At 35.1% G+C, this 71,311-nt stretch overlaps 6 protein-coding genes, 1 long non-coding RNA gene and 1 other non-coding gene across 14 annotated transcripts; 5 read left to right on the top strand and 3 right to left on the bottom strand.

Annotated features, from left to right (window-relative positions):
* Nucleotides 1–5,298: 5,298 nt before the first annotated feature.
* Nucleotides 5,299–10,689, bottom strand: LOC126663482 (cation/H(+) antiporter 20). The gene is made up of 4 exons (XM_050356431.2): nt 10,430–10,689; nt 9,314–10,351; nt 7,758–8,702; nt 5,299–5,700 (listed from the first exon to the last, which is right to left on the bottom strand). Exons 1-4 carry the CDS (start codon nt 10,607–10,609, stop codon nt 5,299–5,301), a joined length of 2,565 nt encoding a protein of 854 aa, XP_050212388.1. The 5' UTR covers nt 10,610–10,689.
* Nucleotides 10,690–11,387: 698 nt separating this feature from the next.
* Nucleotides 11,388–13,330, top strand: LOC126665035 (uncharacterized). Of its 4 annotated transcripts, none has more exons than XR_007637509.2 (5): nt 11,388–11,616; nt 11,925–12,158; nt 12,583–12,641; nt 12,913–12,990; nt 13,127–13,330. It is a non-coding gene; the product is annotated as an uncharacterized LOC126665035 (long non-coding RNA). The 4 variants fall into 4 exon arrangements; XR_007637508.2 differs by having other exon boundaries at nt 11,392–11,616; nt 11,973–12,158; XR_007637510.2 differs by having other exon boundaries at nt 11,394–11,616; nt 12,010–12,158.
* Nucleotides 13,331–24,500: 11,170 nt separating this feature from the next.
* On the top strand, nt 24,501–27,228 carry LOC126663328 (uncharacterized ATP-dependent helicase C29A10.10c-like). Its single transcript, XM_050356418.2, has 6 exons — nt 24,501–25,070; nt 25,155–25,569; nt 25,707–26,443; nt 26,531–26,596; nt 26,678–26,803; nt 26,887–27,228. The coding sequence occupies exons 1-6, from the start codon at nt 24,501–24,503 to the stop codon at nt 27,226–27,228; spliced, it is 2,256 nt and encodes a 751-aa protein (XP_050212375.2).
* A 247-nt stretch (nt 27,229–27,475) lies between these two features.
* LOC130015029 (helicase SEN1-like) lies at nt 27,476–28,187 on the top strand. Its single transcript, XM_056104418.1, has 2 exons — nt 27,476–28,030; nt 28,111–28,187. Exons 1-2 carry the CDS (start codon nt 27,476–27,478, stop codon nt 28,126–28,128), a joined length of 573 nt encoding a protein of 190 aa, XP_055960393.1. The 3' UTR covers nt 28,129–28,187.
* Nucleotides 28,188–28,859: 672 nt separating this feature from the next.
* Nucleotides 28,860–31,638, top strand: LOC126683576 (origin of replication complex subunit 2-like). Its single transcript, XM_050379422.2, has 6 exons — nt 28,860–29,157; nt 29,237–29,343; nt 29,871–30,003; nt 30,489–30,783; nt 31,087–31,314; nt 31,395–31,638. The coding sequence occupies exons 1-6, from the start codon at nt 29,026–29,028 to the stop codon at nt 31,592–31,594; spliced, it is 1,095 nt and encodes a 364-aa protein (XP_050235379.1). The 5' UTR covers nt 28,860–29,025; the 3' UTR covers nt 31,595–31,638.
* An 82-nt stretch (nt 31,639–31,720) lies between these two features.
* LOC126683540 (kinetochore-associated protein KNL-2 homolog) lies at nt 31,721–43,594 on the bottom strand. 3 transcript variants are annotated; one of them, XM_050379418.2, is made up of 10 exons: nt 43,485–43,594; nt 43,309–43,394; nt 43,058–43,205; nt 41,127–42,008; nt 39,782–40,732; nt 38,815–38,878; nt 38,471–38,529; nt 32,766–32,815; nt 32,443–32,485; nt 31,721–32,081 (listed from the first exon to the last, which is right to left on the bottom strand). In XM_050379418.2, the coding sequence occupies exons 1-10, from the start codon at nt 43,515–43,517 to the stop codon at nt 32,013–32,015; spliced, it is 2,385 nt and encodes a 794-aa protein (XP_050235375.1). In that variant the 5' UTR covers nt 43,518–43,594; the 3' UTR covers nt 31,721–32,012. The 3 variants fall into 3 exon arrangements, with proteins under 3 accessions (XP_050235375.1, XP_050235377.1, XP_050235378.1); XM_050379420.2 differs by having other exon boundaries at nt 32,766–32,810; XM_050379421.2 differs by lacking the exon at nt 32,766–32,815.
* Nucleotides 43,595–53,876: 10,282 nt separating this feature from the next.
* Nucleotides 53,877–56,173, bottom strand: LOC126665957 (uncharacterized). Of its 2 annotated transcripts, none has more exons than XM_050358903.2 (5): nt 55,685–56,173; nt 55,035–55,200; nt 54,715–54,914; nt 54,454–54,630; nt 53,877–54,220 (listed from the first exon to the last, which is right to left on the bottom strand). In XM_050358903.2, exons 1-5 carry the CDS (start codon nt 55,865–55,867, stop codon nt 54,134–54,136), a joined length of 813 nt encoding a protein of 270 aa, XP_050214860.1. In that variant the 5' UTR covers nt 55,868–56,173; the 3' UTR covers nt 53,877–54,133. The 2 variants fall into 2 exon arrangements, with proteins under 2 accessions (XP_050214860.1, XP_050214859.1); XM_050358902.2 differs by having other exon boundaries at nt 54,715–54,923; nt 55,685–56,169.
* Nucleotides 56,174–56,874: 701 nt separating this feature from the next.
* On the top strand, nt 56,875–56,946 carry TRNAH-AUG (transfer RNA histidin (anticodon AUG)). Its single transcript has one exon. It is a non-coding gene; the product is annotated as a tRNA-His (tRNA).
* The last annotated feature ends 14,365 nt before the right edge of the window (nt 56,947–71,311 follow it).

The following is a 71,311-nucleotide window of genomic DNA, read 5'->3' as shown; positions in this document are numbered from 1 at the left end:
GCCTAATCGTTAGCGTCGAAAATAAAATTATGGACGGCAGAAACAAAATAAATGACACCGAGAATTTTTAACGTGGTTCACCCAAATTGCTGGATTACGTCCACGGGACAAAGTCCGAATAATTCTTCCACTATTAAAATAGCAGGCATACAAAGAGAGTAATTTTACAGAGAGATCTCACCAAAATAATGACACTCAAGTGTTTCCCACACACTCGTAAACTCACTATTTTTATCTCTCAATTCTCTCACCCCTCACCCTTTAGAGAAAACGTTTCTCTAGCTCGCCTATTAGCCTTGATGCTAATAACTCTCACAAAACCTTTGTGAAATTTGGTGATGTGAAACCTTATGCTCCTCCTTGCTATTTATAGGAAAGGAGGGGAGTAGCCTCCAAGTAATTTTGCTTGGAGCCTACTCCAAGTCAATTTACTTGGAGGCTACTCCAAGTAATTACTATTTTTCTTTTTTTTAAACTAAATGTGGGCCCACATGTGGAGGGACCCACCAACAAATCTCCCCCTCCCGACTACATGGGAGGCACCACCATTCCGGCTGCCTGTCGACAATATTCAAACTTTCCCCGCGGAAGAGCTTTGGTTAACATGTCAGATCCATTTTCATCGGTATGGATCTTTTCCAGCTGTAGCAGTTTCATCTCCAGTACATCTCGAATCCAGTGATATCTCACATCAATATGTTTAGATCTTGAATGAAAGGAGGAATTCTTCCCGAGGTGAATAGCGCTTTGACTATCACAAAACAGCTCGTACTTCGTCTGGTGGAAACCAAGTTCACTTAAGAACTTCTTCATCCATAGCAACTCTTTACAAGCTTCAGTTGCTGCAATAAACTCTGCTTCTGTTGTTGAGAGCGCAACACATTTCTGTAGTCTCGATTGCCATGACACGGCTCCCCCTGCAAATGAAATCAGATATCCTGATGTAGACTTTCTCGAGTCAACATCGCCAGCCATATCTGCATCTGTGTAGCCAACTAACACAGGTTCTCCATCTCCAAAAGATAGACACATTCTTGATGTACCTTGAAGGTATCTAAGAATCCATTTCACTGCAGCCCAATGTTCTTTTCCAGGATTTGAAAGGAACCGACTCACTACTCCAACCAAGTGAGCAATATCTGGCCGTGTACATACCATGGCATACATCAAGCTCCCAACTGCTGAAGCATATGGAACTCTTTCCATCTCCTCCTTCTCTTTCTCAGTAGAAGGGCACTGTTCAGAACTCAGTCTAAAATGATTAGCAAGGGGGCAGCTAACCGCTTTAGCGTTATCCATGTTGAACCTTTGAAGTACTTTCTGAATGTACTTCTCCTGTGATAACCATAGCTTCTTGGAGCCTCTATCTCTGGTTATCTTCATGCCTAGAATTTGCCTTGCCGAGCCCAAGTCTTTCATTGCAAAAGACTTGCTCAACTGCTTTTTCAAGTTGTTGATTCTTGAAGTATTCTGGCCAACGATCAACATGTCATCCACATAGAGCAGAAGTATAATAAAATCCTCATCAGAGAATTTCTGCACGAAGACACAATGGTCTGAAGTAGTCTTCTTGTACCCTTGCTCCCCCATAACAGACTCAAACTTCTTGTACCATTGTCTCGGTGCTTGTTTTAAGCCATATAGACTTTTCTTCAACTTGCAGACGTACTGCTCTTTCCCCTTTTCTTCGAAACCCTCTGGCTGCTCCATGTATATCTCTTCCTCCAAATTACCATGAAGGAAGGCAGTCTTTACATCCATCTGCTCGATCTCCAGGTCGAGGCTTGCTGCTAACCCTAGCACTGTACGAATGGATGTCATTTTCACCACTGGTGAAAAAATCTCATCAAAGTCAATTCCCTTTCTTTGGCCGAATCCCTTGACAACTAGTCTAGCTTTGAAACGTGGTTGGAGACCGTGTTCCTCATTCTTTATCCTGAACACCCACTTGTTCTTCAAAGCTCTCTTGCCTTTAGGCAACTTCACCAGCTTAAAAGTATTATTATCATGCAAGGATCTCATCTCATCTTGCATGGCCTCAATCCATTTCTGCTTGTGTTCATCATCCATAGCTTCTTCAAAGCTCTCAGGTTCTCCCCCGTCAGTTAATAACACATACTGATCTTCTGGGTATCTGGTAGATTGTTGTCGAACTCTATCAGATCTCCGCAGAACTGGAGAATCCACATCTGCTGGTGGTTGATGATGAGCACCATAGTCATCAGCATTACCTGGTTCATAATCAATGGGAGCATCTTGACCACCTATCCCCGGTTGGTCGCCTTCTTCATCTCCAACACGTCTATGAACCGTTGTTGGAGGAATCAATTCCAAGTCTGTTGAATCTCCATCGGATCCCTCAGAAACATTCTGAGCCTTTTTAATATCCTCAATGGTCTGACTTTCAACAAAGACGGCATCACGGCTTCTGATAAGCCTCTTATGGACTGGATCGTAGAATCTATAGCCAAACTGATCTTGACCATAACCCACAAACACGCATTCTCGTGTCTTAGCATCAAGCTTGGACCTCTCGTCTTTGGGAATATGCACAAATGATTTGCACCCAAACACCCGCAGATGACCATAGGAAACTTCTTTTCCCGTCCACACTCTCTCTGGAGTATCAGACTGTAGAGGGATACACATTGAAAGGTTAAGCACATACACTGCTGTCAGTAGAGCTTCACCCCAAAACATCTTAGGCAACTTTGCATGTGAGAGTAAACATCTAACTCTCTCCATCAAAGTCCTGTTCATCCTCTCAGCCAAACCATTCAACTGCGGCGTTTTAGGAGGTGTTGTTTGATGCCGAATACCATTATTTTTGCAATAAGCATCAAATGGTCCAATGTACTCTCCACCATTGTCTGTACGGATGCACTTCAGCTTCTTGCTGGTCTGTCTTTCCACCAGAGTTAAAAATTGCTTGAAAACTTCTAACACCTGGTCCTTCGTTTTCAAAAGATACACCCATGTCTTCCTTGAATGATCATCAATGAAAGTCACGAAGTATTGAGCACCACCAAGTGACTTTGGCATTGGTCCACACAAATCTGAGTGAATCAGATCTAAAACATTCTTCATTCGAGAAGGAGGGGTACTTTTGAAAGAAACTCTGTTCTGCTTCCCTGCCAGACAATCAGTACATTTCTCCAGATGGACTCGATCCAATCCATGTAACATATTTCTTTTGGCCAATATCGACATTCCTTTCTCACTCATGTGACCGAGTCGTCTATGCCACAACTCAACTATATCATCATTCTCCACTGTATTGACATCGTCATGGGAGAGCTTCGCCTGCATCATGTATAGTTTTGAATGTCGTTTTCCTCTGGCCACCACCAATGAACCTTTGGTAAGCTTCCATTGGCCATTGAAGAAGGTGCTGCAAAAACCTTCATCATCCAGATTTCCTGCCGAAATTAAATTCAGGCGCATATCTGGGACATGCCTGACATCCTTCAGGACTAATTGCGTACCATTCTCTGTTTCTAGAGAGACGTCACCTTTGCCTACGACTTTTGCAAAGTTCTCATTTCCCATTCTTACAGTGCCAAAATCGCCTGATGTGTAAGATGAGAAGAATTCCCTTCGAGATGAAGCATGAATGGTAGCTCCAGTGTCAATCACCCAACTCGTCTCGTGGATTGCAAGATTGACAATATCTTCATCATGGACTACGTTGAACTCCCCGACAACATTTGCTTGTTCATCATCACTGCTGTCATTTTTCCTCACATCTTTGCCTTTGTTCTTTTCTTGGTCTTGCTTCAACTTTCGACAGAACATTTTGATGTGGCCCTTCTTCTTGCAGTAATGGCACTCAGTATTGGCATATTTGTTTGACTTTCCTCTGCTTTTGTGTCTGGTTTTTGAACCCCTAGCTTCACTCCTCCCTCTAGATTCTGCAACAAAAACATCTGACTGTGATGAAGAAGAACCTTGTGATCTTCGTCTACTCTCTTCATTCAGGATGCCACTTTTAACAGCTTCCATATTGACTACTCCATTTGGTGCAGAATTTGTTAGTGAAATCTTCAAAGTCTCCCAAGACTCTGGTAGAGAGGCAAGCACGAGGAGAGCGAGCACCTCATCGTCAAACTTTATGCTCATACTTGATAACTGATCCACAATCCCTTGAATTGCATTCAGGTGATCAGCTATAGAAGTCCCTTCTCGATATTTTATCTGAATTAATTTTGTCAGATAAAATAGTTTGTTGTTGCCGGTTTTCGACGCGTACAGCTCCTCAAGCTTCTTCCATAATGTCTGAGCATGAGTTTCATTACAAATGTGGTTGTACACATTATCCTCGACGAACTGTCGAATGTAACCACACACCTGCTCATGCTCGAATGCCCATTCTTCATCCGTTTTTCCTTCGGGTTTATTCGTTGAAAACACCGGTAAATGCAGTTTCGTCACAAATAGGAGATCCTTCATCTTGTTTCTCCATATGTGGTAATTTGTGCCATTTAAACTGACCATCTTGCCAGTCTTTGCCTCCATATTTTCGACAAGTGCCCAGTACTATAAATATATCTAATTTATTTTCTGATGTGGAGGATCCACTATCTAGTGGCAACCACAGAGCATACGATAAATAGATATATAAGAACTCAAACCGGCTCCGATACCAGTTGTTGGGCGGCACAGCGGAAATTCAATTAATTATGCTAGTGAATAACGTATTGTGCTAAATAACTATACCGGAAAAATTCCCAGGAAAGATTGGAGGGTCACGAGCGGACCACTTAAGTACCAACCTCCTAGACAGAATTCAACACGATATAACTAACTTCACAATAGGGAATTCCAACTAGCCTAATCGTTAGCGTCGAAAATAAAATTATGGACGGCAGAAACAAAATAAATGACACCGAGAATTTTTAACGTGGTTCACCCAAATTGCTGGATTACGTCCACGGGACAAAGTCCGAATAATTCTTCCACTATTAAAATAGCAGGCATACAAAGAGAGTAATTTTACAGAGAGATCTCACCAAAATAATGACACTCAAGTGTTTCCCACACACTCGTAAACTCACTATTTTTATCTCTCAATTCTCTCACCCCTCACCCTTTAGAGAAAACGTTTCTCTAGCTCGCCTATTAGCCTTGATGCTAATAACTCTCACAAAACCTTTGTGAAATTTGGTGATGTGAAACCTTATGCTCCTCCTTGCTATTTATAGGAAAGGAGGGGAGTAGCCTCCAAGTAATTTTGCTTGGAGCCTACTCCAAGTCAATTTACTTGGAGGCTACTCCAAGTAATTACTATTTTTCTTTTTTTTAAACTAAATGTGGGCCCACATGTGGAGGGACCCACCAACATTCCGATGATCCATCGGCTGATAATTTGTCAAACTTAACCTTTTTTTCCGGAGCATCCTTTGCATGAGCTAAATCATGTTGTTGAACTACAAGCACTGAAGATGTAATACCCTTTCCTGATGAAGCCAACACATCTCCTATAGGTCCCAACTCTGCATGCTCATTATCAGCTGGGAGGTCTGCTAGTTCTGCCGCCATACTTGACGGAAAACGTCCTTTTCCGACGACAATAAGATCATAGTCTCCGCTTCTACCGATGGCTAACACTCCTTCTACAATGTTGCCTTCGAGTTTCTCCGTATACTCTACCATTCCGTCCCACTTGCTTCGGAATTCTACTAATGCATTGTCATCTAGTTCCTATAAGGTTTGAAAAGAAAAAAGTAGCATGTTAAAATGAAATTAGGATTTAAAAAATACTAAGGTTTACTTAACTTGATACGCTGCTATATTCAGAGGCATCTGGTGTCAAGGGCTAATTTAAAGGCAAAACATCAAAATGGTGGATGTTAGAAAATTGAATCTAAATTTAATTGTACATAATATATGTGGATATAAAGAATCTGGCTAACTTTATTAGTCTTTCTAGAAAAAACAAATTTCATAACATTCATAGTTTTGACTGATATATATTTTTGAAAAGTTTGACTGTTTGATATGTTGATTTTAATTGTTGCAACAATTATAATCATTGCGTGTTTGTGCGGATGGAAACTGCTTACATTTTTTTTTATAAATGGTAATTATATTAGCACTACCACAGGATGTGATAGGCAAAAAAAGAAAGCGCTAGAATCTCGAAAAGAAATCTAGGCATCGAAATACATCATTACCATCATGTATTTACTAATTAGTCTAATCGAATAAAACCAAATTTAAATTGAATTTAAATTTGAGTACAATTATCTCAACTCATTAAACAGATGGATGAAACTATTTAAATTTTGTTTTTGAAAAATCTATATGTCTAAAGGATTAAAATTATGAATATTTTGAATTTAAATTTAAATTTATTTATTTGTTTAATTTTATATAAAAAAATATTAAATAATACAGTTGAAAAAAATAGTTAATTTTTTTAAATTTAAAATTTTATCTTTTTAAATTTAGAATAGAAAGTGAATATTTCTCTCTACATGTGGAGAACTATTTTTTCTCTCTGCTTCAAATTTAAATTATAAAGAGTCTGTTAAACTCTTAATTTATTGCCAAATTCTTTATTTTAAAAAAATTGACAATTTTAAATAGTCCGTTAAAAATGTTCTTAGAGCATCTCCAATGGTATTTTCTATTATAAACATATTTTTAAAAATAGAGAGCATTTTTTTATAAAGTTTAGAATTTTAAATTTTAGTCCAATGAACTCTTTTAAATATAACATTTTATTAAATTTTTTAATAAAAATTAATTTATTCAGTTATTATATTTATTTTATTTTGTTATAATTTTATTTTTATATATATATTATGCTGAGAAAAAAATCAAAAAATATTTTTTAAACAATAAAAAAATAATTCATGTGTTTAAAATTTAAATATATGTTAAAGAGATAAGAAATAGAGCGTGAATTTGGCTCTCCACATATAGAGAGCCAAACTCACTCTCTATTTAAAATTTGTTTTATAGAGAGTCCATTGGACTTCTATTTTAATATTAAACTCTTTAAAATAAAATATTTATTGGAGATGCTCTTATACATATTATTTTTAAAAAGATAACTAACTAATTAATGGACTTTTTTTTTAAAAAGAAATAAACATACTCTACATGTTAGCGAGAATCTAAGAAGCATAAAAACTTCGATAAAAGTTGCGTTTCCCATTTCAAAAATGTTTTGGAAACTGGAAACTCTTGGACAACCGTACGAAACGTTTCGGGCCGTTTCCGTAAATAATAAAAATTAAAAATTTGTAAAAATATTAAAATTAGTACCACAAATAAAAAAATCTAACTAGTTACCCATAAATTTTACATTTCGCATTGCCCACAATACATCAAATATACTTATTTGTGTCGAGTTATATTAATTTTTTTATATATTTATAAAATTTTAAATATTCAGTATATTAAAATGAATTATTTTGTTAATTATCATAAATATTTAGATAATATTTTTATAAATATATCCCTACATTTTTGTTATTTACACGTTTCCCCCACGTTTCGTGTCCTTCATTTTGAAAAACTTTCGTTTTTCCGTATCCGTTTCGTATCGTTTTCGTTTCCCGTTTCCGTTTCCGTGCTACCTAGGCTAGAACTAATTTAAAAATTCATTTTAATTTGATATAAGATAAATCTAGAAGGATCAATTTTTTTAAATCCATTTGGCGAAAGAAGAAAAGTTAAATCATCAAGTGCCTATTAGGGTAAATTTAACTAAAATTGAAGTACATGAGAAAAAGTGAAGAATTGCTTGCCTTTTCTTTTTCAGGATTCAAAGTAGCGGTGGAAATGCTATATCTTTTCAATTCCCGACTCTTGGACGGAGAACAATGTTCAGACACAGCAGCTTTACTCTGCAACCCTTCTCTTTTAACAAATCTCACTACACTAACTTTAGTCACCGGATGCTCCGCCATTCTACCACCCAGCTCCACCGCCTCACGATCATCAGCTCCACCAAAGAACAACACGCATACCCTCTGCGCCGCCACATTCTCAGGCCCCGGAGTTCGATCACCATTTCCAAATCCCCGGTTCACAAAAACCGCCACCGAACACGGCGCATTCTTTAGCATCCTCTGATTCACTAGTCTCCATCCATGTCCAACATTCTCCATTGATTGATCACCACCTTCTTCTCCTCTCCATTGCTTATGGAACGGCAAAACGATCATGGCCACCTTTTTAGTCTCAGCTACGTGACAAATATCTTCATGCATGGTCGACAATGAAGAGATTGCCGTCGTTGGCCGGACCGAAACCCGACCTAATTGTCTGTATGCATGGAAAGCTCCCGAGACTTGATCGTGCCACTCATCGCCGCGGCGGAAACGGTTAATGAACGGCAATCCGTTTTTACGTAGGCGTTGAACCATGATGATTGAAGAGGATCGTTCGGTTAGCTCAACGAGGTGCATGATGAAGAGTTTGAGTTGGGAAGTATTGGTTGTTCTGATTAGTTCTATTAGGGTTATGAGTGAGGGTACGTTGCCTGGACCGTGAAGACATGCGAGAATGCGCAATTCATTTCCGGAGGATTCGTCGTTGGAGTGATCGACGAGTTTCCGGTGAGTGCGAGTAGAGGCGGTGGTGGAGTTGGTTCGAGCTGGTTTGTAAATGGCCATGACCGTTGGAGTTGTGATGAAGGTGGTGAAAAGTGCCATTAGAACCAGGATAGCAAATGCTTCATCTGTTAACACCTGTAAAAGCAGTGGAGATTATTACAGCCTTGTGAGTGCAACAACATATAGGTAAAATGCATGTGAGTGCAACAATGGAGTAAAATCCATATTTAGTCTAGTATCTTTTTTAAATGAGGATTTTTACTATAATTTATATACATATAAATATATATAGAGAGAGAATTTTTATAATTTTAATTTATAGACATCGGGCTCATTCTTCAAAAAAATTCCTCGCAAATTAGACAATTTAAAAAAAGTAATTGAAATATTTACTTTCAACGAAAATAAATACACGTGAATCCAATTTTTTTATTAAAATATTATATAAAAAATGAATAATTTTTATTTCACTCTCACTAACGGTACATGGATCCATTGTGAAGGAAAAGACATAGATATAGATTGAAGGCGAAATTAAATAGTATTCGCATAATATCAGTGGAATATTATTCAATAATATGCAATCAGTCGATTAAAGAATCATGATTCACTTATAATTAGTTCTACTATGAATATGATTCTACATCATTTACTTAGTTACTAAATTAATTACTAATTCTCGCTATTTTTAGTATTGACAATTATATTTAACAAAGAAAAAAGAAGTGTTAGCTAAGCGATCTAACCTTCTTCTCCTTGCCAATATTAAGAACAATAAGTTCTACAAGTCCTTTGGTATTCATCAATATCCCAAGAGTAAATGCCTCTCTTACTGGAATCATAAACATCATCGCCACCGCAACCGTTCCCATAATCTTTCCGGCGCACGCTGTCGTTATAACAAGGGCAAGCAGCCCCCACGCCCTCCCGCCGCGAATGGCGGCCACATCCGTCTTCAATCCACTCGAAGCAAAATATAGGGGAAGAAGCAAACCCAACACAAAATCCTCTATCCTTTCGATCAATCTCTCGGCGAACTCTCCTCCTTTCGGTATAGTTAATCCGAATACAAAAGCACCAAAAATCGAATGGATTCCGATTAGATCGGTCATGAAACCCGACACCATGACTCCTGCTAGGGTTAAGCTCATGTAAAATTCATTGACCACGCCATGTTGGGGTGAGCATCTTCCAGCAACCCATTTCATAACGGGTGCAATCACAAGTAACATAAATACAACAAATCCAACACCAGAGAGAAGTACCCAGATTGATATTAAAGGACTTTTATGTGATTTACCACCGCCACCGCCACCTTCATCTCCGGCTAGAGCAACGGCTAAAGCTAGTAAAATCCATGCAGCTACGTCGTTGAATGCGGCGGCTGCCAAAGCTGTTTCACCTATGGAAGTTGTTAATAGTTTGAGTTCCGCTAAAATGCGAGCTAAAACAGGAAATGCTGTGATTGAAAGAGCTACGCCCATGAAAACTATGAAGGCACCGTAGCTAACTTTTTCTTCTCCTTCAACTGTTTTGCGAAGGACATAGGCTACGCCTATGCCACAGATGAAAGGAAGAGAAATTCCGGCGAAAGCTATGCCAAAGGCGCGTTTTCCGCTCCGACGAATCGAGGTTAAGTCGAGTTCCAGACCGACCAGGAAAAGAAAGAATAGAAGACCGATACTAGCTACTGATTCAAGTATTATTATGCTCCATTTAGGAAAAATCCATCGCATGAATTCTTTGTTTCGCCCGAAAGCTGATGGCCCCAGCAGAATCCCACCCTACCAATATAAAATTATTAGAATCATTTTAACAATACATAGTTCAAACAAATGAGTACAAATTTAATGTATGTGTACCAATATCTCGGCGATGACTTTAGGTTGCCGGAGAGGCTTGAAAAGGAAGGCGAAAAATCGGCTGATGACTAGGATTAATGTGGTTTGAACAATCAATAATGGGAAGGCAAAGTGAAGAGGATTATCTCCTTGCCATACTCCATTTGATGAAGTTTTAATGGAAGTTATATTTACTGGCATGTTTATTATATTTGTTCTTTTTTATACTTCTGTTTTCCGGTGGACACAAATATATAGAAGAGCCATGTAAGGAAGATATGATTGTTTAATAGAAGCTAAACAATTTATAGAGGAGTGGAGCAATGAAACTCAACTTTAAGAATGTGATCCAACTGCCTATTAATTTTTTGGAGTTATTAAAATTAGTATTAATTTATTTTGTTAGAGGATTTTAATTTATGCCAATTAGATATTGAATTACAAATTTTAAGCAATAAAAAGTTTTTTAGTAATTTTATATCAAATTAAGACTATCAACAGGATCTTATCACGTTATAACATTAATCATAAATGTTAAATTTTCAGTCATTAAATTTATTTTTTGGTGTAAGAAAAAAGTTTATTGCTCTAGTAAACACCTCTTTTTCAGACAGGTAGAAAAGCGAAAAAGAGTTTATGCGTCAATTAATGATTTTCAAAAACACCAACACTACACCAGAGTTACGTTTTAGTGGCATTTTATTTGTGGCATTAATATAAATACCACTAAAACAATTTAACACGTCAATAGTTCTAAATTAACGGTGGCATTTATATTAAATGACACTAAACTGATATAATTAGTGGCATTTAGAATAAATGTTGTAATAAAACCAGTTAAAAGCCGGTGATACTATGTCTCTTTGTTTTTAGTTTCCCTCAATTTTTTTGGCTCTAAAATTTTCATTCCCTCCAATTTAAATTTGCATTCCCTCCAATTTAAATTTTCGATATGTTAAGAATTTTTTTTATCTCAAGAGAATTCTAATCACTTACCACGCTTCCTTCTTCAATACACCATTTTTTTTTCTTAAACTCCATTTTCTCTTCTTCATCGGGTGTAGTTAAGATTAATTTCATATTGCAAATCAAAACTAAACGCACACATTTAACTTTTAGACCTACAATCCTTCAATTTCATCCTTCTCCACATTTTCAGATCCCTAATATTTTTCACCAGGAATTAATTTTTAAATCTGTAAAAACCGGTGAGTTATTTCATCTCCGTTCTGAAATTTTTAATTTACTTTTATTTACTTTTGATTTTAATTTTAACATTTTATATAACCAGATTGTAATATTTGTTAATTGATTTGTCTTAATCTTGGTTCCATATTGATGATTTTAGGCAACTTTGATGGTATTCAGATGACTTCTTTTCCTCTACTTTTCAACTTCTGGTTGCAATTGATGTTAATTTTACTGCATTTTATCTGTATTGTTGATTTGTTTTCTGACCTAGAACCTTTTTTTTGGTTTATCTTGGCTGTTCTTATTACTACTGAAATCATTTAAGTTCTTATTAAGCTTCAATCCGTTAATTCTATTTGTGACTCTTCAACAGAACGTGTTTTGGACTTCACAATTGACGCCGTCTCTAGGCCAGTGGCGGTGGTGATAATAGATGTTCTAGTTTAGTTGGTGGCGATGGCGGAGGACATAGCGACTTGAATTTCAAATGAATCACTGCAGTATGTTACGTAACCACATGCTAGCAGATCCTTGATTTCTTTCCAAAGTTGGAACTGATGTACTATAGCTGTCTTTACTCTGCTTTTTTGGTTATATTTTTGAAGTTATGTGCTGTTTAAGTGATTAATATGATGTGTTATTGTAATTGAATGTCAATTATATGTATATTGATTCTTGTTGTGCAATGTTTGCCAAACTGGAAAAGAGCGGGATGACTTTTGGTCTCCGTTTGAGTTACTTAATTCTTATGTTATGCCTGCATTAATTTTTGTTTGATGCTTAAGCAAACTGTGTAGACATTAGGTCCAGATTTTATCCGTTCTTATTTAGCTGATCTTCAAAAATTATGAAAAGTGAAGCACTTTATTGTTTTGAATTGAAGATCTTGTGTATAACCATTTCTATTTGCCTTTTCTTTCATTAGAGTCTTTGACAATTCTATATTCTGGCTAGCTCTTACCTCACTTACAACATTTTTGCAGCTGAAAGGCCGGGATGTGAATTCTCTGTAAAGCAGCAAACTGCTGCATAATTCTATAAGGTACTAGAGAAATACTTGTTCAATGCTAATTATACAGTTTACTAGATAAATATTCAATGCTAATTATAAAGCAGCAAACTGCTGCATAATTATATAGTACTAAAGATTTTTCTTGGCAGTTTGTTGTTACGTCTCGTCTGATTTATAAATAGTCCAATGTGTTATCTGAATGCAGGGATTATTGTATGGTTCAATTAGGTTTGGTTGTGGATTCATTGGCCAAGGCATTGCTAAATTAACATGTTCTGGTTTTCGTTTATTTTGAAAACAGATGCCAAATTCATTTAGGTCTCATCAGTCAACACATGTACCAAACGCCTAATTCTATAGTTCACTTATTATTATTAAGGTACAAATTATATTTAAAATTTATTAAATATTTATGTGTTTCAATACTTTCACTTCATTTTATTAGAATTGACAAAATGTCATTATTGATTTATGTTGAGTCTTTTTATTTGATATAATCATTTTTTTTTATTCAGGTTACATATTATAAATTGATTGAAGATTTATAGATTGAAGATTTAGAGGAGCATATCTTCATCCTACCTTCATGTTTCTAATTTTTTTGTTAATTTTTAGCTTTTGTACAATTTGGGCAGTGCCACTGCCATTGGTTATGTAGTTCTTTTTATTTGAATAATTTGTAACTTCATTTATTCTCTTAAATGACAATATTTTTATTAGATTGATGGTTCAATATTTAGTTTTTTTTTGTTATTTTTTTACTTTATAGCAATAACAGAAATCTAAAATAAATTGAATGATAAAAGGAATTACTTTGTAATGGCATTTGTAATTGCAACAATAAATTAACTAAAAAAATTAAAAGTGGTTACATTTTTGTTTTTATGGCATTTACAGGAAACGTTACAATTGTTTATGCTAATGTTTTAATGGCAATTTCAAATGCCAACAAAAGATATCTCATGTGAGAAAAAAATTGATTTTAGTGGCAATTTAAAATGCCATTATAAAATCCAGCTTTTAATGGCATTTGAATACATCTATACCAGCACTTTGATTAAATGCCGCTATAACTTTTAGCGACACTGGATCTAACGGCATTTGGTCAAATGCCGGTAAAAAAAGTAGCGGCAATTATAAATGCCGCAAAAGCTCCAAAAAAATGCCGGTAAATGACATATGTGTTGTAGTGCAATACATCATCCGCTTGACAAGTTAGTGATTCGCTTGACATAATTTGAAGGACTAAATCAACGTGCAATAATAAATTTGAAGTATTAAATCATATTTGTCAAGAATAATTGATAAAAAATTAAAAGAGGTTGTAGATAAAAGTCTAAAAAATTGAATTAATCCAAAAAATTTAGATAATTGATACTGAGGGTCACTAAACTTTCATTTTTTTCAGTTTAGTTTTTAAAGCTTTTTTTTTTTGGTACTGAACTTTAATTTTTTTCAAATGAGTTTTTCTGACAAAAAATACTTAGGTGGCAGCTAGATTTTGACATGTGGTAATCGATTTTCTAGTTTTATTTTGAAAACTTATCGCACATACATAATTTTATTTTGGAAGAGAGTTTTTAGACCAAATTCTACATACATTGAAAGTTTTCAGATTAAAAATAAATAAATTTCAGTTGTTATTTAAGTGTTTTTGGCCGGAAAAACAAACAAAATAAAATAAAATTGAGAGACTAAGAAGAAAAATATTAAAGTTTGATAACTGAATGAAGAAAAAAAATCAATAACCCTCAAGATCTATTGTCTAAAAAAATTAGAAGTTTATAAGTCAATTTGTATATTTGATAGACCCATGTACAAAAAGTAGAACTATGGTGACCTTAAAAGTCATTTTAAACATTTTTAAGGACTAATAAAGTCATTTTTCCACTTCTTTTTTCTTGGTATGCACTAGTTAATCTGAAAATTGACATTCATTCAGTTAAAACCTTTTTTTTTTATCTGTAATAAATAACATTTTAAAGAAATCCAGCAACAAAAGACAGGGTCGAACCTCAGACCTTTCGAGTAATGTACGTCGAGGAGTGTAATAACTGGGATACACCCTCATATAGAGCCAGTTAACCTAGCTAACGCTAACACTATATATACCACATTATTTAACATATTAATTAGGCCAAATGATCAAAAAATGTCAAACTTTTCATGAAAGTTTCACAAAAGTTCAAATCTTTAAATTTTATTCAATTTATCCTGAAACATATGATTTCGTTTCAATAATGTCCAACTATGTAATTATACTCATGTGGCGCCTACATGGCGATGATGTGGCATAAGTAAAATTGTGTATTTGGATATAATTGAAACGAAATCATGTGTTTCAGGACAAATTGGATAAAATTAAAAGGTTTGAACTTTTGTAAAACTTTCATAGAAGGTTTGACCTTTTTTAGTCATTTGACCTATTAATTATGATTAGTGGATTTTATTAATAAAAATTACACGCAATTATTATTGCACATAAATAAATCTCAACCGCCAAATACCGCCACACAACCATCATAATTAACTTGGATCAATCAAATCAATCTAATACACTTCAATCAATCAAAGAATTAGTCGTTGTACGAAGAACTGCATTGGATTCTTCAACCGGATCGCCAAAAAACAAAACAAAGACTCATAACGATATCTAAAAATCCCAAAGTAGTCCTATATACAAGTATCATTATATTTGTTTTTGTTCTTTCAATTCTATAGATTTTCTTAATTTAGGTATTTTATGCTCATATACTCATATGCCTTGATTTTAAAGAATCTGCATTTTGATACACTTCTTTGATCTAGTTTAGGTTGTTTTATGTCTTCTATTGATATTTGATCACTCCTAGATGCTTACTTTTATGTATTTTTGGTGTTTTTGTATGAGAAATAAATTGAAAAATTTAAAAGCGCTGACTGTAAGATGAGTAGTTGACACTTCACCGCCAACTTTTCTTTTTTGACGCCAACTTGAGTTTGCGTCGTTAACTCTAGAAATCCAATCCCTCGCCATCACCATAACTAGACATCGCCTCTAATCCAAAAGATCCATTGAAAGATGACGTCATTCCATAGCGCCAACAGACTGTCCAGATTTTAATCTTTTCGCCTTTCAAACCTGCCATGACTCTGAATTGCACCCGAATCGATCATATGTATTTGTATGAATGTGTGAATTGCTTTTATGTATTATCATCAGCTATTTATTTCTGTATTGATAAACAATAGACATAAAGACGTCAAATGCCTCTTAAAGTTTAAAAATATTTATATCATATGTTTTAGTCGAGTATGTTGATACTTTTGACTCTGCTTTTAATGTATACTACACCTAGTTTAACAGGTTAATCAAAAAGATTCAACTAAATTAGTTTCATATTAATCAGATGCTTGAAAAGAAAAGCAAAAGGTCGTTCCATATCAGCCTTCAGGATCAATTACAATTATAATCTTCTTTTAGGGGACGGCCAGGCCTACCTCCTCTATGTTTACACACTTTTCAATTAAGAGGACAAACAATTCTTGTATCGACTATGTCGTTCGTCTGTTTTAGGACTGCTAGAACAGATCTTACAGGTACACATCGACCATAGCATTTCAGATGCAACAGTCCATACCAAAAATTGTAGGAATAGACCTCGCCCGAAATCATGTGTGGGAGTAATAAGGTTGGAAGAAACGACATGTCTCTATGATATCAACTGTTCTATATGCTACGTGCTATGCATTAACTAACCTTGCATATAATAAGTATGCATATTATTCATTCATGCATCCATTATGACATGCATTATATACTAATCCTTCGTAAATACAGCCACGAGAAACATTTGTCTGATTACTCTTTGGCAAAGACAAGCAGGGAGATCAATCAAACAAACTAGTCCCACCAAATCAGCATCGATTTCAACTACTGCAAAACAAATAATGAAACAGATCAGTGAGCAGCTAAGCAACTCTGCCTCCATAAAATCTTCCTCTAGTAGAACTTTTGGGTCAGCCAACTCAGCTAGAATAAAAACGAACCGAGGGGGCACCAGCCGCAGTGCAAGCCAGTATGGACCAGTTAAGAGGGGGGGGAAGAAGTCATGGATTCCATTAAGAGAAAAACTAATGATCTCAAGAAATGGTTCATTGAGTTTACAAAGCCTTAGGGTGAATCGGGCAATAGCCAACAGAGTGAGTTGACATTTTCTACCAGGAAAGAAAATATTGCTTCTAATAGCAACCTCATCGAAGAAATGAAGAGAAATATATCGAGGCCAAGAGAATTGAATAACTCTTTTAATTGAAATGTATTTGATAGTCTATAAAACCGAAATCAACCTGATGTGAACCTATATCAACTAAACTGCTTTAATTCAATTTTTAATCAAATTTGTCTTACTGCTCTTTACAATCTTAAATGACATTTTATATAGAGAGAATTTTGAGATTTAGTGTAATACAAATTGAATATCTCTTTTAAGTAAAATGTATTTGATAGTATATAAAACTGAAAATCAACCTGATGTGATATGAACCTATATCAACTGAGCTAATTTAATCCATTTTTTTATAAAATTTATCATAATACTCTTTACAATCTTATCTGATATTTTATATAGAGAGAATTTTAAGATATAATTTATTACAAGAATTGAATAATTGTTTAAAGTGAAATATATTGACAGATTATAAAACTGAAAATTAACCTGATGTAAACCGTATGTGAACCTGAAATTATATTATTCTAATTAAATTAATTTATTAAAAATTTAACTATCTAAAATATATTTATAAAGTGACAAATAAACTAATATTAAATAAAAAATAAACTTTATAAGATCATCTATGATGGTTGGTGTAAATTTAATATAAACTTAACTATAGGGTAGCAATTTAGTGGCTTATTAATTCCACTAAGACATCAATTCAAAACAAAGATAGAGCAATTGATACATTTATTACAAAATGATGCAATTTCGACAATACTAAATAATTGATTTCTAAATTATCTGGACAAGAATCTATCCCATTGATTGATTTCTCTTCTTATTTCTTTTATTTGGGTTTGCAATTTAAAGAATCACTCTTTTTTCATAATTGCTTTGGAACACCGGGTTAGTTTGAACATCATTAAGTAACTCAACCACCGGGTCTCCGTCTTTAGTCTCGTTGCAAATTTCAAATTACATCTGAAAATTGATAAAATTAAGATAGAATAAAATTAATGTAAACAACTAATTGATTTTTAGGTTTATAATCAATTGAAACAACAAAATTAAGATCGATTGCTCCTATTCTTCTTTACTTACGCGAAAAGCTTATCTTCAATGGACATCCACTGTAACTCCATGAACTGCTGCGAGGTCGACCAAATCGAATTGCCATATCCCTAACGACTGTTGAAACAAACTTTCCTCCAACGAAATAAATAACACTATATTGACCTTCTTTTGACACTACAAATTTGATGCATATGATTGAGAGTTGCTCATGTTTTCAAATAAATCAAATCAACATTGATTATATTAATTGAACCTTTTAAGAGAAAAGATCCCTATTCTCCAACAACATGGCTTAATCAGAAAGAAGAGATTCTTGCATGGCAACAACAGAGCTAAGATTAGAACAATTCATATGCATTTTAAAAGAAGCCAATATTAGGTTTTTCAAATTGTATTGGTTCGTATAAAACCCATAAAAGCCACTAATACCTACAAGAAACCTAAACAAAGAACTTCCTTTTTTTCAAAATGAAATTAAACGGTCCGTAAATGCACTATCAGACTCTTACATTAAATTTGGAGTACTATTTTGTTATGCTACTTGATAAATAATAATTTATTAGCATTTTCAAGTCCTTAAACTACAACTATTTTGTTCATCCGGTCTTTAAACTATTTTTTGTCCTTATCAAGTCCTTCAACTTAGCGAAAAATCATTTCCAAATCCTTGATTGACAAAAACGACGCCGTTTAGAGTAACAAATTGCATTTTAAAAAATAACGAAGCAGTGTCGTTTTTATCGTTCAATGACTTGAAAATGATTTTTCGCTAAGTTGAAAGACCAGATAAGGAAAAAATATAGTTTGAGGACCGGATGAACAAAGCAGATATAATTTAGGGACCTGCAAAAGGATTATTTCTAAAATATTTCAATGTATTTTAAAAATAAGATATTCGAAATATGTTATCTCTGTCTTCTTTAATAATATTTTGGTATGTTTTAAAAATTCAAAATATATTATTTTATTGATAAATGATAATAAGATATTCAATTTACTTATAAGTATATATATTTTTTTTAAATCGGTTTAAATACTCTCTCAGTTCTAAAAGAATTGTCCACTTTAAGAATTGTTTTTGTTCTAAAACTCTTGTCCATTTTTAAAAAATAACTAATTTTTACACTCAATTTTTCTATATTATTTCTATTTAAAATTCACTAATAAGTAAATTAAAAATAAATTATAAGTAGATTTTATATTAAATAAGAGTATGACAAGAAAAGTAAAAAAAAATTTACATAACTCATAAATAATAATTTTTTTTTAAATTGCATGATAAAAGTAAAGTGAACAATTCTACGGAGAAAATTAAATTTTATTGTTAACGATTAGAACATTTAAACTGATGTGATGGTAATAAAAGTCAAACGCACTTCAGGTGCATGGATAACCCAAATCACGAGAACCTTATAAAGCATAGCATATGGTCACTTTTCTGTGAAAAATACACTTTTGCAGTTGAATTTTGAAAGCCATTCTATCCACATTCACAAACTCTATGTCTTCAATGGAAGACGTTGTAGTAAAAAGTTTAATGAGGAAGGTGTGAATTACTGTCACCTTCAATTCCTCAAATTGAAAAACTACAGGTAAACATTTCAGGGCAGATCTAATTATAAGGAGGATCTAATAATGAGACGAAGAAAAATATACTAAATGGCAAACACTTTTTAATCAAAATTATGAATTTTTATGCGGAAACGGAATAGCGATGATCGTTATTGTCACAAGCTAAATTTTACATTTTATTTTGAAAAAATATTTTGGTGTTTTCTTGGCAAGTATTTTTATTTTTTGTTCGTACTTTTATTAACCAAATGCGAATATATATTATTCAAATAATTATGTTTCGGAAGATATCTAAATAATGAAAAGTTTATAGTGTATAAATTTTATAATATGTAATAACTTTCCATTTACAATATATGAGTTGGTCTTTTATTCCGGGCGATCTTGTGATTCATATACAGTTGCTTCCATCTACCGTCAAATAAAATTCAATTTAATTTAAAAATTCATTTCTCAAATAAATTTATAACAAAGTTTACAATAAACTAAAAAATATAATTTTTTTTTTGTGAAAATAAATAATTTAATATGGGCAAATAAAGATGGAAAGTTTTTTTGTATATAATTTAAAAAGAAATAAATTAAAAAAAAGGAGAATTCCAAGTCGAGAAATTCAGAATGAATAAATACTTGGATAAGGTTAGGAATATGTTTCGCCTTTGTTAACAAGGAAAACAATGGAATATCAAGCAAATTTGAATAATAATCACCCATAACACTTCATTTTAGGGTTTCCTTACATTAAACCCCGTAAGTTTGAAAAGTTACAAAAATTTCCTAAATTATGATTTTTGATCCTGTAAACCCGTTACGTCCAAAAAAAAACCATTAACACCATAAAAATTGATGAGTTGTCATTAAAAACATAAAAATTTACACGCCCTCTCTACATAAGCTGCCACCTTACCAAAAAAATTAAAATACCCTTAAAATTCTAAAATTTAATTAAATCAAACTCAACCAAATCTAAAAACACTCACTCAACCCCAAACCATAATCGACCACTGCCGGTGAGGCTATCAGTTTCTAGTTCAACCCCGTATTTTTACCAGTTCAACCCGTTTCAACCAAAATTCTGGATTTTTCTACAGTTTTAGACTGGACCACTGACCGGTTTATGGTTTAACTGGTTCGATCGGCCGGTTCGATCCGAACTTAAAACACTGGTTCGTATGATCAGTTCAATCAGTTCAAGCTGCTCTGTTTATAACTAAGAGAAAGCTCTGATTTTGGTGTTTTTGCAAATGAGAGAGAAGTCTCTATTTATAGGAAAAGAGAAAGTGATAACGAAATAAATAGCAATAAATACAAAATACGTTTTGAAAAATAAATTCATGGTACTAAAAATATTTAACGTTTTAAATTAAAACAGTCGTATAAATGCCCAACCAGACCAGACCAGACTCGCTGCCCAGCCGACAGACAGCGCATGTGGTAAATCGGGAAGGATTAAGCTCCTAAAATAAATTATACTCCTCCGTCGTCTTATAAAGATAGGCAAAATAGAATTTGCACATAAATTAAGAAATGATGATTAAAGTGGTTATATTTTATTAACTATTAATAATAACCTTGATTTAATTATATAAATATTTAAAATATTATTAATTTATATTGGGAAAGATAATTATTGTGTTGAATTGTAATTAAATTTTGAGAAGATAAATCTGTTATTACGTTTTCTATTGTAGAATGTGATAATTGATGATGATTTATAGAATATAACAAAAGTAGTTGGAATTGGTGAATATTAATATTGGTATTATTCAAATTAATACAATAATTTTACCTATATTTTGGGACGCCCAAAATAATCATTATACCTATTTTTATGGGACGGAGGGAGTAGTACATTTCAATTTTCTCACAGTTCATATACTTCAACTTTTTGCAAAATGAGACTTCCATTCATGCTCCACAACTTAGACAAATTTGTTCTCCATCACGATCTTCTATTATCACTAAATCTGGAAATATCCCTTCTAGTTTCATATCAATGAGCACTCTGTCACAAGAGAGTTTGGATCTCTCTTGTACATCTATAAATAAAGGTTTTCCTAAAGTACTGGCTATTGCACTTAGGAATTCTGAACTCTAAAATTCCCACTGCAGCTTAACCTAGACAAGTATGGAAGCTACTTCCTCCATTTCAAAATTCATTCTTCTTCTCCATTCCTGAAGCAGAATAGGATGCTTTAAGTGTCACGATCCAAATTCATGAGTCGCGCCGACGCTAGAGAATTGGTAGCTCTGAAACTCGAAACAAGCCTAAAATCACTATAAACTTTTCGCAATAGAAAACATATAAACATACAGACACATTTCCAGTAAACATCTTTTAATAACATAATAATAATTGTTAAAATTGTTTTCTGAAAATGGTTATATAACATTTTAGAAATCAGGTTCTTACTCACACATTGAATATCTCATGCATTGTCCTGTTTCAAACTTTAATCGCATATCCGATTTAACCAGTTCAAATATAACTAACTGGTAAAACATACGAACAGTCGTGCAATACAGATTTCACATCATAGTTTTATTTAAATAACGCAACATATCATAGTATACAAAATATATAAACCGTTTGTCACAAAACTAGGTCTACTACTATTGATGACTATTGCGGCTCTAGATAAGAACAAAAAATTTCCGTGTATACATAAGATGAGACTTCCAGATTAAGGAATGGGAGCTCGGCCACATCATTTGAATGTAAACTTGAAAGGAAATCCCTGTGGGGAGGTCAGCCAACGCTGAGTAAGTTTGCACTTATTAATGGTATTATAAAACATAAATTGCATAAATACAAAATATATATTAAAATAAACCAACTATTAGATCCGATCGAAACCCTAAACCCCAAACTCATATCATTTTCTATATGTATCACATTCGTATCATATTAAATCGATTCGATCCATGTGGTACGCTACCGAGATAATTCAACTGAGTTAACCACTACCATTGCTTAATCCCAAGTTGTGAGTCCCGAGATAGTTCGACCGAGTTAGCTCATTGAATACAGATGCTGATAATGTCATTGCTTCTCTGAAATATATTTTGAGGAAAACAATTCTGCAGCAAGCTGATATAGTATTGACGACATTAAGTGGGTGCAGTAGTGGTGATGTTTATAGATTTTGTCATGTTCCTGAATTGCTCGATGAGATTTTAAAGGATTTATTTCAATTTAGTTACGCTGAACCACGATTTTAGTGATATCGGAAGTGATTTTTGGTCAAATTATACATATTTGGCTATCGGGTTTTGAAGTAGATTTTGATTAATTGTAATTTGGTAAGAGTTTTCTATAATTTCTTCTGATTCCGGTAATTTTTTATATTGAATCAATGAATATCAATGTCAATGCCTTTGATAGGTTTATAAAAAAAAATACATGTAAAACTGTGTGAGATTCAACTATTTATCGTTAGTTATTAGTGAGATAAATAGGTTACCGTTGAACCCCTATTTATTGTTAGTTATTGACGGGATTTAACTATTTATCTTCAATTTCCTCTTCCTACAAATCACTTGCGTACCGTTGATCCCCTCAGTCAAACCAAAATCAGACTTAAGCTTAACAATTGCAGCTACTCTGTGTCTAAGGTTTTTAAGTTGGATTGGGATTCCCTCAAGGTCAAATGAACTTGAGGGGGTCATGTTCATAATCTCTACCGTTCATTATAAAATGAATGGTGTGGATTAATTTGATTAAAATTGTACCTTTTTGATCTACACCGTTCATTTTACAATGAACGGTGTAGATCGTGAACATGACCCCCTCAAGTTCAAAATGAACTTGAGGGAATCCCAATCCTTTTAAGTTAATGGGCCATTCTAAAGCGGAATGCAAGTGAACTAGAGCATGAAAAGAAACGTTTTACCTTTGTGATAGTATTGCCTACAGCTTTAACCACTTGCCTTCTCAATACTTGGCAAAAAGTAAAATAATTGATTAAATATATTAGGGGGTAACTCATTTTCGGAGTCTCTGTACTTTCCCAAAAATTCAAAATGGTTACCGAACTAATTTTCATTTCAAAATGATTATTGAACTTATCGTTTTTGAACTTTCAGTGGTTTCTAAATCAATTCCGGCGAGTTTGTTTTATGTGGCTCGATGGACGCTGAGTCAAACCTTCCTTTTTTGCCATATCATCATGCACGTCACTCCTAAAACTCAACGTCATCATCTTCTTCCCTAAATTCTTTCAATATTTTCTAACAAACACTAAAAAAGAAAAATAAATTCTAATAAACACCAAAAATAAAAAAAATCAACATTTTTTTTTGAATTGTTCAAATCCAGACGAAGAACCCGTCTGAGTTCTTAATTTGTCTGGGTTTGAAAAAAATTTAAAATGGTGTTTTTTTCTACTTTTGGTGTTTATTGGAGAAATTTATGAAAAAAAATTATTCCACAAATGTTGTTCGTAAGAATTAATTCCATAAAAGAATTGATATTTATGCAATTTATATTATTTTTAGTGTTTACTGGAAAAAATTAAAAAACATTAGGGAAGAAGATAATGACGTGGAGTTTTATAAGTGACGTGAACGATGACATGGCAAAGGGGAAGGTGTGGCGAGCCATATAAGACAAACTCGCCAAAATTCATTTAGAAACCGCTGGAAGTTCAAAAACGATAAGTTCAGTAACCATCTTGAAATTTTGAGAATATACAAATATACAATGACTTCCAGAATAAATTACCCAATATTAGGGGAAACAAGACTGACTTTTAAACGTGAGTTTGTAACTAAACTTTAAATTAATGTTGAATTTTCTGAATAAATATATGGGTTTTGAAAAAGTAGTCTAATTTTTCACATGCCAATAATTATCTTGGAAATGTAATCCAAAATCTTACCCCAACTTCTCATATTCTATTGCTAGGTGAAGGCGACTCACTTACCCAATGCTTACCACCAACTTTTCAAATTCCCAATTAATCATTCTCATATATACTCAACTAAACTCAACTCAACAGTCACTTGGGATAGTATTTGAAAGCTGCTACTAGCTAGTCACTCTATGGAATCCGAAACAAGTTATTCTAAGTTGTATGACATGATGTGTGATGCTAGTACTGATCTATTTGAGTCTCCATTGCCATCTTTTTGGAGAAATACAACTAAAATTTCTTTGGAAGAGGTTCTTCGAGTTAAAAAGATCGAGCCTTCAAAGCTTGATAAGTGGTATAAGTATATTTTAGAACTAAATTACTTTGAAATAGTGGGGTTAGCATCATCTGTAAATGAAGATGAGAATCAGAGTGTTGTTAGATTAAGTAAGGTTCCTATGAGTTTTGAGTCACCGCAGCAATACTTCAGTATTTTTCATCCATTATTTATGGAGGAGTTTAAAGAACAAATGCGTAGTTCCTTTCGGGAGATACGGTATGCATGGGATACAATGTATCACGGCACTCTATCTATGGTGAACTGGGAGAAATCAACTGAAATGTTTCACTTTGTTGAGTTTGTTCATAATGATGATAATGAATCTACGCCATTCAAAAACCTTTACAAAAATGATCTTGTTTTGCTTACGAAACAGCCGCCCCATAATGATTCCTGTAACGATGTTCATATTATTGGAAAGGTGATAATTTGTAGCTTTCAGATATGCAAATGGGCTATTTCCTTTTTCTGCTTAAACATGAGTTTTTGTTGGTTTCTACTGCAGGTGGAGGCATTCGGAAGACAGTACTATGACGACGAAAAGAGGAGCATATGTAAAGTTAAAATCAGCTTATGTTTCTGCGAAACAAACTCGCGTTTAAGGCAAGCTAAAGCTGAGATGCATAAACCAGATGTTGAATGGCATGCAAGTTGTATAATGAACATTACTCCTCAGCTACGAGGATTTCTGGCGCTATCATCTCTACAGAGTTTTGACTCTTCCATTCATTCAGCTATACTGAAACCTTACGATGGTTGTAATAAACTGGACCATGAGGCAGCTCTCAGCAACATTCCAGAGCCATTGCAGAATGTAATCAGGGCATCTTTTAATGATAGCCAATTGCAAGCTATTGGTGCTTCCATTGGATTGCCTAATTCCAAAGGTTTTCATTTGTCACTTATTCAGGGTCCTCCAGGTTTGTCCTTTTTCTATTACTATGGAAATTCTATCTACAGATTCAGTCTAGTATAGTCTAACCAATGTTTTAAGAAACGTAATTTTGATAGGTAAATTGAGATATATGATAAACGTTTGCTTATATATGGTTACCAGGGACTGGGAAGACCCAAACTATAATGGGAATTGTTAGTTGTTTGCTTGCTTCGTCACAAGGACATGCAGAGAGTACTTCTGAAAATGAAGATCGCTTGGAAATGGAACCGAATGAGGATGACAGAAGTTTGTTAAGGACCCGAAGAGTGCTGATTTGCGCGCAATCAAATGCTGCCGTTGATGAGTTAGTGTCGAGAATTTGCAGTGCAGGGCTTTATGGAGATGATGGGGAAATGTACATGCCATATATCGTAAGGGCCGGTAAAGCAGAAACAACTCATCCAAATTCAATGTGCTTCTTTATTGACACACTTGTTGATCAATGCCTAGCTCAAGAGATTATGCATCTAGGTTTAGCTAATAACAATGAATCAATCATATATTTCTGTATGACTCTTCTTCAAAATATGAAAGAATTAGAGGAACAAATTGAAAAGTATAAGATTAAACGTATTAAAACTATACCAACTGGGGTTGGCATCAAAGAAATGTCAGATTCCGATTCAGCGAAGAGAATTATTAAAGACATTAGTGCTGCTCAAGCCCGAAATGAAGAAGTTGATAAAAAAATTAATGCTCTGAAACATATGCTAAGGAGAGCAATTCTGCAGCAAGCTGACATAGTGCTGGCGACATTAAATGGATGTGGTGGTGATGTCGATAGATACTGTGATGTAATTGAGACGACTGAGAGTAATATCCGTTTTGACGCAGTTGTGATTGATGAAGCAGCTCAAGTAAGTTTCTTTTAATTAGTTTTAGATGTCGACTCGTATATTCTTCATAATTTGCAAAAGTTGAAGTTTGTAATTTGATATGTGCAGGCTCTTGAACCTGCTACTTTGATTCCTATGCAGCTTTTAAAGAGGGATGGACCAAAGTGTATCATGGTGAGGATTAAAATCTTAGTGCACTGCATTTAAATGTAGAACATAATTCATATTGAAGCTAAACATTGTTGCTATGTAAAGGTTGGTGATCCAAAGCAGCTTCCAGCAACAGTCCTTTCCAAAGTTGCAAGCAAATTTCTATACGGACGCAGCATGTTTGAGCGCTTACAAAGGGCTGGTCATCCTGTTACCCTGCTTACCAAACAGGTAATTAACATATATATATATGTACACTGCATCAATATCTGCTAATTACTTTATTTTACATCAGTGTTTTAATGATGTAACAGTATAGGATGCACCCTGAGATCAGCCAATTTCCATCTTTGAGATTTTATAATGGAAAGCTTCAGAATGGAGAGAACATGTCAACTAAAATAGCACCATTTCATGAGAGCGACGGTCTTGGCCCTTATCTATTTTTCGATGTGGTTGAAGGCAAAGAACTTCGTGGCAACAGCTCTGGCGGATTTTCCCTTTGTAATGAGCAAGAGGCTCAAGCTGCAGTTGAACATCTAATGTTTTTCAAGAAAAGGTATTGCCATATTCTTCACTTCATAAAGTTTCTTTATCCTAGGGAGATGCAGGGACCCAGAACTCGAAATCTGAAGCAAACAGTCACTAGTACATAAATTACTTATGTAACGTTTACTAACTGTCGAACTTTTAATTTATTTCAAAAACGATATTAAACATTAATCTATTTGTTAAGGTCATCAAACTTTTAATTAAATTTTCTTCAAAATGCTCATTCCAATCTTATTTTACTGGTTTGACCATCTGATTTGAACTTAACTTTACTCATTAATTGCATGATTATCCTTTTATTTAATTGGATTAGTAATTAACTTTGCTAATGGTAGGTTTCCTAGTGAATTTATGAGTAAACGATTTGGCATCATCAGTCCATACAAGAGCCAACTGCGTCACATGCGTGCTTGTTTTTCTAGAGCATTCGGGCCCTCTGCTTTAGCCAATATGGAATTTAGTACTGTCGATGGTTTTCAAGGCCGCGAAGTTGATATTCTAATACTTTCTACTGTCCGAGCTGCGGAATCCAACAGAAGCAGCAGTATTGGATTTGTTGCAGACGCAAGAAGAATGAACGTTGCTCTCACAAGGGCCAAGCTCTCGCTCTGGATTTTCGGTAATTCCAGAACACTGCAAATAAACCGTAGCTGGGCTGCTTTGGTAAGAGATGCCGAGCAAAGAAACTTGGTTATTTTGATTAAAATACCATGTGGCCTTTCCAGGATGACAGATGATGATTATGAAAATTTAATCAAAAACGGGACGAATAATGATACGGTTTTACAATCATCTCTTGAATCATCCAAATCTGAATCCTCAGTAGAACATGTACCTGCCAAAAGGCCTCTTGCTTGGACTTCAAGTAATCGTATCAGTTCATGTCCATCCAAGAGAAGAATTGAGGTAAAAGATTAATTTCATGGCTGCATTTTGATTTAATTAACAGATTATAATCGAGATTGAATTCTTAATTTTGCTTTCAGTATATCATGGAAGAGTAAATCATTATGAATACAAGAACTATGCATTGAAGCTTGATCATGTGGGTTTTTGCTGTCAGCATTTGATTGAAGTATGATATTATAACATTATCAAAGTTTTTGGATTAAAATCATGAAATGATAACATATTTTGTCTAAGTCTGATATTATAACATTATCAAAGTTTCTATTAATGTTTTCCTTTCCTTTTCTCATGTCTTTCTTCGTTTTTCCATGTTGAATTCAATTGTGATGTTGATGGTATGGCTTGTACTTTTTGGGATAATTGATTTAGAGGGTTAGTTTACTTGCACCTATTTTGAATTGGTGATTGTACCTAATTCATTTCAATTTGATAGTGAAATGCGAGTTTAGTGAAATTGAAAATTTTCAAGTAATTTTTGACTAAAATATGCATACGTGGCAATTAGTTAATACCAATTTATATCACATATGTGGCAACCAGGCCCCAAATGGCAATTAGTTAATACTCCCTCCGATTTAAGTTTCTCTTTTTAGTTTAGAATGTCGCACTTTAAGAATTTTATTTTCAAAATAATTTTCCATATTAAAATAAATTTTATAAAAAAAATTCATTACCATATAGAAGGATAAAATAGAAAAATGTATTTTAAAACTAGAATTTTTAAAATGAGACGGAGGGAGTAGAAATGAAATTAAATAATTAGAGGATCAAAATGCATACAGAAATAAACGTTAGGGTAAAACAAGTAATTGCTCGTAGTCCTCCATAATCCCGCCAATCTTCCACCCTAATAAATCCCGCCAGCAACACCCACTTGACTGCCCTTTTACTATCCGCACCTACAGACTTGAAAAAATTGTACTGATTTCAATTTTACCCGCCATTAACTTGCTCCCATTTTTGCTTATTCCGTCGTTAATTTCTAATCAGTCATGGAAATTAACGACGGCGATGAAGAGGAATTCGGATTTTCCAGGAATTACTTTCTTGCCAAAGATTTGGGCAGCACTTCCATTAAGAAATCAACCCGCAAGATCTCCGACATTGATCTTGTCGACGAACAGGTTTCTATTAATACCCTTTTATTTCTTTCTTAGAAATGAAAAATATAAGAATCAGTGTGATTTATTTGGCTCTGTGCAGGAGCTGAGAGAAGCTGCGGCTAATATCGAACCGAAGCATGAAAAGGAGATTATTGCCCTTACTAACAGTTATAAGAAGTTATATTCCAGATGGGTTTTTGAGCTTAGGTAGTTTTTATTGCTTCTCTCATTTTTAAAATGTTTTTTTTCCTTACATGTTAAGAGTTTTTGGGAACTATCTCATGAGTAATGAACTGGGCATTCTTCTATATTAAAGTCAAATGGCATTGTCTGCACGGGTTTGGTTTAGTGGTCTAACCCTCAGCCATTTGGGTGCCACGGATGCGGGTTCAAACTCCAGCTACTCCCTTTCTAAGAAATGGAGTGGTTGTGACCCGGCTGTAGATCATTATAGCTTGGAATTACCAGGTATGGGGGCTTATGGGCAGTTCATATCCCGGAATTTGACACGATCCTGGGCTTCGGCTCAGGGGAGTGAGTCTTCGTTGCCCAAAAAAAGTCAATTTTCATTGACATTTATAACAGATAATTGGCACCCATCAAGAGAAATTATACATAGTTACAGGGGATGCAAGGCATTTTTCTGCCATTTAACATTCATTAGGCATGAATTGGAATTGTTATGATTGCTGGCTTATTGATGTTCTTTTTCTTTTATCTGTGTTGTGAATTAGGTGTGGTTTTGGCCTTCTAATGTATGGATTTGGATCTAAAAAAGTCTTAATTGAAGATTTTGCTTCTACAGCGTTAACGGAGTATCCTGTGGTTGTAATCAATGGGTATCTTCAGTCAATTAATCTAAAACAGGTGCTGCAGCTGTTCCACATAGAAGTGACATGATTAAATTGCATGCTGTTATTTCCTGCATTATACATTTAAGTATATATTTGATGATTTATGTCTATGTTGCACGCACGAAAACTTCTGGAATCTTACGTTTTGGTGTTTCATTTCTATTTCCGCGAACGCTTTTGAAACTCCAAAACTCAATATTTATTGACTACTTCTGTAAAAAATGTGGTTTCCTCATTTCCCATTTGGATATTTTCCATTTCTGTGTTGCATTGAATTCTTTTGCTAGACTGCTGCTATATGCATATGACTGTCTATACTATTATCCTTTGTACGGACGTTGTCATTTCGTCTGATCGTTTTTAATAGCATCAGTTCTCTTTCTATTTTCTGTCTTGGCATGTCCATTGCAAGTTGAGACACAAGCAACAATGGCATGCTTTGTTTTATACTCTTCTATTTCTTCATCTTATGCTCATGAGAGAACTGTGATACTTCAGGTCATAATTGCTTTAGCAGAACTCTGGTGGGATCATTTGAAAACCAAGAGAAAAATTTCATCCAGTGCTGTGGCTAAAGTTCAACAGCCATTTAGTTCTCGGTCCATGGATGATCTTCTTGCAGTCTTGGATGGATCACAAGGGGAGGAAAATGATTCTTTTTTATGTGTTGTCATTCATAACATCGATGGACCTGGGTTAAGAGACTCTGAAAGCCAGCAATATCTTGCACGAATAGCTTCTTGTTCGCATATCCGTATCGTTGCGTCTATTGACCATGTTAATACACCCCTACGTAAGTATATGCTATTGTCAGGGATTCTCAAAATGCCTCAAGAGAATAGTACTTGGTTTGATTTCTTATCTGTAATTTTTGAAACTTTAAAATTTAAATCGGCATCTCAAAATCAATGGTTTATTAACTCAATTAATTATTAAATGTGATTTCCGAAACCTGAAAAGACTCGTATTTTAGGAATAGTACAAATTGGGTTTTCGTTATTCCTTTTCTTCATTCATTTGATCTATCATTGTTGATTGTCATTTTAAGTTGTACCATATCTTTTGAACTAATAAGAAAATCATGTGTTTTTGGTAGTGTGGGATAAGAAAATGGTTCACACACAGTTCAACTGGTATTGGTATCACGTTCCTACATTCGCACCATATAAGGTCGAAGGAATGTTCTTCCCTTTGATCCTTGCTCACAGCAGCACAGCTCAAAGTGCCAAGACAGCTGCAATAGTTTTACAGAGTTTGACTCCAAATGCGCAGAGCGTATTCAAAATTCTTGCAGAATATCAACTGTCTCATCCTGAAGAAGAAGGCAAGTAGCTACATATGAAGTTCCTAATAGATTATGTTTCATCTTTTATTCTTATATTTCCGTTTTATTTGTCGTTTCAGGCATGCCTCTGGATAATCTGTATACAGTCTCTCGGGAGCGTTTCCTTGTGAGTAGCCAGGTGACACTGAACTCCCATTTGACAGAATTCAAAGATCATGAGTTGGTGAAGACGAGAAGGCGTAATGATGGCCAAGATTGCTTGTACATTCCTCTTACAGTTGATGCTCTTGAAAAGCTGCTTTCTGAAATCAGTCAATGATGTACAATTACATTTATATGAATGGCCAATTCTGTTAGCTTCAATTGCTTAATCTGTTCATGAAATTAGGTAATGATTTTGATCAGCAAACTCGTGTCTTTTACAGAATTTTTTTAGATAAAAATATTTGTTAGAAAGAAAATAACTCTATTTTAGAAAGAGTTGCTACAAAAACAAAAGATCGGCCAACTTGATTAGCCTACATTTACATAGATAACTACTACTACAACAGCAAACATTGGCCCAACTTAAGTAGCCTATAATTAATTACATAGCTAATTACGAGAGTATTTTAAGGCAGAAAAAACCCATATTGCAATTCCCATGATTTGTATGTCCATTATCATCCCCCCCAGCTTCTCCCTTGTCAAAACAAAATTTGCAACCAGGTACAAGGTGACCACACTGATCCCAAGGGCTACTGTAATCGGCGGTTGTGTGAATTATCATCTTCGCTTTTGCTTCTTCTGAGGCTCGGATTTACTCCCTGGTGAAATAAACTTGGTCATGTCATTACTACCATGTATAAACCATTCAAAATTCGATACTAACAAAAGCCATTCATATAACACCATACGTTACGTAACTTGAAAAGAAAAACAGCAAATCATGATAAAATGGAACATAAGAAATATGGTGAATTGAGATACACAATGTAGATACAGTTTGGGACCTGGTCAAATAATATAAGCTGGTTGAGCAATCGAAAGTATTAATTTTCATCACTAGATGCTCTGTTTTTGTATCTAAACTAGTGGTATCATCACTAGAGTGATCTATTATTTCATTTGAATCCACACAAAATGTACCAACTCATAATTCAAATAAGGAGTTCAAGGAAGGCATACCTCTAGATGGTTTTTCTTCCAGAATTCCAGAGATATTACGATCCTGAAATAGAGGAGCATTAAAATTGTTGGAGACAGAACATTTGGATGTGGATTTCCAAATAATTTTTCAATAAGATCCCAAAACTTTTCAAAAAAGAATCATATGAATATACATCTAAGATGTATGAAGAGAGACTGGCGTAATATAAGATAACTGAAGCATATGAAAAGGGAAATGCAATTTTATGCCTCCAAGCTGATATAAAATGTTAGAAGAACGTTACTCAGGCAGGGATACAAAAAGCTGATAGTTAAAGCACATGAATCTGAGTGAAATATACATAAGACTCCACTCTGTGTGTTGAGCAGGTTGTCCTCCTTGTCCCCTGGTCTTTAAAAAAGACGAACACTCGGAACATAAACAATCACCTCATATAGTTCAATCATGTAAAAGGACGCATACAAGTACAACTGGCCAAAGTTCTATTGTATCCTTCTTACAATTTGAAGAAGCTTTAACATATGCACTCCCCCTCACAATGATTCTCAGATTCAATACTTGCTGTTACGGACTCCTTCTATGGCAAGACATATTCCAGAAACATGAAAAAGAAGAATCTAGCAATTGACGTTTAAGATGCCTAACTGACAGCCGGTTATTATCTTTCCTATTTAGTTGGTTTCTTATTTAGTAGTATTATGTTTCCTAGTCCTATTCTTATTAGGAATCTTTCTTATTTAGTATTATGTTTCCTAATTCTATTAGGAGTCTTGCTACCCAAGACTAATTGTACTATTTAAATAGCTGTTTCAGCTTATTAATAAAGTATCTAAAATTCTAAACAATCAGAGATAGGCAACTCTCTTTTAACGAGTTCCCGGATAGGCAGCTCTCCGATTGAGCTCCGATAATCATCATAGCTCGAAAACGCAATAAATCAAGGACAGGACCACCTTCAACAGAAGGTCATCGCCCTGTGACACGATCCATATCAACTGGTCCTAACAATTTGGTATCAGAGCCAACAGTCATGGGGGATGCACAAGCTCCGATGGAATTACTCTTGGAGATGATGCGGAAACTATCAACAGACCAGGCAGCGCTCTCTGCTCGTGTTGAGGCCATGTCTCAGCAGAATGGAGAAAGGTTAAGCAAAGGAAAGGACACGGAAGATAGTGGCAGTCAGATCAAGGGTACCAGACAGATTGAGAATTCATATAACAACGAAGGAAAAAGCGGGGCTGTTCCACGCTATACAAAGCTGGAATTTCCCACCTACAATGGCAAGGAAGACCCTCTAGGCTGGCTTACGCGTTGCGAGCAATTCTTTGCTCACCAAAAAAACCCACGAGACGAATGGATTGGATTGGCTTCGTTTCATCTCGTAGGGGCTGCCCAGCTCTGGTTTGTTCATTTAGAAAAAACAAACCCGCACCTGACATGGGAAGCTTTCAAAAAATTTTGCAATATGCGGTTTGGTCCACCTGTTCATAGTAACCCAGTAGGAGAATTAATCTCACTTCGACAAACTGGGACGGTGGAAGAATATCTTGAAAAATTTCAGGGCCTGTTAGCCAGGACTGATTCTCTCATTCCAGAACATCAAATGGCAATAATGATGGCTGGGTTATCAGAAAGGTTGCAGATTGACGTGGAGTTGGCGAAACCAGAAAATTTGGAGGAAGCTATGAGTCTCGCTCGAGCTTTCGAGAGACGTTTACAGCTGGAAAAGGGGCATGATAATCGAAAATCTTGGGCAGCTGCAAAAATGGCAGCTGCTGCAAAAACGACGACAATTGGGGCTGCTTCAATGCCTCCTCCTTTTGTCAAACGACTCAGTAGAGCAGAGATGGCAGAGAGGAGAGCCAAAGGTCTTTGTTACAATTGTGACGAATTGTTTACATCGGGACATCAATGTAAAAGGTTGTTTTGCATTGAGATTGCCTCGCAAGAGGAAGATACAACCGCTGATTTTCACGACAACAATGCTATAGATCCTGAAATTTCTCTTCATGCCTTAACTGGAACTCAGAACACTCAAACCATGCAAGTCAGTGCACAGTTAGCAGGTATAAAGATTTTAATTCTGGTTGACTCAGGGAGCACGCATAATTTTATAAGCGAAACCACGGCCTCACGTCTTGGACTGCCTATAAAACAAAAGGATGGTCTACAAGTTGCGGTGGCCAATGGTGAAAGGGTGCCAAGCCCGGGGATTTGCGAGAACACTAAGCTTCAGGTCGATTCAAACCCATTTGTTGTTGATTTATATATAATTCCCTTGGATGGATTTGATGTTGTTCTAGGAGTTCGGTGGTTACGAACATTGGGGCGCATACTATGGGACTTTTCTGCACTTACAATGACATTTCAACTAGGGGCAAAAAGAGTAGAATGGCGTGGGGAACAAGGAACTGACGCTCTCCGTTTACATGCCATACACGCCCAATTGCCACCTCAAGCGTTGCTGGACAAGTTATTAATTGATTATCACGATCTATTTGCTGAACCATCAGCCCTGCCACCACGACGTGAATGCGATCACCACATTGAACTTCTACCTGGAACAGCCCCGGTTGTGGTCAGACCTTATAGGTACCCTTTCTTGCAAAAAGACGAAATAGAAAAGCAGTGTGAAGCCATGTTAACTCAAGGTATTATTCGACCTAGTCAATCTCCTTTTTCTTCGCCAGTACTATTAGTTAAGAAGCATGATGGAACATGGCGGTTTTGCATTGATTATCGTGAGCTTAATGAGAAGACAGTCAAGGACAAGTTTCCTATTCCAGTAGTTGATGAGTTGCTCGATGAACTTCACGGAGCTAAATATTTCACTAAACTAGATCTTCGTTCGGGTTATTTCCAAATCCGCATGGATGCAAGAGACATTGCGAAGACTGCTTTTCGCACTCACCATGGGCACTTTGAATTCTTGGTGATGCCCTTTGGTTTAACTAATGCACCCTCCACCTTTCAATCTTTGATGAATAGCGTTTTCCAACCTCATCTCCGTAAGTTCGTTCTAGTTTTCTTTGATGATATCCTTATTTATAGCAAAACTTGGGTAGAGCATCTTCACCACATTCGAATTGTATTTGATTTATTACGCTCTAATTCATTGTATGTTAAGAGGTCTAAATGTTCTTTCGGGGAAACCCAAGTTGCATCTTTGGGACATGTTGTAACTGGTGCAGGAGTTTCAGCAGACATCAGTAAAGTTCAAGCCGTAGTAGACTGGCCTACACCACAGTCAACTAGAGGGTTACGAGGCTTCTTGGGTTTGGCAGGTTACTATCGCAAATTTATCAAAAATTATGGCGAGATAGCTGCCCCTTTAACTAACTTGCTCAAGCGCAACGCCTTCACTTGGAATGATGAAGCAGCTGCTGCCTTTTCAACACTTCAACAAGCCTTGGCAGCCGCTCCAGTACTCCAATTGCCCGATTTTTCTAAGAATTTTGTGGTGGAATGTGATGCTTCGGGCAAGGGAATAGGTGCTGTGTTGCAACAAGAAGAACACCCAATTGCTTTCTTTAGCAGAAAATTGGCAAACCAACACCTTAAGCTACCGGCATATGAAAGGGAACTGATCGGGTTAGCCAAAGCAGTACAACACTGGAGACCTTACTTATGGGGGCATCATTTTCTTATTAAGACTGACCATTATAGTCTTAAGTATCTCCTCGAGCAAAAGCTTACCACTTCTCCGCAGCAACATTGGGTTAGTAAGCTCTTGGGTTTTGATTTTTCAGTATGCTATCGACCAGGATCCCTTAATAAAGCAGCTGACGCACTCTCACGGCGTGATGAAGAGGAAGGAGTTTTGTGTGCAATTTCAACACCTCATGTTAACTGGTTTGACGCCATCCGCACAGAAATTGATGAAGATACTACGTTAGCAGCACTAAGGCAGCGTATTTATGATGGTAAAGCTGACAATCACTGGTTTGTTAAAAATGGTCTTATTTTTTATAAAAATCGAGTGTTTTTGTTACCCACTTCTCCGCTAGTTTCAACTATTATGGCGGGCATTCATGGTAGCGCACATGAAGGACTCCAGAAAACTCTTTGGCGACTCAAAGCAGACTTTTATTGGAAGGGTATGAAATCAGCAACAAAGGATTTTATTCAAAGTTGTCAGGTCTGCCAGCGTAATAAAACTGAGCACCTGCACCCTGCCGGCCTCTTGCAACCTTTACCCATTCCGCAGCACGTGTGGGCTGATATCTCTATGGATTTTATTGATGGTCTTCCTCGTTCTCAAGGAAAGTCAGTACTTTATGTGGTGGTGGATCGATTTTCCAAGGCAGCACATTTTATCCCCCTAACACATCCATATAATGCTGTCAGTATTGCCCATGTTTTCTTTGATAATATTTTCAGGTTGCATGGTTTACCTGAATCCATCGTCAGCGACCGAGACCCAATTTTTACGTCTCGATTTTGGCAAGAACTCTTCAAACTCAGTGGTACTAAATTAGCTCTCTCTTCTGCTTATCATCCTCAGTCAGATGGCCAGACTGAAGTGGTCAATCGTACCATTGATATGTACTTACGCTGTTTAGTCGGAGAGCACCCAAAAACTTGGGTACGATGGGTGCCTTGGGCAGAATATTGCTACAACACTTCTTATCATACTTCCCTTCAATCCACTCCCTTTCGTATTGTATATGGTCGTGACCCACCCAGCTTATTATCTTACTTACCAGGATCAACTAAAGTTGAGGCAGCCACTCAATCCTTAATGGAACGAGATCAGCTCCTTGCCGAAGCTAGAGATAAGCTCGTATAAGCTCAAAACAGAATGAAACAGTATTATGACAATCACCATCGTGATGTTTGTTTCAACATTGGAGATTGGGTTTGGCTGAAACTTCATCCCCATCGACAGCTGACCATTTCTAGAAAGGCTTTCAACAAATTATCTCCTCGCTACTATGGACCATTTCAAGTTCTTGAACGCGTTGGTCTTGTGGCTTATAAGTTGTTACTGCCTACAGGTGCTAAAATTCATAATGTCTTTCATGTTTCTTTGTTAAAAGCATTCCATGGGGACCCTCCTACTAACGTTCCAGAATTACCACCTATTATGGATGGTCAAATTATTCCCACCCCTACTGCTGTTGTTCGCTCTAGATTGAATCGAGGACGTTGGGAAATTTTGATACAATGGGCTGGACAATTACCATCAGACGCAACTTGGGAGGACTTGGCAGCATTTAAAGAGCTGTACCCGTCCTTCGAGCTTGAGGGCAAGCTCGTTTTGGAGGAGGGGAGTGATGTTACGGACTCCTTCTATGGCAAGACATATTCCAGAAACATGAAAAAGAAGAATCTAGCAATTGACGTTTAAGATGCCTAACTGACAGCCAGTTATTATCTTTCCTATTTAGTTGGTTTCTTATTTAGTAGTATTATGTTTCCTAGTCCTATTCTAATTAGGAATCTTTCTTATTTAGTATTATGTTTCCTAATTCTATTAGGAGTCTTGCTACCCAAGACTAATTGTACTATTTAAATAGCTGTTTCAGCTTATTAATAAAGTATCTAAAATTCTAAACAATCAGAGATAGGCAACTCTCTTTTAACGAGTTCCCGGATAGGCAGCTCTCCGATTGAGCTCCGATAATCATCATAGCTCGAAAACGCAATAAATCAAGGACAGGACCACCTTCAACAGAAGGTCATCGCCCTGTGACACGATCCATATCAACTGGTCCTAACACTTGCCAGCTTTAAAAAGACAAGAATTCAAACATTTAGGATTTTACCTAAATGAATCGCATGCAGCAAGTCATTCTCAAAAACTTCAATCGGAAAACTCTCGCAGATTATATTCAACTAAAGTGGATCAAATGCAACCTACTGTGTTGGAGTCAATTTTCAAATAAAATCATGCAGGTGCTTTTAAACATTTTGAGTAAAACTATGAAGGTTGTCTAAAAACGAAACATATGCAACATTTTTTTGTAAATTCCCTGTACTATGAACTCAGTCGTGCAACCGCAATCAACAATTTGTGAATGTGACAGAAGCATAACTAACCGCATCATATAATGGAATTTGGTTGCGCCAGAAATCCAGAGTAGGTAATAGTAATCTCCCTGCAAATTAGTCAAAGTGGAACTGTTAATTAATAGAAATGTCATTAAGCATTGAGAACACGTATAGCCAAGAGAAGAAATATTAGTCACTCCTCTTCTTGAAATGGTTTTTTGCAAACAAGCTTTAAAATAGTCACTTGAAAAGAAAAAACCAGGAATTCAAGAAATTCACCACCCATCCACACACAGATATTTCGTATCAGAACAAAATTTTATTTAACTAAAATAATTTACAAGTTAACTTACAGAAAGGCTTCTGCATTAAGATATAAAACAGAACCTCACCTGATCTAGATCTTTTAAGATTCAAGGATTCAGGAGAGAGAAAAATCTTTTCATCTGTGCTTTTCTGAGTAAGAAAAGGAAAACACATAAGAGGATAGCATACAACATGTGCAAAAATAATTTGTGGCAGATAGGTAACCAGCTAAGTAAATTTCAAGAAAGAACAACGATAATGAAAACCACTAATTAGACAGCGCTTACTATTTTGTGTTATGCATAACTACACTTGCAGCAAATTGTGAAAAAGGGTGGCAATATAGAACTTTTCACAAGCTTCACTAAATTATAGAAAGAAGGCATGAATGCTGAAAAGTGACCCATAGAGGAAAGTTATTTTCTCACAGCACAGGTATAAGATGTCAGTATGTTTCAAGGAAATTTATCAGCTCATGGAAGTCATAGTTTCCACTCATCATCATGTTAGAAGCAAGAACTGGTACATTTCTGTTGTCAGGTTTAGAACTAAACAAATCTGCAATCAATTTTCCTTCATGACTCCCAATAAAAAGAACTGATACGGCAAAGAAAATCACTAAATAAAAATGGCCGCAACTATAACGGGATGTATAGCAAATTTATATATGATCCTTGGTCATATTCTGAAGAATTATCCATTAGGGTAACTAAATGTCTATATAAAACAGGTCAATCTAGTTTCCTACATATAATATATCTTGTATTTTTTATACATTCATGCACTACATGAGCCAGACATAATCATTGTTAAGATAATGTAGTGATTAAGGGCTCCAATTTGCGCATATCAATCAAAAGAACACTGGATAAACCAAACGGAAAAAGCTGAAAATGCATATACAGCTCTGATATCAGAATCATATCCAGAAGTGCCTTTTGACATCAAAAAGTAGAATGAAGCGAATAGAAAGAATAGGCATGCAAATGAATTCAGTCACAGTTGCACATAATTAAAATAATTAATGCAAAAATTAAAAATAAAAGAGCTTACATGAGCATCATGAATACTCTTCCTTCTGGTTTTCTCTACGGACAAACCTCCTCGCTTGACTGATAATTGTTCAACTTTTTTCCTGCAATTCTCAGACATAATTGTTGACCTTCTCGCAGTTTTAAGAATAACCTGTGGCGATTCAGGTTCTTTTCCAAGACTTGGACGGGAACAATTCTTCAATCCTCTTTTCTGCAGGTGGTTGATAAGGTCTGGTGTAGCCTCATCTTTTTTGTGCTTCAAAGAGCATCCAGACACAGGTTCATGGTTCTTGCTGTTATTCAAATTCGCCATGCGCCTGCTCCGCCTTAGGCAATCAGAATTACTGGGAATAGCATCCTCTGATCTCCTTTTTATTGCAGATTGGGTAACATCATTCATTTCTGCAACAGTAGGTGATAGTACAGAATTATCACATCTTACTTCTTCCTCATTAACACATCCTAATACAGCCCTAGGATCTTGAGACAAAGAAGCAGTTGAAACATTTGTAAGTCCACAAATTATCTCGTACTTGTTTCCCTGAATTTGCTTTATCATCTTCTCGGATTTCTTTGACTGAATGGAGGCATTAGGATTGCTCATATCAGCATTTTCATGTAATGAACCTTCTTTTAATGTATCATTCTCGATGGCGACACTTGTTAAAGGAGCTGACTGTTCATTTCTTGACTTTTCAATGGACTCCTTGCTTTTCTTGTTGCTTTCATAATCATCTAACCTCTCAGAAGATTCTACTGCATGATTGCTCGAAGGTCCTACTTTTACCACTCCGTTATCCTCCATTAAACTATCAGCATTTTTAGGACAACTTGATAAAGATTGAAGGTTCTCTGTTGTATTATTCTCTACATTACCGATATCATTTTCTTTTGTTCTGGCTTGTTTAACCCATTTCCCAGCACCTTCTTCCCCACAAGGTGGAAATCCAAACAAGAAATTATTGAAAACCTGTTTATAACAAAAAAACAAATGCACATATCAACAGAACCTTCAATCAGAAATCAAACAATAAAACGCTGCTCAGTAATCATGCAAACAATACCCATGCAATCACCAAAACATGTTCTCAACCAAACTAAATATCACTAGGAATTTATTTAGTCCATGAATCTTAAACTAGAAAGAATTTCCTCTATATTCAACTACTTAAGAAACAAAAATTTAACTAGAAAATCTCCTAATTTAACGAAGAAAAGGTACCTATCAGCAATTGGCAATGTGAATAATGTATAGCATTGATTCACGATATCAGCTAATTTAAGAAATACTCAAATCACGATATCAACAAAAATTCTGATTTCTCTAATAAAATTGTTGACCTTCTTGCAGTTTTTAGAATAACCTGTGGCGATTCGGGTTCTTCCTCAAGAGTTGGATGGGAACAGTTCTTCAGTCTTCTTTTCTGTTGGCGGTTGATAAGGTCTGGAGTCGGATCATTTTTCTGGTGCTTCACAGAACATCCAGACACAGGTTTGTGGTTCTTGCTGTTATTCAAATTCGCCATGCGCCTGCTTCGTCTTCGGCAATCAGAATTACTGGGAATTGCATCCTCTGATCTCCTTTTTATTGGAGATTGAGTGACATCATTCATTCCTATGACAGCCTGCACTGCAGTATCCTCAGAACTAAACAAACATTGTTCTAAAGTACCAGAATCTCCGACAGTAGGTGTCAGTACAGAGTCATCACATCCTACTTCTTCCTCATTAACACATCCTAATACAGCCTTAGGATCTTGAGATAAAGAAGCAGTTGAAACATTTGTAAGTTCACAAATTAGGTCGCGCTTGTTTCCCTGAATTTGTTTTCTCATCTTTTCTGATTTTTTTGACTGAATGGAGGCATCAGGATTCCTCATATCAGCACTCTCAAGTATTAAACTTTCTTTTGATGCATCATTCTCAATGATGACACTTGTTACAAAAGCTGACTGTTCATTTATTGATTTTTCAATGGACTCCTTGCTTTTCTTGTTGCTTTCATGATCATCTGACCTCTCAGAAGGTTCTACTGCATGATTGCTCGAAGATCCTACTTCCACCACTCCCTTATCCTTCATTAAACTATCAGCATATTTAGGAGAACTTGATGAGGGTTGACGGTTCTCTGTTGCATTATTTTCTATATTACCAACATCATTTTCTTCTGCTCTGGCTTGTTTGGCCCATTTGCCAGCACATTCTTCCCAACAAGGTGGAAATCCAAACAAGAAGTGCTTGAAAACCTGTTTATAACAACAACAAAAATACATATCAACAGAAACTTCAATCAGAAATCCAAAAATTGACCACTGCTCAGTAACCATGCAACGAACACCCAGGTAATCATCAAACATGCTTTTCAACCAAATCAAATATCACAAGGAATTTATTTATTCCAAAGTAGAAAAAAATTCCTCTATATGCAGTTACTCAAGAAACAATAATTTAACTTAAAAATCTCATCATTTAACGAAAAAATGTAACCATCGGCAATTGGCCATGTGTATAATGAATAGTACAAATTACGATATCAACTGCTTTAAGAAATACTATACAGATTACAGGCATTAAAATCTCAAATGGAGCAAATACATCACCGTTGTGCAGAAGAAAAACATAACCTTATTAGAAATATATCATGTCCAAGACTTCAATTAAATAAATCATGTTATTTACGGCAAGATCTCATTTCTGTCAAAAACATTATGTTTTAAGGTTTTCTATGTACAAAATGAAGGTTAGTGTCCAGAACGTTTCCGAAACGGGACATGTTGATTGAATGAAGTGTACGTGCTACCTAGATTATAACACTAGGTTAATCTTTCCAGATGCAAGGAGAATTGGCTATTAAAAAGCCATACCTTTTGAATTTTTTGGAAATCTATCCAAACTTTTAAAAAGTTATAAATCTATCCCAATTTGGCTACTTCGTTAGAAATATATCCCATTTTTCAAAATCGATTTCATAATATTTAAAGTTGATCTATGTGAACCATGTGACATCTCAATCGACAATTCTTTTTCTTTTTAATTTTAAATAAAAAAAACTTCACACATTTAATTTCTATTGTAGGCAAAAATGGATAGATTTACAACTTTGAATATATTTCAAAAAAGTTTAATAGGTTTGGCTTTTTGAAACCATTAGGCCAAATAAGTACAACTCAAGAGATATAAATTCTCACAAATTTAAAATACTTTACCAACACTGAAGCAGACATCGCGTTCAAATAAAAAACACCTAAATGTCTAAAACAATAATTAAAAAGGGAGAAATCCCAATCAAAATTACCTCAGACGAAAATCCATTTTCGGCAGTTCGCAGCTTATTAATAAAGCCTTGAAAAACAACAATTATACCATCAGCCGTCTCAACAGTAAAAGCATCAAATCTTTTAGTAATAGCCGCAGAATGAAACACACGCATTGCTTGTTTTTTCCTGACAAATAAATTCAAAAATAAAAACTAAATCACCAATCAATCAAACGAAACCCTAGAAAAGATCCAAATTATTAACCCTAGCAGTGTTAACTGAATTATACCCTGTACAAGTAAAACCGGAAACAGCAAGGCCCTTTTTGAATTTGTCACCGTCGGATATTACTAACCACCAGTCTCGAAGCGTCACCTGTTAGTGAACAGAAAAGTTGATTAATGGATAATCAGTATATAAAAAATGCGGGAGAGGAAGAAGTTGAAAGGAGGAGGGAATTTTAACCGTTTTTTGAAAATAAGAAGTATCGGAATCCATTGTTGCCGGAGAATATTCGGTAGACAGACTATAGCAGAGTATAGTGGTACTACAGAGGCTTAGCACGGTTTGGTATTTTGAAAAATTTCGTCTGGGAAAATCTAATATTTTGTAATTATTCTTGATAAAGACAGAAGAAAATTTAAAAAAAAAAAAAGATAAATCATTCAGCTTGTTTTAAATTTCATTTATATTAATAGTTTTTTTTTGTCATAGATTAAATTTCATTAAATGAAATATAAAAAGATACATCAATGAAACGACCGCTCGACACTATCAAATCAGCCATTTCAAAATCAAATGATGAGAGCTGCAAATGCAGTCATCGCTAAGGGTTTTTTTGGCCACCGAATGTACCACCCAATTATAGTAACAACGTATTAAGAAAAGCTATCACCCAAATAATTCTATAATCATTAAAAGAAGAACTTCCAATATCATGAAATGATGATAGACTACGAATAATAACTCCTCCATCAACGTTTGAAATCTCAATGCTTCGGCCACTATTGAAAAAGACAAACTCCTGCCAAGATAAAAAAAATTCTGCCAATTTGCCAATACATCTTCTATAGTTACTTTATTAATTTTAACAAATTTAAAATTTATTTTATCCATTTTTCACCATTAGAAGAAATCATTTTCATCTAACAGCAGCATAGATAAAATAAACAAAATAAAGTAACTATAGAAAAGCCAATAAAAATGTACAAGTGAACTGTTGCCAAAAAAACTTATTTAATTTTAATATTTATTGATAATTTAATAAACTATTAAATAATTATATATAAATAACATGTGTTTTAGTAAAAAAATATAATAGTTACATTATCCACTTTCCATAAAATATCTATATAATAGCATAAGATATTGATTTGTCGTCCTTTTAGTTCTATATACTATAGAGATAGTATAATTTTAAACCAATACATTTTATTTGATTGTAAATTATCATTATCGTTAATGTTTCAAAAGAAAAATATATAATATAATTGTTAAAAATAGTAACTTCATCATGTAAAAATAGTGTCAAAATAATGAATATAAAATCACACTAAAATAAGTAATAGTTTAATGCTAAACATTATACTTCAAATTTGTATTTGACATTTTCAATATTTTTGATTTTTATTTATAAAAATAATATACAAAAAAAACACAATAATACCCATTGAGAATTCACTGATCGCACGCTAACTTTTGGCTGAAAATTGTCTAGCAACATATAGTCAACACGTGGTATGCAACTGTTGACTAGTGTTGTTTTTTGTTGATTAGTCTATTTAAGGTGTGTTTTTTAGAATAACAAAGAATCTTATTGATTCAAATCGGAAGCAATTACATGAGCGAGATACGTCGAAAAGTTATTATACCAATCCTGCTAATCTGGTATAAAACGGGAAGCTTGCGCTAAAGAATGCGCTGCACCATTCGTAGATCGTCTTACAAAAACAAAACGAAAACTGACTAATTGCTTCACTAATAATAAGCATTCATCAATAAGAACGTCTAACCCCGACTCCAAAGGTAATTGAAGATTCATAATTACATCCAAAGCGTTTGACTCCAAAATAATATATGACTCGCCATGAATTCAACTAATAACCTCTTTAATGGCCATGATCTCTACCATTCTAGTGGAATAGGTCCTTTGATGCTTAATCAAACGAGCTCGAACTAAACGTCCAGTTGAATCTCTGCCAATGCAAGCTAACCTAATACCATTTGATTCCGGAAAAACAGTTGCGTCCACGTTCACTTTGATCTAACCAGCTAACGGAGCAACCCAAACTGCCATGCCATCCTCTCTATCAGTCCCAGCTAAGGCTTGCGTTCCACTAAGACTATTAGCAAACTTCCATTTCACTCAAAGTCATGGCTTACTGAATTAACTATAAAATCTGTAGAACACCATAAGTTATGAAATCACCCCATTCTGATGCAACCACAGATGCCAACAAACCATATCCAGTAAGCTCTTATCTTCCTCTTACATGCCTGAGAATAAATGACCGAGTTGAGTCTTAACATCCATCTCCGCCACACTGCTGACATCAAACTTCAATCTTCTCCAAAAACTCAGGCAAGATGGCAATGGAAGTGGACATGTTCAACGGTTTCCATCTCTCCATTGCACATTCACACGTCAAATCAACATGCCTCTTTTGAAGTTCAAAGCAGTCATAGTTGGAAGATAGCAGTGACAAGCACGCCACAAGAAATTCCTCACCTTGACAGGAACATTAACTTTCCAAAATAACTTCCAAACCGGATGAGGGCTTCCCGCTATCTCGCCATGAACTAAATAATAACCGCTCTTGACAGAATAGTTACCTCGCTTCTCATATGTCCACGGTCAGCTATCTTCATTTCCAGACCTGAAAAGAGAGACTTTCAGAATACGATCCCCTTCTTCTCTAGAGAATAAATCCTTCAGAATATCTAAATCCCGCTACTTAGATTGAGGAACAAACAACTGATCCACCATGGTCGAAATCAACCCATCTAGAGCTAATGAAGTAAGAAACTTGTTATCACCATCAATTAACCAGGGATCCGACCAAATATTGGTGTTTATGCCAAGGCCAATAATACGACGAACTCATTTACGCATGAGATCCCTCGATGAGAAAATACTTCTCCATACGAAATTCGGATTACTTCCCAAAGAAGCTTCGACAAAATTTCCGGAAAAAATACTTTGCCGATGAAACTTTAAAGCTGAGGGTATTGTTATGGTTTAAAAGACGCCGAGCTTGACGGGCAAACATGGCGAGATTGAAAATGATGTAAATTTTTAAAACCCATTCCGCCGAAACTCTTAGGGGAACTCGGCACAAAGGTTTAACGGGATAAGGAGCACACTCATAATATGATTAGGCATAGCTTGAGCTACTGTTTTAAGGAGCACTACCTTTCCCCTGGAGATAATGACTTGTATCTCCATCCCCGAATCTTTTGCCAAACACGCTCCTTAATAAACTTGAAAATCTCACGCTTATTCCAGAGAGATTAAGGACGGGAGGCCGAGGAACGCACCTTGATACACAACCTCTGAGACTCCTAAATGCTTCAGTGAGTAATCTCTGCTGCCCAGATTCGTTATTAACACTAAACTGAATATTGGTTTTATGATAATTTACCACTTGACTAGATGCTAAACCGTAATCCCTTAAGATATTCTTAATTTGACATCAACTTCCTCTACAACTGCTTTAAAGAAAAATAGTAGTCATCGGCGAAAAAAACATGGTTGATTACCGGGCCCGACCTACTAATCACACAACCATGAAGTCGATCTCTAAGAGTCATATCATTTAGTATAGAGCTGAGCCCCTCAGCACAAATCAAGAATAATAACAGATCTCCTTGACAAACCTCTCTAAGGAACAATTGGCTCCGATAAGCAAAAATCACCAACCTTTAGGGGTAAGCGAAAACCGAACCACCATTAATCTGATCCAATCCAAAATTTATTTTAGTTTGATTAAAATGGATTGGTTTGGTTTGGTTAAAATAAATTGATTTGGTTTCAAATTATAAAAAAAGTATGGTTTTTGGTTTTGGTTTGCTTTTTATTATTGATTAACCGAACTTTAAAATAATATTATATATACATATATATGTATAAATAAATATATAATTTACTTATTTAAATATTTATATTATAAATACAATATGTGTGTATATATACATATATTAAAATAAAATATATAAAGTAATACATATATAAGTATAAATTATTATATATTATTTTAATTATTATATATAATTTTTATCTAAATTTATATTAACCAAACCAAACCTAAACCGATGTTAAAGTTTGGTTCACCGAACCGAAATTTTATATAAATATTTGGTGCAATTTGGTTTTTATTTTTTCCCTCAAAATATAGTTTGATTTGGTTTTGAATATTATTAAACCAAATCAAACTGAAACGAACCATGCTCACCCCTACCAACCTTAGTAGGGGGTGAGCATCGGTCGGTTCGGTTCAGTTAGAATTTTTTTCGGTTTTTTTGGGTTTTCGGTTTTAGAAAATCCCAATTCAAACTGTTCTTTATTTAGCCAAACACCAAAAATTTTTTTACCGAAGAACTTTGATCGGTTCGGTTTCCATAATTTTTATCGGTTTGGGTTTTTAAAAGCCCACAAAAGAAAGTTAAAGTAAAGTCTATAATTTTTAATAAATTAAAATAAAGTCCATAATTTTTAATAAAAAGTTAAAGTGAAGTCCATAAATTCAAACTACACACACATTATACCATAATAAAACAAAAACCTCCAATATTACTTGTTTTTTTAAAAAGTATATATACATATGATTTTGTCGCTCTACTTAAATAATTAGAGTCTAAACTAACATATATATTTAAATAACGATTATTAACTCATACATCAACAATAATTAAGATATAAAGACAAAAAAAAGTATTAATATAAGTATATATGGATATTATTTTTTAAAAATATATACATTTTATATTAAAATTCGGTTAATTCGGTTTTTCGGTCGGTTCAGTTTTCAAAACACCCAAACCAAACCGAACACAAAACACCAAACTTTACCTAAAGTAGAAACTGAACCAAACCGTTTTCACCGAAAATCGAACCAAACAACAAAATTCGATTCGGTTCGGTTTGATTTTTTGATTTTGTTCGGTTATTGCTCACCCCTAAACCTTAGTATAACAAACTGAGGCTAAGCATCGATAAATAAGCTTAATCCCATTCAGCCAAGGGGAGTATTGCATCTACCCCAGTGGACCCAGACCAGATTTATCTCGCTGTTGAGGGGGTGAAGAAGCGGCGTGTCTACGGATTAGGCTCAGTTGGTTCTGAGTTCGTTGCCTCTCAGCGGGGTGCTTCTAGTAGACGACCCGGAAGCTCCTCTAAGACCGTGTCGCCAGCCGCCGATGAGAGATTCCGTACAGATCTCATCGCTCAGTTCGTGGATACGATCCGTGATCAGATCCAGATTGCGGTTGCAGCGGCGATGCAGTAGATGCAGCAGCGAGCCCAGGGAGATGTGCTACCCACTCCTCCACCACCGCCACCTCCACCCGCTACTGATGACGGTGTCACAGATGACGACACCACAGACTTGTAGTACTGTAGTGTAGCGATGTTTTTGTATATAGTTCTGATGTATCGTACGTTATATATTAATATATATATATATATTATTTAGTATTTTCAGTGTTTTTTAATCTTTTTGCCAATTTGTGCGTTATTAAACAGAGTTTATATTTAATTAAAAAGCCGGAAAACAGAAATATTCTGCCTAAATAGTTTCCATTTACCGACGGATTTTGTTGTTTAGCGACGGATTTTAATCCGTCGCTAAAAGTAACCCGTTTTTATATCCGTCGCCACACGGCGACGGCGTTTGGCGACAGATATATCCGTCGCCATTTGGCGACGGACATATCCTGTTGGGTTTTATAGGTTCATAACGCAGCGGAATTTCAAAAATTTATCTAAAAACCCAAACCAAGATCCATGCAATTCGAATTAACAGAATAATTACTTACTTGTATGTCGAATTCAACAGCAATGTAGGAAGGAAGGAGGTAGTTCACTTTGGTGATACCTGGCCTCGGATCAGAAACGCCTCCAAAAGAACGCGTCCTCTACGAGTATCCACACGAACAGACCTTAGCCAAAACTAGTGCTTGTGTGCTAGCACTATTGCTTCACAAGCAATTTCGAATTTTAGTGATTTAGTGAATAATGAATTTCGTGATACTCAAACCAATTGCTTAATGTGTATTTATAGTAATAAACAACACTAGGGTTTGAGACAAATTCGAATTTCAATCTCATTGCAATTTTACAAGTTTATGTTTATCAAAAACTCCTTTATGATAATTATCCATATATATTAATTACTATATTTATTATCTTCCAAAAATAATAAATTAAGGAAAACACTTATCCTTAAATTTAGAATTAATATATATTTATTAATATATATATTACGAATTATATTGGGCTTGTACAACCCATAACTGTTTTGGGCCTGTCCTTAGTGTGCGACCCTGTAGGTTCATATAACGTTGGCAGTAGACTCGAAATCCCTATTTCAGCCCACAAGTCATAAGTGGTCTCTAGCAAGACATTATGACTACCCAAGTTATATGAACATCGATAATCCGATTTAACCATTTACAATAATATTTTAATCCCTTTGTCTCTCGATATCTAGAATGAATATAAGGCATAGTTATGTCATCCTTATAATATTCAATCATTAGTTTCTTGACTCTAAGTAGACTGAAAATGATAACTTCTTATCAATTAGCATGACCATGCATTTTCTTCAGTCTATCTTCTTCAAGGGGCCCATAGATATCTTACTCAAATAAATGAGGGACAAATTCCTTCTCAGTCACTCACATTTCTCACATAGTTACTTTCATATTCAATGATAATCTATTCAATTATCCTGTTAAAGATAATGTAAGACTGTATCAAAATATGAAATAGCTATGTAGAAAGCCATGATGATTTCAAGGTCAAAGGATTATACTAATAGAACTGTAATGAGAATTACTTATGACAGTGATCTATGTAGTATTCTCACAGTGGGTCATCCAGCGCCTTATTTCTCAAATAGCACCTATGATTTGACTTAATATCTCATATACATGATTAGTAAAACATAATCATCAGTCAACATCATACTAGTCTCAATGTTGTATTAAGACTAGGGATAGATGATATATAATTCTTTTATTAAACATAAGGGTTCTACTATCAAGTCACATACTTGATGACCTTAGAAAGAATTAACCATTCAAGTATTTTAATCATTAATATAAAATGATAAAAACTGCCAATCAATAAATAATAAAATGATAAAGTCAAAACATGGTCAAACATGATTGACCTAGTGCATATCACTAACATATCCGTCGCCATTTGGCGACGGATATATCCGTCGCCAAATGCGTCCCCTGTTCGCCCCGCGACGTGTTTGGCGACGGACGGTCTCCATTTGTCCGTCGCAAAATGGCGACGAAATTGTTTGGGACGTCGCTAAACCGTTTAGCGACGCAACATATGCTGACAGATTGTATCCGTCGGCAAATCCGTCGCTAAACGGTTTAGCGACGGAAAACGGCATTTTAGCGACGGAAAAATCCGCCGCTAAAATGCTGTATTTTATGTAGTGCACTCTACTGTATCATAGGCTTTGCTTATATCCACTTTAAGCGAAGCAAATCCCAATTTCCCTTGACGCTTTCTCTTCGAATAATGGCCGATCTCATGAGCTATAATAAAATTATCGGTCAACATTCTCTCCTCGACGAAGGCACTTTGATTGTCCAAAATAATCTCATGTGTATTTTAAGAGTTCTTTGGTATTGTTATGGTGTTTTTTGTAAGCTTTCTTTACTTTTTATCCAATAAGTTTATAAATATTTTTTCAGTATTTTGAAAAGCTATTTTTTGGTTCCAGCATTTTTGTAATTATTTTTTTCCAATAGTTATATAAAATTCTCTAAAAAAATCATTCAGAAAGAGCACATATCTTTTTTTTAGTTTTTTTAATTATTTAGATCCTTAATATTTTTAAAGGTGCAAATAAGTCCCACGCTTGATAAAAAAAAAAGTAAAATACGAAGGACTAAGTGAAAAAAAAAACTAAAAAGATTAAATGCTCTTCTTGAAGATTCAATTAGCAAAAAGAAAAATTGAAAAAGCTCATATGCACTTTCGGAATGGTTTAATGAGTTTAGGATGTAATAAAAAAATTAAATATGAAAATTTATTATTAATTATTTTGTAATTATGAAAATTGATGAAATTTGTATTTAATTATTATATTTACTATCCTTCAATAAAAATATTTATTTAATTTATAATATTTATTTCTTAGTTTAATATTAATTTGTTCATTTAATTATATATTAAATAGAATATTTCATTATGAAATATTATTTTATAAAATTAAATATTTGAAAATTTTATTTTGATCATATTATAAAATGTTATTGATTTTTATGTTTTCTAATTTATCAAAAAAAAAACTTATTAAAATTAGTCTGTTATTTTAAGTTCTTATATTATATAAATCTAGTTGGTCTACATTATTACTATTATAATATAGTTTTTTAAATTATGAATAATGTATAATATCTTTTAAATTAAAGGTATATACATTGTTTTAAAAATCAAACTGGTGGCTGAACTGGTAAAGCCTTTGGTATCACCATTTCAACCGTCGGTTGAACCGATTCAATTAAAAATTTGAAAAATAAAATTAGCAATGGATTTTAGCGACGGATTTTTCCATCGCTAATTCTCTTCATCTGGTTTCACAGCGGTCCAGCCAGTTCAATGACCGGTTTGTCCGATTCAAGAACAATAAATTAAAATTTATCTATTATTTTTAAATTCTTATATTATATAAATTCAGTCGGTCAGTCTAATATTATTATCATATTTTGGCCTAATTATTTTTTAAATCCAAACTTTTACATTTTTTATCAATTGCGACCAAACCTTTTAATTTTTACAATTATGTCCAATTTGAAAGCTTTTTTTGTAAATATTACCAAAACTTTAAGTTTCATTTTTTAAATCAAAACCTTTGTATTCCTATCAATTATGACCAAATTTTAAACAATTATCTAACTTCTAAAAAGAGTTAATATAAATGTTCGGTGGCAATTGATAAAAAAATTGAAAGGTTTGGTTTTAAAAAATAAAATTAAAAGTTCTGGTCATAATTGCAAAAATAAATAAATTAAATTGAACATAATTATAAAAACTAAAAGATTTGATCGTAATTGATAAAATGCAAAGATTTAAATTTAAAAAATGGTTAGACCTTTTTTTTTCTATTAGTTCCTCAGATATTCAATTTTTTTGATTAAGGTTGCAAATTACAATTTTAAAAGAAAATTTATGGAAGAGATAGTGTTATTAAGATAGTCTTATAGAAGAGAGTGATAACTACTGAAATAAGGTGCAGCTTTAATAGATGAGGAAATTACACCATTTACCAAAAAAAATGAAAATAATTACAAAACTACACGTTGACTTTTTTTATTTACAAAAATATTGATAATATTTACAAAAGTACAAAAAAATAAAAAATAATATCAAACATACGGTGTATACTGTGGGTATAATGTCAGTATACTAATAAACTAACATTATATCAACATTATACTAAAATTATACCGACATTATACATACTGAGATTTTATTATATTAAATGGAAATTTACCAAAATTACATCAAATCGTATACTAAAAATTAAATTAATAATATACCAAAATTATACCAACAGTATATCAAAAGTGTACACATCAAAATATACTGAAATTTTATTATTACATCAACATTACACCACATCGCATACTAAATATTAACCTAACAATATACTAAAATTATACCAACAATATACAAATTCTCTAGTTCATTACCAACTATAGTGAAAAGTACATATAAAAAAAAATATACATGTTATCAACTAGAAAAAATATATAAAAATTTATAATCGATATACTGAAAATATACTGAAATTATACCAATAATAAACCAAATATTATTTTTAAATTATCTGATTTATAGTTTTAGTATTCCAAAATTATACCATAATTATACCGACATTATACAAATCGTACTTTTGTAATTAATTTTCATTTTTTGATACTTTTGTAATTAATTTTAAATCAATCGTATTTTTGTAAATAAAAAAAGTTTACTGGTACTTTTGTAAATATTTTTAAAATTTTAGGTACTTTTGTCATCGCCCCTTAATAGATTGGGATCCCACCAAAATAAACGGCCTAATAGATTCTGTGGTACCATTTTAAAAGGCTTATGAACTGAGTTGAACTAAATTGGAGTTAAAATGCACAAGTAGTTTTTGGTCAAAAGTTAAAAAGCTTGTATGCAACTTTTGCCTCCATTTTAATAGGCCACTTCTATGATTCATATCTACTACCTTGAATCTTTTAACCATTTTCATTACTGTAAAACCTCAGGTGTTCAAATCCATCTTTTTTAACTAGCGGTAGCTTACAATCTCTGATATAAGTTGCTTTGAGTAACTCCTAAAATGCAGGGATCTCTGGTAACAACTTCCACTGTCGGTTTCGATTCAATCCTCAAAATTCAATTAGCCTAGCATATAGGTGTGATCTTTCTTCTTCTGATGGCTAAGAAAACTGGATTTGATATATTCCAATCAGCACGTTACAGCTCTCCGGTGCTGTTAATGCTCTCCCGTACTATTACTGCTTTCCTATTTTGAACAAAGAAAATGGTCTGTGTTCTTATAACCTAAATCTCAAAACAAGAAATACCACAATTTACACTTTACACTTTACACGGTGGAATACACACCTTGGGAACCAAATAAGTACCCTACTTCCAGGTGAAAACTACAACTCAAATTGAAAATTCATGCCAAGAGCCAAGTTTAGCTGGCCCGAGTTATACATATACTCTTCAAACTTTAGCACATCCATGTGTAGATCTTTATACTTATCATTACCTCTCACTAATTTTGGGGGGAAATTAAAAGGAAATCAAAAAAAATGATCATATGTAACTTGTAAGAAACATTAAGTTTTGTGATGCCACTCAAGTAACCTTAACATAAATCCGGATTGAAGTGGCCGTGAAATGTAATATTCGGTTGTGCTCTTTGGAGATGCAGTTTCAAGGCGTAGTTGTTCAGCTGCAATGTAATAAGGCAAAACACATCAGATTCCTACCAAGCATCTCCAGTTCTCTACTATATACACCGTCAACACCATCCCGGCTAGACCCGATTTTAACCCTTCACAAAAGGGTACTTTCTTATATTGTTATTGAACTTCTAGTTTTATTTACGACAAACCTCGTTAATTAAATCCACATCAGAATCAAACAAGCTTAATTACACATATAAAAGGAGGATAAGCAGATTACCTCTAAGCTTCGGATTTGCTCGTGGTACTGATTTAGCAGAACCTTTAAGTTTTGCACTTCCTTTGTCTTCTCTTCTTGCTCCAAATTACGTTCATGCTGGATGTAAACAGCTCTCTTCAAGATCTGGTTGTCATTTAACAAACTCTGCAGATGTTCCTTGAGTGAAGCAAGCTCCACCTGTTTCACGGAGACACATTCAAGGTAATGAACAAGTCATTTAGTAAGCAATTGGATGCATTACAAGTGAACAAAACGGATTACCTGCTCCGATGCACGGGAATGAGCAGTTAAACTTCTTTCAAAAGCTTCTAAAATTTGAGCAGTACGCATCCTCGCATCATCAAGATCTGTTGCATTCATCATTTCTTGCACAAACAAATCCACCCATTTGGAGCCATCTACCATATTTTCAAACTCACTAGCTTTCGTATGTTCGACCTCTTGTTCTGTCACTTGAATACCTGAAAAGGCTGAAGTTGCATAAAAGGGAAGCATGAGTAAGGAGTCCAATTCTAACCAGAGACAGATTGCCAATCCAATGTACATCACCAAAACTGCTAAATGCATCACTAAAAACTCACATGTGGTTGCGGTGGGAGCAGGAGCAGCATCACAATTCCGAATTGCAGCAGACTCAAAGTTCTGTAATTTATTTATTTCCGCAACATCACCAAACGAAACATTCTTTAAAGAGTCGATGGCATCATCGATTTTATCGTGGTAGTTCCTATGAGCAGTTCTCACCAACTAAGTAAAGAAATGAAAACAAGAAATTAATTGACTGAGTCGAATTAACGCTCAAAACCAATCCAAGTTCATCATTTGCAGTGTAATATCACTAAATTGCTATACAAACCTAACTTCAAATCACCATTAAACAAAAATAAACATAATGTTATCAATAAAGCATGTTAATACAAACCTAGATAGCACGAACACAGACACGGGACACTCGGGCACAAACACCACGAAACAATGTTATTTTAAGGTTTCCCATGCTAAAATTGAAGCTTCATATCCAAAACGCCAAGTATCCGACATGTTTTCGAAACAAAACAGAAAACGTTGATCGAGTGTAGTGTCTTAACTACCTAGACACCAACTATCTAAAAATAGCATAAGAACTGCATGAGAATTAAAAATGAAAAAAACGCAAACTTGCTATCACCAGTTACAAACAATCAAGATTATAAAAATTCCAAGATCAAACAAAATTCAATGAAAAATGCACCTGAGGATCCAAAGAAGGGAACATTTGTAGCAAAGTGAAAAGGGTATCATCGGATCCAGACCCGAGATCAGGGGATCGGGTAGGTGATCCGAAACCAGAACATCTGGATCTCTTGGACGGTGGTGATGAAGAACCAAATAATTCCTCAAACCCAACTCTCTTCCCACAAACTCCGGCTGACATCTTTATCTTTACCCTTAAACCCCAATTCTAGGGTTTTTCTTTTGATTGATTGTTTATTTATTTCCCTGAAAAGTAAACTCAACTGGGATCTAAAATACCAAACACAGAAATTAAATTACAGAAATTAAATTATGTTCAATTTTATTACCATTTTTTTAATTTAATTTCAGTTATGGTGTTATTTGGTTTTAAAAAATCCTCTAGGGTTTGACAGGTAAAGTAAATAGCAGGGAGAAGAGGAAGAAAGAAAGTGAGGGTTTTAATAAGGTTAAATGGTTAATCGCAGACAGGTAGTTTTTTTTTTCTTTTTTTTATCTATTTTGTTCAGCGTCGGATGTTGAAGGAGTATAGAACAAAGGATCAATTCACCCTGTATTTGGCACGAAAGATCAAAATGGCCCAACTTCGTGAGAGTGAATCAAACCAATCCACACTTTCACAAAATCTGTCAAAAATACCCAAAGAAAGTGAGACATCACCCCTCAATTATGTGAAATCGATTAATTCATCCCTCTATTTTAATTGCTATTTTCGCTCCATTCCGACTATCGACCGCTGCCCTTCCTCCTCCACTCTAACAGCCTCCCATAATTGCCCTCGTCGAACAGATCCGTTTAGCGAACAGATGTATTTATTTGAGTTTCGTCTCGTCTTTGAACAGATATTTTAGAGGTTCGTTTGAAAAGACGAGGTTCGTTTGAAAAGACGAGGTTCGTCTGAGAAGGCAAATCCAAATGGGTTTATCTTTTCAGAAGAATTTGCCTGAGAGGAGGCAAAGTACAATAAAGTCCTTGAGGTTTTTTTAAGAAACAAATTTACTATATGAAATTTTGAAATTGTTTTCTTAAATTGGGTGAAAATACTTGCACCAGATTCCATTCAAATGGGGTTGTCATCCAATTTTTGTGAACTCCAATATTTGTGCTTATGATTATATAAGGATAGTGAATTTTGTCGATATAATTAGTTTGTAATTTAACATATTTATTATTATGAGAAAGCAAATTGTGGCTGTAGTTTAGTGGTAAGAATTCCACGTTATGGCCGTGGAGACCTGGGCTCGAATCCCAGCAGCCACATATTAACTTTGTGGAAATTAGGCCCAGCATCTCAAAAGGCCTAAATATTCTCACATATACCACGCGACTTCCTTTCTTGCAAAAATACGACAGAAAGTTTATAGTTTCCATATTTCATCTTTTTTCCTTCTTTTTTACGATTAATCCTTTTATTAATATTAGAGCTTGTGATTGTGCTTGGAATTTTCATATTATTGTTGCTTCTGGTGGTTGATTCTCCCCTTCTAGTTCTTCTTTCTCTATGTTTAAAGGAAACAGATGCATCAGTGGTGGATTTGTCGTTGGCGAAGTTTCAGATAAGAAATGAGTACGAATTTGGTCGATCCAGAGGTTTTTATAGAGCTCTGATATAAGATGATTCTGAAACTCCTTTGGAAGGTGTTGCCGTGGTTGGCCTCGTCGATGTCTTGGGGCAGCTCGACGACTCAGGCAAGTCTCTGTGTTTATCATATAATTTTTTTTAGCTCTAACATGATGCTACTGCTGAATTAACTTGAATGTTAATTTAGTAGGATTAAATTGAGGATAAATTAACATTTTAGGGTAAGAGAGTGAGAGTATTTCAAGGGATTGCTTTTTTAATTGAGTTGATGATGAAATTGGACTGATGTATTGTCACGACCCAATCTCAGGGCCGAGACCGGCGCTAGGGAATGGGAGTGGTTGCTCCGAAACCCGTAGCAAGCCTAAAAACGTAAAATAATTTTTCGCGAAATGTAAACATCATGCATGACATACATAAACACGTGTCATGCAGAAGCACACATGCCAGGCACACATATCCTCTGGCAGTCACAATACTATATAACGCAGCAAGCGTAAAACATATATACTTTAAAACATTAAAGTTATATTTACAGAAAACTATATATTACAGCTGGCTCGCAAAATACTTATCTACTGCAGCTCTAAGAGTAAAGTACTATTTCTTTACATACTCAAAAATACAGACTTCTGGGAGTAGGATAGAAGTCCGTTGCTTCAAAGCGTCTTTATCCTGAAAGGAAATCTGTGAGGGGTCAGTATATTGGGATATACTGAGTGAGTTCATACATTTACTAATAAGTATTCAAATAAAACATAAAATCGTAATCAATCATATGCAGCCAAGTACAGGATCCGATTGAAACCTTAATCCTCGAACATACTAATAATCAATCGATCAACCCAATCATAAATATCAATTGCGAGTCCAACTCGCTGGTGGCCCAGCCACTAGATACGGGGACTTCCAGGCTACACCGTAGCCGAGTTCACTCTGCGTATCGAAATCATAACCCAATCGTAAATTTCATATTCATCATCAGCTCCCAGCTGAGTTATATCAAAACTGGTGATCACACAGTCCTATTGTCGCCCAATAGGTAGCACGTTCCATCGGATCAATACTGGTTTCAAATCAAGCATATGCAATTCGTATAAAAGTTTCACATATAAAACATGCGGTTCAATTAATAAGCAATATAAAATAATTGCTTAAATAAATACTTTAAAAGCAAATCATATAAACTCACAGAAAACGCTTATCCAAAAATACGTCGGGGCTTTAGAAACGTCAAGCTTCCCGAGCTCCTGGTCCAGCTCCTTCTTGCCTCGCTGGATCTAAAATAATTTCAAAACATTTGACTCACATCAGAATCCTATTCTAAGATTGACTCTAGACTCGAGACACGACAAGACACAAAACATAAGCCGTCGTGCTTCAAACGTAATCTTTTCCGATAAGCGATTCATACTTCTTCCGATCTTAACACTTTTCAATTTGATTCTCAATAGAGAATATAGGTTTTCTCAATGAAACCAATTGATATCCATAAACTAACTTATCCCAAACAACTAGTCATAATTTACTCGTTTTACGTCCGAATCTCGCATTTTCGGAGTCCGGGAGTCGATATCGGGATGGGGAATCGTCAAATTAGGTTTTTAGGGTCATTCCCTTCAAAAGAGGGGTGGTGCACGTCGTGCACCCCCCTTGTGCACGTCGTGCACCTCACTTGCTTACCGTGATTGCCCTTCGGAATACGATCGATTCGAGTTATAGAACGTCGAAAACGGACGAGAAACGGAGATCGTACGGTGAAAACGGCGGAAACGGCGATGAACGAAATGAAATGAAAATGGTTATCTGATATAAGGTTTCTGGGCCATTCCTTCATCTGAAGGAAACATATATATAATGGTCAATTTGCAACTTGATCCTTGAAACTTTTCAAAAGTTTCAATTTAGCCCAAAACCTATCCGCGTCCAAAATTTAAACGGTCTCCGATTGACTCGAAACTTTTACCATAAATACTATAAAATATTTCGCGGACTTTGGCGAAATAAAATTCCTTACGGGATTTATAAATTATTTTATATTAATTTCCAAACTTAAATCCTCAAATCCCGATATTTAACTTATTAAAATTTATTCAAATTTCCCGAAATAATTAAATTAAATTCTTTTTAATTTAATTTATCGGAAATCACGACACGTGGCACGACGTAATTATCTTAAAATATTTTGGGGTATTACATTCACCCCCCCTTAAAATAAATTCGTCCTCGAATTTAACATTAGGCCACGTACCTTGAGTGAATAGATATGGGTACTTCTGCCTCATATCCTCTTCTGTCTCCCACGTGCACTCTTCTACGGATTGACTTCTCCAAAGAACTTTCACCATTGGAATCCTCTTTGTTCGTAATTGTCGTATTTGTGTGTCGACAATCTGCACTGGTCGTTCTTCGTAAGTCAGTTCTTCGCTCACGTCCACCACTTGTGGTTGAATTATTCGAGAAGGGTCTGGTACATATTTCCGGAGCATGGAAATATGGAAGACAGGATGAACTTGCGACATCTCTGGTGGCAAATCCAGCTTATAGGCAACTGAGCCTATGCGTTCTACGATCTGGTAAGGTCCGACATATCTCGGTGCCAATTTACCCTTCTTTCCAAAACGAATTACTCCCTTCATCGGTGATACTTTGAGAAACACGTAGTCTCCAATCTGAAATTCAATATCCTTCCTCTTGGGGTCCGCATAACTCTTCTGTCGACTGGAAGCAGTAGTCAAACGCTGCTTTATCAATGGTACTTTTTCTGACGTAATCTGGATGATCTCTGCTCCAGTGAGCTTTCGTTCACCGACTTCGTCCCAACAGATAGGGGAACGACATTTTCGCCCGTATAATGCTTCGTAAGGAGCCATCTCAATGCTTGAATGATAGCTGTTGTTGTAGGCAAACTCGACTAGAGGTAGGTACGTATCCCAACTACCTCCGAAGTCTAATACGCAAAGTCGAAGCATATCTTCTAACGTTTGAATCGTCCGCTCAGACTGACCGTCTGTCTGAGGGTGAAACGCAGTGCTGAAATTCAATCGTGTTCCTAATGCGTCTTGTAGACTCTTCCAGAAATGAGAGGTAAATACAGAACCTCTATCTGAAACGATTGACACGGGAACTCCGTGTAGGTTCACGATCTTATCGATATAAATCTCCGCCAACTTTGCTGCAGAATAAGTCGTCTTTATAGGAATGAAGTGCGCTGACTTTGTCAAACGATCCACGATTACCCAAATAGAGTCAAAACCTTTCTGCGTCTTGGGCAATCCAATTACGAAATCCATCGTGATTTGCTCCCACTTCCACTACGGGATGGGTAACGGCTGAAGAAATCCGTAAGGTCGCTGATGCTCCAATTTGACTTGCTGACAAGTCGGGCATTTCGCCACGAACTCTGCGATATCTTTCTTCATTCCGCTCCACCAATACGTTGTCTTGATGTCATGGTACATCTTCGTGGAACCAGGATGAACGTTATACATCGTTCCATGAGTCTCTTTCATGATTTTCTGTCTTAAGTCTTCCACGTCTGGAACGCACATTCGACTGCCGTATTTCAGCATTCTGTTGACGATACTGAAATCTTGACTCTTTCCTTGTTGAACTTCCTCAATTAGATGCTTTAATTGAGGGTCGTCTGCTTGCAACTCTTTGATTCGATCTATCAACGTCGATCGTATCGTTAGTTGAGCCATTAGGTTTCCGAGAGATGAAATCTCGAACTCCACTCCTTGGCTAAACATCGTATGAATCTCGTTGATTAATGGCTTCCGCCACGTCGTTGTAACGTGCGCGAGACTTCCTGCCGACTTCCTGCTTAAGGCATCTGCCACTACGTTGGCCTTGCCTGGATGGTATTGTATCGTACAATCGTAATCTTTCAGTAGTTCCATCCATCTCCGCTGTCTGAGGTTTAACTCTCGTTGGTCAAAAATGTACTTGAGACTCTTATGATCTGTAAAGATCTCGCACGTAGCGCCGTATAAATAATGTCTCCAGATCTTTAGCGCGAAAATCACCGCTGCTAGCTCTAGATCATGCGTCGGGTAGTTCGTCTCGTGCTTCTTGAGCTGTCGCGAAGCGTATGCAATCACTCTACCATGTTGCATAAGGACGCACCCCAGTCCAATTCTTGAGGCATCACAGTAAACTGTGAATCCTTCCGTTCCTTCTGGTAACGTTAGGACTGGTGATGTCGTCAAACACTCTTTCAGTTTTAGAAAACTGAGTTCACACTGGTCCGTCCAGTTGAATTTCGCGTTTTTCTGAGTTAACTTCGTCAATGGTACAGCGATCTTCGAAAAGTCCTGTACAAATCTTCTGTAATATCCTGCTAAACCAAGGAAACTTCTAACTTCCGTAACAGATTCAGGTCGTTTCCATTCTATCACAGCTTCGATCTTCTTTGGGTCAACTTTAATGCCGCTTTGTGATACCACATGACCTAGGAAAGCCACTTCCGTTAGCCAAAATTCACATTTAGAGAATTTGGCGTAAAGCTGATGCTCTTTTAGCGTCTGTAGTACTATCCGCAAATGTTGTGCATGCTCTTCTTCTGTATGTGAATAGATCAAAATATCGTCGATAAACACGATCACGAATTGATCTAAGTACGGTTTGAATATTCTATTCATCAAGTCCATGAAGGCTGCTGGTGCATTCGTCAATCCGAATGACATAACGAGAAATTCGTAATGTCCATATCGAGTTCGAAAGGCAGTCTTCTGAACATCATCATCGCGAATCTTCAGTTGATGATAGCCTGATCTCAGATCAATCTTGGAGAAATACTTCGCTCCTTGCAACTGGTCGAATAAATCGTCGATTCTAGGTAACGGATACTTATTCTTGATCGTCACCTTATTCAGCTGTCGATAATCGATACATAGTCGAAGCGATCCATAGCACTGGTGCACCCCACGGGGATACACTTGGTCTAATGAAACCACGATCAAACAATTCTTCTAGTTGATCCTTAAGTTCTTTAAGCTCTGCTGGCGCCATTCGATAAGGTGGTATCGATATCGGCTTTGTGCCAGGAGCCAATTCGATACAAAATTCAATCTCACGATCTGGGGGTAATCCAGGTAATTCCTCTGGAAAAACGTCTGGGTACTCCGACACCACTGGTATATTACTTAAGTTTACACTTTTCTTCTCCACGTCTCGTACTATCGCTAAGAATCCTTGACATCCCTTCTTCAACATGCGACAAGCTTTAATAGCTGAGATAATACTCGTAGAAGATTCCATCTTATCACCCTGAATTGAAATCGCTTCAATTCCAGGCGTGTTAAACGTTACCGTCTTCTTCCGGCAATCCACATTGGCGTAGTGCTGAGCTAGCCAATCCATTCCTAATATGACATCAAAAGCTAATACTTCGAGTAAAATCAAGTCAACTAACAAATCTCGTCCTTGAACTTTCACAGGACAGGACGGATAAACGATACTAACCTCCACACTCTCTCCGACTGGAGTAGCTACGGATAAAGGGTTCCCAAGATACGTTGGTTGCACTCCTAACTTACTAGCAAAACTAGGCGAAACAAACGAATGCGTAGCGCCCAGATCAAATAAAATTAGTGCGTCTTGAGAAGCGATAGGAAAGGTACTTGCACCACAGCATTGGAAGCCTGAGCCTCCTGAGGATTCAGTGCAAAGACCCTGGCTTGACTTCCGCCAGCCTGCGAAGTCTGACCAGAACCACGTCCTCCGCCATTTCTGCCTCCTCGATTTGCGTAACCACGGCCTCTCTGGCCAGTGAAGGTACTCCCTGTCTGATCATATCCTGACACTGCCTGATGTGCAGTCCTCTGCTGCTGATAAGAAGGCTGTACTACTGTAGTCATCGAACCCTGGGGCATCTGCCTCGGACATTCTCTAGCAAAGTGACCTCGTTGACCACAGTTAAAACATGCTCCATTAGCAGTGTAACACGCGCCATAGTGCCTCCTATTACAGTTCAGACATAAAGGAACTCCGCCTCCCATGTCACTCATCGATCTGGCACTAAATCCGGTGCCTGAGGTACTAACTCTAGTTCCATACCGAGCTCTCTTATTTCTCTGTTGACGTGATGGAGGTCGAGAATAACTCCTAGCATATGATTGGGTAGGTGCGCTCTGTACGCTGCGAAACGTATTATCTCTCACAGGTGCAACATTGGAAGGATCAGGAATCCTCCCAAAACGGATCAGAGAAACTTCCATTTGCCTAGCGCTATCAATCAGTTGCACTAGGGTTCTTCCGATATCAGACGTCAGACTCACAAATTCAGCTCATAGACCCTCTACAAACCTTGAGTTCACTCTGACTGGGTCTGTAGTCAGGTCTGGTGCAAACCTACTCACCCTGGTAAACTCTGTCACATACTCTTGCACAGACCGATTGCCTCTACTCAGGGTCAACCACTGACTACGATAACTCTCCGTCACCGCATATGGTAAAAAGTATTCCTTAAAGTGGTTTGCAAATTCAGCCCAGGTCATAGTATCCATGGTTGGCTGAATATGCTGCTGAAACCAATCTTTCGCAGGTCCTTTCAATGACATTTCCACCATAATGATGGTCTGCCTCTCATTAGCTTGCAGGCGTCGAGCGTTACGTTCTACTTCTTCGAGGAAATCGAGAGCATCGCCTGTACTGTCAAACATAGTTGGTTTGAGACGCATATAAGCCAAGACGATATCTCGGTCAGTGAAAGCCACATTACGTAACTATTGCTGCTGTAGTTGCTCACGATGCATATTCTGCACCTCAGCCTGATTGGCTTGCATAGCCGCAATTCCCGTAAGAAACTTATTCAGATCAAAACCCACAACATTAGGTTGCTGGGCTTGCGCTTGCACTCCAGGTGCCTGCGCCTGGGCCTCTTGGCCTCTACCATCACCAGCCGCTTCAGGTGGTAAGTTAAGCCCACCCTGAACAGAAGACTCATCTTGAGCTTCTGGATGGACGTCATGCGCCCCTTCTATAACGTTACGTGCTGCAGCGGCAGCTCGCTCTACTTCTTGTCGTTGGTCAGACATCCTGACCGAGACAAACAGCGTTACTTAGCCACATAATCACATATTATTGCAAATGCATACCGTATAAAATGCGCATCTCATCACATGCGAACACACACGTAAGACAGACTCACAACCTAGAGGGAAAGCTGAAAGTTTGAAAATCAAATGAATACGTAACAAAGACAAGACTTGAGTCCTATGTGCTGCAATAGATTCCTAGGAAAATCAATCACTCTTCTGACATACGCAATGGTAACTGGACCATGCTCTGATACCAACTTTGTCACGACCCAATCTCAGGGCCGAGACCGGCGCTAGGGAATGGGAGTGGTTGCTCCGAAACCCGTAGCAAGCCTAAAAACGTAAAATAATTTTTCGCGAAATGTAAACATCATGCATGACATACATAAACACGTGTCATGCAGAAGCACACATGCCAGGCACACATATCCTCTAGCAGTCACAATACTATATAACGCAGCAAGCGTAAAACATATATACTTTAAAACATTAAAGTTATATTTACAGAAAACTATATATTACAGCTGGCTCGCAAAATACTTATCTACTGCAGCTCTAAGAGTAAAGTACTATTTCTTTACATACTCAAAAATACAGACTTCTGGGAGTAGGATAGAAGTCCGTTGCTTCAAAGCGTCTTTATCCTGAAAGGAAATCTGTGAGGGGTCAGTATATTGGGATATACTGAGTGAGTTCATACATTTACTAATAAGTATTCAAATAAAACATAAAATCGTAATCAATCATATGCAGCCAAGTACAGGATCCGATTGAAACCTTAATCCTCGAACATACTAATAATCAATCGATCAACCCAATCATAAATATCAATTGCGAGTCCAACTCGCTGGTGGCCCAGCCACTAGATACGGGGACTTCCAGGCTACACCGTAGCCGAGTTCACTCTGCGTATCGAAATCATAACCCAATCGTAAATTTCATATTCATCATCAGCTCCCAGCTGAGTTATATCAAAACTGGTGATCACACAGTCCTATTGTCGCCCAATAGGTAGCACGTTCCATCGGATCAATACTGGTTTCAAATCAAGCATATGCAATTCGTATAAAAGTTTCACATATAAAACATGCGGTTCAATTAATAAGCAATATAAAATAATTGCTTAAATAAATACTTTAAAAGCAAATCATATAAACTCACAGAAAACGCTTATCCAAAAATACGTCGGGGCTTTAGAAACGTCAAGCTTCCCGAGCTCCTGGTCCAGCTCCTTCTTGCCTCGCTGGATCTAAAATAATTTCAAAACATTTGACTCACATCAGAATCCTATTCTAAGATTGACTCTAGACTCGAGACACGACAAGACACAAAACATAAGCCGTCGTGCTTCAAACGTAATCTTTTCCGATAAGCGATTCATACTTCTTCCGATCTTAACACTTTTCAATTTGATTCTCAATAGAGAATATAGGTTTTCTCAATGAAACCAATTGATATCCATAAACTAACTTATCCCAAACAACTAGTCATAATTTACTCGTTTTACGTCCGAATCTCGCATTTTCGGAGTCCGGGAGTCGATATCGGGATGGGGAATCGTCAAATTAGGTTTTTAGGGTCATTCCCTTCAAAAGAGGGGTGGTGCACGTCGTGCACCCCCCTTGTGCACGTCGTGCACCTTGGTTGCACGTCGTGCACCTCACAGGTGCACGTTGTGCCCCTGCACGACGTGCACTGATGTTGTGCACGTCGTGCACCTTCGTGGGCACGACCCTGACCGCTGAAAAAGGCCCTCCCGACGTGCTAAAACATTCCCGAGCCATTAGATTCATCAAAACATCAATCAAGCTAGTCGGAAACGCAAGAAAAACGCTTAAAACGAATCGAATACGTAATCGCGATTCGGTTTCGCCGTAACCTATCGTTTTAAACCGTTTTTCCATCAAATATACTCAAATAAATGGAGAAACGACTTGCTTACCGTGATTGCCCTTCGGAATACGATCGATTCGAGTTATAGAACGTCGAAAACGGACGAGAAACGGAGATCGTACGGTGAAAACGGCGGAAACGGCGATGAACGAAATGAAATGAAAATGGTTATCTGATATAAGGTTTCTGGGCCATTCCTTCATCTGAAGGAAACATATATATAATGGTCAATTTGCAACTTGATCCTTGAAACTTTTCAAAAGTTTCAATTTAGCCCAAAACCTATCCGCGTCCAAAATTTAAACGGTCTCTGATTGACTCGAAACTTTTACCATAAATACTATAAAATATTTCGCGGACTTTGGCGAAATAAAATTCCTTACGGAATTTATAAATTATTTTATATTAATTTCCAAACTTAAATCCTCAAATCCCGATATTTAACTTATTAAAATTTATTCAAATTTCCCGAAATAATTAAATTAAATTCTTCTTAATTTAATTTATCGGAAATCACGACACGTGGCACGACGTAATTATCTTAAAATATTTTGGGGTATTACATGTATGTTATCTGTGAAACAAACATTTCAGGTGGCATGTAATTGTTTGAAATATTTTCTTGGATTCTAGCTGAGTTTGTAATTTATATGTGTATTGAGTCTTTGAAATTGAGATGGTGCTTCATATTAGCTCTGTAAGTTATTTTTTAGTGTATCTTTCAAAAATTAAGTTGTGAAATTTAATCCATATCGAGTGAATTGTGGCGTTGGGGTGGTATTAGGCTATATTGTTGTTTTCATATGAGAAATATTTTTTAATTGTGAAACTTCAAATTTATAACTTATTCTTGTAAAACATATCGTTTTCTGTTTCAGTATTTGCCAATTCAGCGTTTTTATTTCGTCCAACATAGGTCTTAGGTGGTAATTTTTCCAGCTTAAATCTGTCATTGTTGAACTCCAAATAAAAATAACATAATTATCAAATGCAGGAAGGTAGAAAAGCTTTTATAAGGACCTAAAGCTTGAGCTTTAGTGTGAAAAGTTATAATCTTTTTAGCAGGAAGCTTGAGCTTTAATGAAGTGGGTATGGTAGTAAGTGTCCATGTTTTAATGAAGTGAATTTGTTTCAGTTTAGGTTTCTATTAGGCTTCAAGAACAGCAAAAGAATCCATTGTTTATCATCTTTTTTTGGTGGGATTTTTCAATTTCGCGGTTGTGGCATTCCCTTTGCACCACTCCATGTAGATATGAAGGTTCCATTTGTATTGCTCTTGGTTTGCTTCAGCAAATTCAAAACCGTAAACAACAACTTTCTATGTCTACTCAGGTAAACTCTACGCTGAACACATGGCATGGTCTATAGTCTTGTGCTTGTTCTTTTTATCTGACATGCTTTCTGCAATAGGATTTAAAGAGTGAGATAAATGCAATGATAAATACCAGGGCTGCCGTTACAGAGGGACCACTGACTAGAGTTCACGGTAGTAACTTGTGTTACCTTTATGAATTCTTATCTCTACCTTTGCATTATTTTGGGTGCTAAAAATCAAATACCAATATGGCCAATATCTTGCCATTCCTATGAAATGTAGTAGGAATTGTACTTTTTGATTGCGGTGTTGTTATATGGAGGACATTGCCCCCTGGATGTTATATGGAGAACATATCCAAATGCTATTAGCCACTTGATATTGAGCTACTAATTCCTTTTGTAGGCTCAGTGTTGCCCTTAGCTTATGGTTTTTTTTTTGACTTATTTTCTTAATTTGCAACTAATATAATTTCTAGTTTTCCTTTTTTGAGCTTCCAGTTATTGGCATTTTATCTATATTTGATGTTAATTTATCTAGTGCTTATATTGTTGCTTATAGTAATGATTTACTAATTTTATATTTTTTTAAAAAAAATTCAACAAAATTTGAAAATAGCTTCTGATTATAAAGTTATTGATGCCAAGCCAATATCATTTGTTAAGGCAAAATAAAAGTGAAACTAGTGAAGGGATTGAATCCACTTGATGAAAAGTTTGGTGAAAGTATTATTTCTACTAATTAACAGCGGGAGCGTATTGCATTTTTTGTATCAATATAGGAACATGAAGATGGCTGAAAATATTGAGAGCGACAAATAGGTTCAAGTTAAGAAGACGAATACGGAAGCGAGAAAGGCAAAAATGTAGAAAAAATTTAAAACTTGTGATTGTCTAGTATATGGATTTTCAATTTTAGTTGTTTGTTTGGATCATTTTAGGTATAGGATTGTTTTCTAAACTTATGAATATTGGCTGTTATTTGTGTTTAATTTTATAAATTTAGTATCTATTTAGTACATTGTTAGTTAACTGGTAGTAAACTATGCTTTAGTATATATTTTACTGTAATAATTTTGTTGTTGGTTAACAAATTGATCACTAATGGTACACCAATAATTTTATTAAATTAAGTAATTATTCCTTTTAATATTTTATAATTTAAAAATAAAAAATAATAATTTTATTTTTAAGTAAACCGATAATAGACGATTAGTAAACTGTTAGTAAAAATTTATAGAAAAATTAGAGCAGGTGCATACAACATATCAGAAACTGACTAAGAGGTGTCAGTTGATGGAATAGGAGATGGAGAGTTTGTCCAATGATACTACATGCTACTGGAGAGTTACTAGAGGGTTAATAAAGGTTTACTAATTTATTTTTTAGTAAATTGTTAGTAAACCGTTAGTAAATTAACTTAAATTTTTTAGTAAACTGATAATTTATAAGTGCATACAGCAGTTGACCCTAAAATAATGTGGTTGCATTTTGTGTAGCTTTGAGTTGTTGTAAGGAAAATGTTGGCTAGTTTGATATTATACTTGTATTGATTTTTTTCCCATGGCACTTCAAGCAAGTAAGGTTTCTAATAGAACTGTTGTAAGTCAGGGGACAAGTACCTTTAGATCCTATGAAGCTACATGCTCTTTTGCAAAGTCAATGACATAATGTAAGATGTAGTCTCTAGATCATGGCGCACTACAATAAATATTATAATTATTTATTTCGTTTAAGTAAACTCACGGTAAATTCATGGTAAATTGCTAGTAAACTAATATATCTTTTATCTTTTAGTAAATTGACAGTGATCCGTTAGTAAACTGTTATAAAGTAATATATCTAACAAATAATTTAGCTATAATTTTAAAGTAACAAATATATTATATTTCTTATGGAGATAAAGTAAACATTCTAATTATAATATCAATTATTTTTAGTAAATTGAAAGTGAACCGACGGTAAATTTATTTTTTTATTAAATTAAACTAAAAAATTAGTAAACGGTTAGTAAACTGTTAGTTAACTGACTTATCTTTTAGAAAATCGATAGTAAACTATTAGTAATTTTATAATTTTTAAAAAATAAATAATAGTAAATTGTGCTTAAGTAAACTGATAGTCAACCGTTGGTAAACTTATATTTAGTAAACCGATATAAACCATAAGTTTAATATTTTATAATTTTAAAAAATAAACAATAATAAATTGTTTTTTAAGTAAACTGATAGTCAACCGTTAATAAATTTATATTTAGTAACCGATATAAACCATACGTTTAATATTTTATAATTTTTTAAAAGATAAACAATAATAAATTATTTTTTAAGTAAACTGATAGTTAACCGTTGGTAAACTTATATTTAGTAAACCGATATAAACCATAAGTTTAATATTTTATAATTTTTAAAAATAAACAATAGTAAATTGCTTTTTAAGTAAACTGATAGTAAACCGTTGGTAAATTTATATTTAGTAAACCGATATAAACCATAAGTTTAATAATTTATAATTTTGAAAAAATAAACAATAGTAAATTGTGTTTAAGTAAACTGATGGTCAACCGTTGGTAAATTTATGTTTAATAAACCAATATAAACCATAAGTTTAAGATTTTATAATTTTAAAAAAATAAACAATAGTAAATTGTTTTTTTATGTAAACTGATAGTTAACTGTTGGTAAACTTATATTTAGTAAACCGATATAAACCATAATTTTAATATTTTATAATTTTAAAAAATAAACAATATTAAATTGCTTTTTTTAAATAAACTGATAGTAAACCGTTGGTAAATTTATATATAGTAAACCGATATAAAACATAAGTTTAATATTTTATAATTTTAAAAACATAAACAATACAAAATTGATTTTTTAAGTTAACTGATAGTTAACCGTTAGTAAATTTATATTTAATAAACCGATATAAACCATAAGTTAATAATTTATAATTTTAAAAAATAAATAATAATAAATTATTTTTTAAATAAACTGATAGTAAAACTAACGATAGGTTATCTATTTAATTTTATATTTTATAATAGCAATTTATTTTAATACATTGAGGTGTTGCCTATTGTAATCTTTCTTCACATTCATATATTTAATAAATTCTCTTTTGTTTTTTCCTTTGTTTTTGCAGTCCTTTATAGGCAATGCCTTTTGTTTCCCGAGCATCTCCATTTCCCCTTCCTCATAATATTCTTCCACACTATTTTCATATTCTGCCACCCTTTTCCTATCTAATCATCGCATAACACCTCAATCTTCCAATGTCATTTGTTTGTCTCGAGTTGCACCATCAAAAGTAACTTCAAGGTATGCAAATTTGTATGTTTTTGGTGTCATTTGTTTGTTCTCTCTTTTTTTATCAACTAAAAGAAACTAAAGTTTTTGTCGCCCCTGGTGAGCAATTTAGAGCTTCAAGTTCCATGATAAGAGTTACAGAGCATGGAATTTGATACATTGTCCCTATTTCACATTCTCAGCCTTAAAATTACAATTATGTCATTTGATCCCATTTTCTGTGCAAAATTGAATCTGTTAAAAGCTGCTCATTTAAAATCCCAACTTCACTAACAAAAACCAAATTCCTCAAACTATTAACCTGATATGATCTCAAACCTCTCCATGTTCCTACTCTTCCAAACTCAGCCATCAGATATCAATAATTTACTTCTTACTGCAACCAAAATCAAGCAACAAATTAAGAATAATAAAGAACCCACACAGCAAGAAAAAAACTCGTCATCAACATCTCCGCCGTTTGTCAATGCCTCTGCCTCTCCATC

This window comes from Mercurialis annua, linkage group LG1-X (assembly GCF_937616625.2).
Source record: "Mercurialis annua linkage group LG1-X, ddMerAnnu1.2, whole genome shotgun sequence".
NCBI classification, from domain to species: Eukaryota; Viridiplantae; Streptophyta; class Magnoliopsida; order Malpighiales; family Euphorbiaceae; genus Mercurialis; species Mercurialis annua.
The sequence above is the reverse complement of the archived record's forward strand: the minus strand, read 5'-3'. Positions and strand labels throughout refer to the sequence as shown.

Excerpts from the sequence above, each read along its gene's own strand:
- LOC126663328 (XM_050356418.2), top strand. The coding sequence starts at position 24,501 with ATGGAATCCGAAACAAGTTATTCTAAGTTGTATGACATGATGTGTGAT. Across the intron at positions 25,071-25,154 it reads ATGTTCATATTATTGGAAAG|GTGGAGGCATTCGGAAGACA; the intron begins GTGATAATTTGT and ends TTTCTACTGCAG. Across the intron at positions 25,570-25,706 it reads ACTTATTCAGGGTCCTCCAG|GGACTGGGAAGACCCAAACT; the intron begins GTTTGTCCTTTT and ends TATGGTTACCAG.
- LOC126683540 (XM_050379418.2), bottom strand. The coding sequence starts at position 43,517 with ATGGATTCCGATACTTCTTATTTTCAAAAAACG. Across the intron at positions 43,206-43,308 it reads TCCGGTTTTACTTGTACAGG|GAAAAAACAAGCAATGCGTG; the intron begins GTATAATTCAGT and ends TTTATTTGTCAG. Across the intron at positions 38,879-39,781 it reads AGAGTATTCATGATGCTCAT|AAAAGCACAGATGAAAAGAT; the intron begins GTAAGCTCTTTT and ends TTTCTTACTCAG.
- LOC126663482 (XM_050356431.2), bottom strand. The coding sequence starts at position 10,609 with ATGCCAGTAAATATAACTTCCATTAAAACTTCATCAAATGGAGTATGG. Across the intron at positions 10,352-10,429 it reads AAGTCATCGCCGAGATATTG|GGTGGGATTCTGCTGGGGCC; the intron begins GTACACATACAT and ends TTATATTGGTAG. Across the intron at positions 8,703-9,313 it reads ATATTGGCAAGGAGAAGAAG|GTGTTAACAGATGAAGCATT; the intron begins GTTAGATCGCTT and ends CTGCTTTTACAG.
- LOC130015029 (XM_056104418.1), top strand. The coding sequence starts at position 27,476 with ATGAGTAAACGATTTGGCATCATCAGTCCATACAAGAGCCAACTGCGT.
- LOC126683576 (XM_050379422.2), top strand. The coding sequence starts at position 29,026 with ATGGAAATTAACGACGGCGATGAAGAGGAATTCGGATTTTCCAGGAAT. Across the intron at positions 30,784-31,086 it reads CCATGTTAATACACCCCTAC|TGTGGGATAAGAAAATGGTT; the intron begins GTAAGTATATGC and ends TGTTTTTGGTAG. Across the intron at positions 31,315-31,394 it reads GTCTCATCCTGAAGAAGAAG|GCATGCCTCTGGATAATCTG; the intron begins GCAAGTAGCTAC and ends TTGTCGTTTCAG.
- LOC126665957 (XM_050358902.2), bottom strand. The coding sequence starts at position 55,867 with ATGTCAGCCGGAGTTTGTGGGAAGAGAGTTGGGTTTGAGGAATTATTT. Across the intron at positions 55,201-55,684 it reads TCCCTTCTTTGGATCCTCAG|TTGGTGAGAACTGCTCATAG; the intron begins GTGCATTTTTCA and ends TTCTTTACTTAG. Across the intron at positions 54,631-54,714 it reads ATTCCCGTGCATCGGAGCAG|GTGGAGCTTGCTTCACTCAA; the intron begins GTAATCCGTTTT and ends TCCGTGAAACAG.